The sequence below is a fragment of the Gopherus evgoodei genome, chromosome 8 (assembly GCF_007399415.2).
Source record: "Gopherus evgoodei ecotype Sinaloan lineage chromosome 8, rGopEvg1_v1.p, whole genome shotgun sequence".
NCBI lineage: Eukaryota > Metazoa > Chordata > Testudines > Testudinidae > Gopherus > Gopherus evgoodei.
The window spans coordinates 46,626,318-46,698,194 of record NC_044329.1 but is presented as its reverse complement, the minus strand read 5'-3'; the positions used below and the strand labels follow the sequence as shown (position 1 = coordinate 46,698,194).

Here is a 71,877-nt window from a genome sequence, read left to right as displayed (position 1 = left end):
GGGCTGCCCCAGCCCGTGGTCTGTGCCAGGGGGAAGGTGAGATTGCGTTAGGAAAGCTGAAGAAGCTGCAGCCATGGGCTAACACAGAAGAGGATAATTGAGACTTGGGCATCATGCAGGGAGATTAGCCTGTGGTGTCACTAACTACAATAGTTAGGTCAGCAGCTCATAAGCTGTGCACCGCTGAGCTACTCCTGGCTCAGGGCTGAGGCGCTGACATGGTGCATTAATGGTATCCCCAGCCCGGATTCTCATAGGTGCTGCAGCAGCTTTTCCTGAGTAACCAAACCAACCCACCCCTAAGCACCTGCATGGTGACCTCCACAGTATAAATGCATGTCAGCAAATTTGGGGATGATGTCACAACCGGAGGAGTAATAATCACAGGCAGACAGAACTGAACTGCAGCCTGAGCTGAGGACAGCAGTGCAGTCCGGTAGATAGGACTTTAATAGGACTATACCTAGGCAGAGAAATAAAAAGTACAGATCCCAAAGAGGGGGATCGGAACCAAACAGCTGTAGCCATCACATTAGAGCAGGCTTGCATTAAGTGACTCCCTTCATTCCAGTGTGCAGCATAGTTGTAGGTGTTGGTCCTGGGATGTTAGAGAGACAAGGTGGGGGAGGGAAGAGCTTTCATCATTGGATGTTTGTCCAATAAGAGAGAGGAGCGTTCAAGCCACACAGGAATTCTGGGCCTGTGTTACTATGCAGTGGACACTGGCAAGCTCATCCCAGACTAAGTATCCAGCCCTCTGCCATAGGTGGGCACCATCCACTCAAGAGCTATGGGAGTGGCAACTGTGTTGGTACCTGGACACGCAGGTGTGGGAGCTGGGCAGTGTTATCACAGCACCAGCGTATGATGCTTGGTGCCTGGGAGTGCACTGACTTCAAACAGTGCCTGGACCTTTCCATAGGGGAGCAGCGCTCGCTGGCTCCCATGCAGCCTGGCAGGCTGCACTTTGCAGGTGCTTCTGGGTTGCACCCACACCCCATTATTTAGTGCAGACAATGGACCTAGCATAGGAGGCTCTCCTCAGTGCTCTCCCCTCCCCCAGCTGCTCCAGCCCTGTTATGACCTGCTTCTCTGGGAGGCTCAGCCCCCTGGCAGGCCACTTACAATTCTCCCTTTCAGGATAACAGAGCCCAGTGGCTTCACACCCAGGCTTTGATCCAAGTCCTGCCACCCTAGACTCCAAGGTCTTGTCACCATCTGTCTCAGTGGGCCTGGAGGAGAACCTAGGCCCTTAGTTACAACGCAGGGACCATGTAGTCAGCAAGGTTGGAGCAGGGGGTTAAAGAAAGAGTCCTCCCAACAAACCTCAAATGCCTATATGAACACAAACCACTTCTGCATGGGGATGCTACTTGCCCTGTAGGTCCTGGCCTGACTCGGCTGGGGAGGGAAAGAGACGATGCCCCTTCACTGCGTGGGCTGACCATACTGACCCCACCATGCCCTTAGCCCGTCAACTCAGGGCTTCCAACAGCACAGCGAAGGGCCTTCCTTCTCCAAGTAGCACTGCCAACCCCTGCTCAGCTGGGGGCAGAGACAGGAGGCATAACCACAGAGAGGTGCCAGGGAGCTCACCATGCTATTGCAAGAATGTGCCATTAATGGCGAGGCAAACCCAGATGATAATATCCTGCCACCATCTGCGACTGAGCTGGAATTGTGGGAATATGTTTATTAGTTCTATGTGTGCCTCAGTTTCCCTCTGTGCTTTGTACTGCTACGCACAGAGAACACCAGGGATTGCTGGTGGCTGGAGACCCAGTTTCAGAGATGTAGAAGCTACAGGCCTGCTCCTGTGCAACTGTATGGGTCCTTGGGGTCAAGCCCCCTAATGGGGTCACTTCCAAGGGACTGGTTACAGGCTAGGGCCTAGACCAGACCCTATGGATGTGAGACACCATTCATAATATGTCCCCTATGGATCCTCTGCCATGACTTCATCCTCATCCTTGCTTTGCTGATGATCTGCAGCACAGGAAAGACAATGGGATATGGCTACGGGGCTGGTGGCAGAAGCCTTGAGCTGAAAAAGACAGTTACTCACCTTTGTAACTGTTGTTCTTCGAGATGTGTTGCTCATATCCATTCCAGTTAGGTGTGCGCGCCGCGCGTGCATGTCTGCCGGAAACTTTTTATCCTAGCAACTCCAGTGGGCCGGCAGGTCGCCCCCTAGAGTGGCGCCGCCATGGCGCTTGATATATACCCCTGCCGGCCCGCCTGCTCCTCAATTCCTTCTTGCCGGCTACTCTGACAGTGGGGAAGGAGGGCAGGTGTGGAATGGATATGAGCAACACATCTCGAAGAACAACAGTTACAAAGGTGAGTAACCGTCTTTTCTTCTTCGAGTGATTGCTCATATCCATTCCAGTTAGGTGAATCCCAAGCCTTACCTAGGCGGTGGGGTTGGAGTGAGAAGTCGCGGCATGGAGCACTGCTGAGCCGAAGGCCGCGTCATCTCTGGACTGCTGGACCAGGGCATAATGGGAAGCGAAAGTGTGGACTGATGACCAGGTCGCTGCCATACAGATCTCTTGGATCGGCACTCGGGCAAGGAAAGCCAGTGATGATGCCTGCGCCCTAGTAGAGTGTGCAGTCACACGGCCCGTAGGGATGTGAGCCAAGTCATAACAGGTCCTGATACAGGACGTTACCCACGAGGATATCCTCTGCGAGGAAATAGGAAGGCCCTTGACACGGTCTGCTATCACCACGAAGAGTTGGGGGGACTTGCGGAACGGTTTGGTCCTCTCCACATAAAATGCTAGTGCCTGACGGACATCCAGCGAGTGGAGTTGTTGCTCCCTGTGGGACGAATGGGGCTTTGAGAAAAAGACGGGAAGGAAGATCTCCTGGTTAATGTGAAAGGCTGAGACCACCTTAGGGAGAAAGGCAGGGTGCGGTCTCAGCTGCACTTTGTCCTCATGGAAGACCGTATACGGGGGGTCTACTGTGAGAGCCCGGAGTTCCGACACCCGTCTAGCTGAGGTGATGGCCACTAGAAAGGCGGTCTTCCAGGAGAGGTAGAGCAGGGAGCAAGTCGCTAACGGCTCAAATGGAGGGCCCATGAGCCGAGCCAGAACGAGATTGAGATCCCATGAAGGGGCAGGGGGACGGACCTGTGGGTAGAGATGTTCCAGCCCCTTCAGGAATCTTGCCACCATAGGGTGGGAGAAGACAGAACGGCCATTTCCTCCCGGATGGAAGGTGGAGATGGCCGCTAGGTGAACCCGAAGGGACAATATCGCCAGACCCTGGACCTTGAGGGACCAGATGTAGTTCAGAATATTGGCGATGGAAACCTCCATAGGGAGAAAACCCTTCTCCGAGCACCAGCAGGAAAAATGCTTCCACTTGGCTGAATACGTAGCTCTAGTGGAAGGCTTCCTACTGCCCAGGAGAACCTCCCGAACCGGGGTAGAGCAGCGTAACTCGGAGCTGGTCAGCCACGCAGGAGCCACGCCGTGAGATGCAGAGACTGAAGGTCCGGGTGACAGAGCCTGCCGTGGTCCTGGGTGATCAGATCCAGGTGAAGGGGCAGGGGAACTGGATTGGTTATTGAGAGGTCCAGCAACATGGGGTACCAATGTTGCCTGGGCCACGCTGGGGCTATCAGAATCACGCGAGCCCTGTCCCTGCACACCTTGAGGAGGACCTTGTGGACCAGCGGAAACGGAGGGAACGCATAAAACAGAGGGGTCGCCCATGGGATAAGGAAGGCATCCGCTAATGACCCGGGCTCCTGACCCTGAAAGAAGCAGAATGCCTGGCATTTCCTGTTCTCCCTGGACACGAAGAGGTCCATCCGGGGACGACCCCACCTCTGGAAGAGTGAGAGGGCGACGTCCAGGTGAAGGGACCACTCGTGTGAGCGGAAGATTCTGCTCAGGCGATCCGCCAGTGTGTTTCGTACTCCAGGTAGGTAGGAGGCCGTGAGGTGAATGGCATGGGCTATACAAAATTCCCAGAGCCGCGTCGCCTCCTGACATAGGGGAGAGGATCTGGTGCCGCCCTGCTTGTTGATATAGTACATGGTCGTCGTGTTGTTGGTGAACACCGCGACACAGCGACCTTGAAGGTGATGGATGAACGCTTGACAAGCAAGACGGACCGCTCTCAACTCCCGTATGTTGATGTGGGGGTCCAGTTCCTGGGGGGACCACAGGCCCTGAGTCCTCAGGGTTCTGCTGTGCGCCCCCCAGCCCAGATCTGAGGCGTCCGTCGTCAGGGATGCCGAGGGTTGGGGCGGATGGAACGGGAGCCCTGCACACACGATGGACTGGTCTAGCCACCACCGGAGGGAGTCTAGTACCCCCTGGGGGATGGTGACAACTGTGTCTAACGAATGTCTGGCCGGCCGGTACTGCGCGATGAGCCAAGATTGGAGAGACCTCATGCGGAGTCGAGCATACGCTGTCACGAACGTACAGGCCGCTATATGGCCCAGGAGGATCAGACATGTTCTTATGGAGGTCAGGGGGGCCGCCTGCAAGCGCAGAATGATGGCCGATAGCGACTGGAACCTGGGCAATGGTAGCAAGGCCCTGGCCAAGGTGGAATCCAGAACAGCCCTGATGAACTCTATCCTCTGCGTGGGGAGCAGAGTGGACTTGTCCATGTTGACAATGAGGCCTAGGGCAGAAAAGAGGTTGCTGATCCTGCGGACGTGGTCGCGGACCTGCAGCTCTGATGTGCCTCGGACCAACCAGTCGTCGAGGTAGGGGAACACGTGAATGCGGCTGCACCGAAGATATGCGACGACGACTGCCATGCATTTCGTGAATACCCTCGGGGCCGTAGAAAGGCCAAATGGGAGGACCACAAATTGATAATGCTTGCGGTCGACCACGAAGCGAAGGAAACGCCTGTGCTGTGGAAATATGGCGATATGAAAGTAAGCGTCCTGCATGTCGAGGGCGGCGTACCAGTCTCCAGGATCCAGCGATGGGATGATGGTCCCCAGGGACACCATGCGGAACTTCAACTTCACCATATGCTTGTTGAGTTCTCGCAGGTCTAGGATAGGCCTGAGGCCTCCCTTGGCCTTGGGGATCAGAAAGTAACGGGAATAAAACCCCTTGCCCTTCTCGCTCTCTGGAACCTCCTCTATGGCTCCCTTGTCGAGGAGCGTCTGTACCTCCTGACGGAGGAATTGCTCGTGAGAGGGGTCCCTGAAGAGGGACGAGGGTGGGGGGTGGGGGGGCGATGAAAACTGCAGGCGGTAACCAGCCTGTACAGTGCATAAGACCCAGCGGTCTGATGTTATTCGGGTCCACGCCTGGAGGAAAAACGAAAGACAGTTGGAAAACTGTGGGGAAGGATCCGAAGGGGAAACTGGTACTGCGCCCTCGGGCGCACCTTCAAAATGAAGGCTTGGGTCCGGGTGGGGCCTTGGAGGAGCCTTGGTTCTGCCCCCCTTGGCCACCCGACTGTCTGCGCCTACTGTTCCTGCCCCGGCGCCTATTAAAGTCCTGCCGTGGGCGGAACTGGGGATACGGCCGGCGTTGTTGCTGCTGGTTTTGTGGCCGGAAGGGTCTGCGCTGCATCACGGGTGCATGCATTCCCAAAAAGCACATGATGATGCGATTGTCCTTAAGGCTCTTTAGCCTGGGGTCTGTCTTGTCTGAAAACAGGCCCTGGCCTTCGAAGGGGAGGTCCTGGATGGTATACTGGAGCTCCTGTGGAAGGCCAGAGCCTGAAGCCAGGATATGCGGCGCATCGTAAGCCCTGAGGCAAGGGTCCAAGCGGCCGAGTCTGCAGCATCCAATGAGGCCTGCAGCGAGGTCCTTGCGACCTTCTTGCCCTCGTCAAGAATCGCCGCAAATTCTTGACGTGCCTCCTGCGGCAACAGCTCCTTAAACTTGTCCGCCGCTACCGAGGAGTTAAACGAGTAGCGGCTAAGGAGGGCCTGTTGATTGGAGACCCTGAGCTGTAGCGCCCCCGCCAAATAGACTTTACGGCCTAGGAGGTCCATCCGCCTCGCTTCCTTAGATTTGGGCGCTGGGGCCTCTTGTCCATGGCGCTCCCTCTCGTTCACTGACTGTACCACGAGGGAGCATGGTGTCGGGTGGACGTGCAGGAATTCATAGCCCTTAGAGGGAGCCATGTATTTTCTCTCCACGCCTCGTGCGGTAGGAGGGATGGAGGCCGGTGACTGCCAGATAGTGTTGGTGTTGGCCTGAATGGTCCTAATGAAAGGCAGGGCAACCCTGGTCGGAGCATCTGCGGAGAGGATGCTGACCACCGGATCCTCGATCTCAGCGACCTCCTCCGCTTATAAATTTAAGTTTTGCGCCACGCGCCTGAGGAGGTCCTGATGTGCCCTGAGGTCGAGAGGGGGAGGGCTAGAGGACGAGGTGCCTGCCACTGCCTCGCCAGGGGAAGATGACGAGGAGACCTCTGGCAGCAGAGCATCCACAGGGGGTTCCGTCTGGACCCGGCCCTCCGGCTGCAGAGGGAGCTCTGGGTCCTGGTGGCTGGACCTGTCCTCGTCTTCCGGAGAGGGAGGGGGGCAAGACAGCGTTGACTCTAGTGGTCTTCGGTCCGCCGCAGGCCAGGGAGAAGTATGTTGTGGACCCTGGGCTTGATGGTACACCCAGGGAGTTCAAAACCCCCACTGCTGTGGCCCTTGGTCTTGAGGCAGAGGGTCCTGGAAGAGGGCCGCGTGTCTGTCCGGGCCCAGTGTATAAACACTGTCCGCCTGAGAGGAGACTGATGGCTGCCTCGAAGGCCATGGAGGTGCCGAACTCGGCTGATAGGCCTCCCTCAGTCCCGACGCCGACGATCCTCTCAGTGCTGAGGATCGGTACCGGGAGCCATACCGGTGCCGGGACCAGGACCGGGATCGGTCTGGTACTCGGTGCCGGGATCCGGACTGGGACCTGCCTCCAGCTTGGTGCCGGGATCGGGACCGCGATCTACGTCCGATGCAGTGCCGGGATGGCGCTGGGGACCGGGACCTACCACCGACGCGGTGCCGGGAGGTCGACCGGGACCGGGACCTGCCACTGGCTCGGTGCCGGGAGGTCGACTGGGGAGTTGATCGCCGACGCGAACGGCTCCTAGAGTCCCAGTGCCAGTATGGAGAAGAGCCAGACCGGGACTGTACCGACGTCGACCTGCGCCGCGAGTGCGACCGGTGCCACCTAGGAGAGCGGTGCCAGGACTGCGAGAGGCGCCGGGACCGCGAGCATCCACGTCGTCGGGGCCTCGAAGGTGATCGATGCCTGGATTCCAGAGATGGCGCTCTCAATGTCGGCTTGCCTCTGGAGATGACCCGCACCGGGGGTACCGGGGGTTGAGGCTAGGATGGCTCAGTCAGAGCTATCAAGTCCCGCGCCGAAGCGAAGGTCTCCGGCGTGGACAGGACTAATGGCTCGACCCCAGATCTTAAGGGGGAGCTCAGAGGGGCCGGACTCGACAGACCTTCCGGGCCCGGAGTCAACGGCAACCCTGCAGACGGTGCCGCGGCAGAGGTAGGTGACGGGCGCTCCACTTGAGCCTGCCGAGATGATGTTGCAGACGTCGAGGGTCTTTGATCGGATCCTGGTGCCGGGGATGGGCGGTGCCGGGGTGTCTTTCTGGTGCTGGCGCAGTCCGGTGCTGGTGTAGAGGTGGCCGGCTGCGCTGACGGTACCGGATTCAGTGCCGCTTCCATCAAGAGAGTCCGCAGTCTTTGATCTCTCTCTTTCTTTGTTCGAGGCTTAAAGGCCTTGCAGATGCGACACTTCTCGGCGATATGCGATTCCCCAAGGCACTTCAGGCACGCGTCATGGGGATTGCTAGTTGGCATCAGCCTCTTGCAGGCCGAGCACTGCTTGAAGCCCGGCGAACCAGGCATGGGCCCGGTGCCGGGCGCCGGGAAGGGTAACAGCCCAACCCACGAATTTCTATAAACTATATACACTAACTACTAATCACTATACAACTCTAACTGTATTATTAAACCATTTACAACTACAACTATTGACAGTAACGAAGGAGAGCTAGGGACGTGGAGGACAGCAAGCCGCACTCCACAGTTCCAGCAACCGACATGACGGTAAGAAGGAACTGTGGAGCGGGCGGGCCGGCAGGGGTATATATCAAGCGCCATGGCAGCGCCACTCTAGGGGGCGACCTGCCGGCCCACTGGAGTTGCTAGGGTAAAAAGTTTCCGGCAGACGTGCACGCACGGCACAGACACCTAACTGGAATGGATATGAGCAATCACTCGAAGAAGAATGACCAAAACATTATAAGAAATTTCACATCTGGCCAGCACACACAGGAAGGGCCCTGCTGCTCCATGCCAGGCACTTGGAAGGATGCAAACGCATGGCTTTTGCTCTAGAAACCACACTTGAGCTTGACAGCCTGGCCACCTCTTGATCTCCTAATCCTGAGATGGAGGAGAAAGTAATGGCAAGCCAGCTCCAGAAGAATGCACATGCCTCAGCTTGTCTCTGCCTTGGTCAGCCTGGAAGTGGCTTTGGCTAGCAGTCGATGCCCTCCCACTGGCCGTGGATACAGAGCGAGCATCCCCGTCCTTAGATCTAGCAGCAGCTGCCAGGGATCGTTACGCTTTGTGCCAGCTCAGTGGGGCTTTGCTCTCTGCTTGGGGTAAGGACTGTCCTTCACCATGTATGTACAGCCCCTAAGAGCTCAACAACCAAAGGTAGGAGGGGAAAAGGATGGGACGGGATCGGGACAGAGTCACACACCGAATTGATAGGAAAGCCAGTTCCCTGAGCCTTAGGCCAGTGTCTTGTGCACTGGCTTCCTATTGGCTTCTGGGTGGGGGTAAAGCTGTAGGTTGTGGTCTATAAACCCTAAATGGCCCAGGAGCTGCTGATCTAAGAAACCATCTCTCCCCCAACGTGGGCAGGGTTGCTTCAACCAAAGCCCCCTTGGTGTGGAAGAGAGGAGTGGCGGCTGGGTTGGTGTTCTCCAGAAGGTGCCCTTGAGTCTGGAATTCGCCCCACCCCCACCCAAAGTCTGGGGGTTGGATGTAGGTGTGGGGTTGGGTGCAGGGTCAGGGTCCTCTGGGAGCCAAAGAGGGGTCACTTCTGGCCTGCCGCCTGGCTCGTTTTGTGCTCTGAGAAGCTGTTGCTTTGTTCTGGCTCTTTATGCCATTGGCAGCTGGGGTTTAGCGGTGTTTGTCCCATGCTCTGTGCCTGCTTGGCAGACGCCCTTTTGTGTTTATTCTGATTTCAGCTTAAGCCGGCCCCTCCTTGGCACATCGTGCCCAAGAAGCAGACCTAGCATGGACAACAACCCACAAGTTGATAAGCCTAAATGCACCAGGCGGGCTTTCTGGCTGGCTACCACAGACTCACTGTGCAGAACCAGTTAAACTAGACACAGGGATGACTATCACCATAATGCTCTCCAGATACAGGCAAGCATCTTCCCTGCTTAATCTGGTCCAAAGAGCACAGTTCCTCCCTGCCATGAATATCTGAAGAAGGCACAAACTTGTTAAGTGATGTTGTAATATCATTCTAATCTGTTTATCAGGCCCATGAAATACCCATTGAATAAATAATGTCTGCACTCCACTAACATACATCATTGCCTGGTACAATCAGGACTCAAATGAACATCGATTAAAAGGACCAACCCATCTAGGGAACAGATTTGCTGTACCGTAAGCAGAGAGGCTGGAATTAATAGGTTTTGGTTTCATTATAAATATGCAGCCTCTTGTTTGGGGAAAAACAAACCAAAAGGCCCCGCTCCTAATACTGCACTCGGGATCTCTAACAGGCTGAGCAAAGAGCCATGCTGAATACGAACACCCTGGCTCTGTTTCAATGAGTGGCTGAGAACCTACCCAGTGCCTCCTGCTCAGCAGCCTCTGGAGGTTCCAAGAGGGATCATAGCCACAGGGTGCTAGGTGCTGTACACACATATGACATAAAGAAGGTCCCTGTCTCATCCAGCATCCTTACAGCCTAAGGGCAAGACTAGAGACAATGGGGGGGGCATCCAAGAAACTCTGTCACAGTGATGAAAGTGGAGGCGAGTGGCTGCAAGGAAGCAGCTGCTTGGTCTCGTAGATGCATGGACTAAGGTCAGGAGGGACCACCAGCTAGTCTAATCTCCTGAACGTTGCAAGCCACAGAATCTTACCCACCTGCTCCTGCTTGGTCCTCGGGCTTGGCCCAGGCCTGCTGGAAGATAGCACATGGTTTCCTAGCTTTGGAGGCAGCAGGATTGGGTCTGGCATGCTGGCTGGCTCAGTGCCACATTCCAGCAGGGCTCCAAGCCTTCAGACAGGTCTGGGAGGGATGATTAGAACCAGCATTTCTCAGCCCTTTGCCGGTGATAGAGACAGCAACAGGCTTTGTGCCCTGGCAAGTGTAGGCAAAGCCTAACAGAGATGGAAGAATCCAATGATCAGTGTTGCTGGGCCAGAAAGATGTCTTTGTGGTGACCCTGCCCTGAGAATGTCAAAAGACACAGCCCCACCCACCCCCTAGCACTGAGCCTTCCAGAACCAGTGCTGATGGATACCCTGCCAGGGTATGTCTGCAGCACATGTAGACACACCTGAGCTAGCTGTGATCGTGCTAGGTCAAATAACAGCAGCAAAGCTGCAGCAGCATAGGTGGCTGCACAGGCTAGCCCTGCCTGCCCAGTACTCTGAATAGTGTCATATACTGAAAACTGTGCTGGGATTTTAGGCTGTCACCTTAATTTGTAAAGGGTTTACTGATCCTGCTTGCAGGCTCAGGGGCGCTGTAGGAAAGTGTGTCATCAGAGTCAGTCTGCAAAGAGCCAGCCTACAGCAAGATGGGGTGAGTTGTGGCTCCATTGCCTTAGGGAGCAGCCTGCTTTGTCACTCTCTGTTTTGGGGTTCTTCTGTGTTCTCATTCTGAACCCTAAGAAATAGTCATGGAATCCTCTTCTAGCAAACGGATTTGATGTTTTTATCTAATCTCTGTGTGCGCTGTGAAACATAACCGAGAAAACTGGTGATGAGAATAGGATTATTGCGGGGGATGGGGGGACAAAGCAGGCAGCTGCCTGCCACAATTCACCAACCTTGCTCTCAGCTGGCTCTGAATAAACTGACTTTGATCACATTCACACTTCCCTACAGACCTCCCTATTCTTCAAACAGGATCAGGAAACCCCTTACAAATTAAAATGACAACCTACAATTCCAAGATGGTTTTTCAATACAACACTGGTACGTACCTGAGTGGCTGCTGCAGTGTCACTGCTACTGTTACTCAAGCTAGTTTGGATCATGTTGCAATCACACCAGATTGCAGCGTAGATCCAATATCTTTCTGTTACTTCACATTTATTCCCTTCTGCACCCTCAGGTGACACCCTGCCCTCTTGCTGTATAGTTCAGAGATCGCAGCTATTCACTTCCAGCACACAAAATCCAGAGAGCACATTCCCTCACCGGCCATTTAGTTTCCTGTTCAAATATTTGAATAGGGGGAAAAAGTTTAAAAAACAAAAACTTATTTCTGGGAGGTTCTCCTTGCTTTCATTCTCTTTTTTCCCCCCTCACCGCCAATTTTTCCAGTTGAAAAAAGGAGAAAATGGTTTTTACAAAGTGGTGGTGGTAGAAGGGGGACAAAAGCTACATATTTTCCAGTTTTCAAATGGAATTCAAAAAGGGAATTTCAATACCAAACTGTAGCATATGAGACTAAGATTTTTCAATAGTCTGCAGGCCCTCTACTGGAGCTCACTGTGTTCTACGGTGCAGAAGCCACCAGACCCCAGTCAGCAGACTTGGCAAGTCTGTGTATATTTTGTACACACTGTCATTTAAGACCCATTCAGTCTCTTCCTTTTGCTTTTGTTGTGTATGGAACAATAGATACAACTGAGATAAGAAAGACATTTTCACTTGACATTTTTTATTGGAAAAAATGTTGAATGAATATGTTTTGTTCCAGATTTTTCATGGGAAAACCCCTGCTGATTTGCCAGCCAGCTCTCTTCTTGTTTGTATTCAACTTCTGTTATTTGCAAAGAAGAGCCAACCCTTCCGGTGCACACGACCTGCATGAGCAGGGAACAAGGCCGGACACCAGAATTTCAACAAAGAGATTCACACAATTTAAGACCAGAAGGAACCACCAGATCATCTAGTCTGATCTGTACAGCACAGGCCACTAAACCCCACCCATTTACTCGCACACAGAATCCAACAAAAGGGATTAGACTGACGTATTCCAGCTCCCTGGCTGTTCACTATTGCAGAGAATAGGACGCACTGAGGCACGCCAAAGCCTTTGTCCTCAGCAATGGCATGGTGCTGGTTGGGGAGATATACCCAGATGCTCACACCAAACCCTCTGATGGGGCCATTCCTCAGACAGAATCTGGCCTCCCATTTGTGCAATATTTGACCCTCATTCTGCAGCATTACTGTCTTGTTAAACCTTTCTCTCTCTCAGCTGCTCAGCTCTCGCTCCCTAAGCAATTTCAGCAAGTCAGCAGATTGACCTCCGGGCCCGGCTCTGAATCAGCTACGCATTCCCCTCCAAAGCAGAGAAAATTCATGACACTGTGTCTTTATTGTCAGTTATTTTGTAACAGCAGCACTCTGTCATTTACCAACTGAATTGCCACTCGGATCAGTGCGTCCTCTGGATATGGGCTCCCTGGGCCAAACTCATCCCTGGTACCAAACTCCATTGACGTCAATGAAAGCCGCACTCAGTGGAGTGCTAGAGAGCAGAAACAGGGGACCAAACCTTCCCTTCTAAGTTTCTGGCTCCCCTATTCCAGAGAGAATAGAGCTGACCTGCCCACCTAGGCCTGTTTGTTACAGAGCAGCATTTGGGGCAATAGGTTGGATTTCCAGGTGAAGGGATGCATCGTTGCAGTAAGGTGAGCAATCAGCTCCACAGCGATGCAGCATGGAGGCTGTGTTGTGAATTACCAGGCTAAGTGGTAGATCTATCGGGGATCAATTTATCGTTTCTAGTGTAGATGGAATAAAATCGATCCCCAATCACTCTGCCATCGACTCTGGACCTCCACCGTGGCAAGAGGCAGAAGCAGAGTCGATGGGGCAGTGGCAGCAGTTGACTCACCACCATCCTCACAGCCAGGTAAATCGACCTAAGATATGCCAACTTTAGCTATGCTATTCGAGTAGCTGAAGTTGCGTATCTTAGGTTGACCCCCCACCCCCTCTGCAGTGTAGACCTAGCCTCAGACACCTTCCAGGATTTGTTGGTCTCTCTTCTCAGAGGAATGCAATGGCATTACAGTGAGACTGGGTGGCGACCGCATTCCCAGCGGCCTGTTTCCACATAGCTAAAGGAACGTTACTTTGATGCAGGCCACAACTCCAGCAAACATCCCAGAAGCAAAAGATCAGAGCTGCTCTCACCTCAGTGGGGCCTGAAATCAAATCAGTTCATGTATTCACAGCTACCCCTGGGGTGCATGGCTTAACTTACTCCTCCTCCCCACTGCAGGTGCCTCTCCCGTGGTTCCTTGCAGGATAACCGAGTCAGGCTGCAGTAATTAACGGGTTTCATTTCTGCAGCTCAGCAGGATGCATCCATCTGCTGCTTTTTTCTTCCCACCATTAGGAGATTCCTTCCACATCAGACCAGGAAAATGGACCTGCCTTTCATTGTGTCTGGAGGGGAGTCAGGGCTATAAAATCTGCCCCACCCCACTGATCTATCATGGTGTCACTCTATTGGAATAGGAGAAGGGCATGCCCATTTCTCCTGATGCAGATCTTAGGCCACTTCATTACTCACCTGGTAGTGGGTACCAGAGAGAGGCTGGGTTCATCTTCCCTGACTTTTGCTGTGATGCACTTGTGCAGAGGAACAGTGCTGTAGCTAAGGCACTAGATTTGGGATTGAGGAGATTGGGGTTCAATTTTTTGTTCTGCCATGGACTTCCTGTGTGACCTTGGGCAAGTCATTTAATTGCTCTGTTCCTTCCCTACCTTCCAGAGGTCGTGTGAGGCTCACAACATGGAGACCATGCACCTCTGCAGGCAGTGGACACTCTGTAAAGGGCCAGGGGACATCTGAGAGTGATTGGCATGACATTAGTTGAGTAATTTCAGCCCAAAAATTGGGGGCAGGGTTCAAGAATCTGGCTCCCCAGATGACCTGGCTTCCCATTGGCCCCAGGAACCCAGTGAGATTGCCCTTGAGGCTCCAGAAGGCTCCAGATTTACCACAAGGGTCAACATTAATAGCATGATGGTGGCAACACATTGCACTTCTGGATTGTAATCCCAGTGGCCTAGACCCAGAAATGGCCTCTGGTTTGGACCCCAGCTATGCAGGACCTAGATGCCCACCCTCATTAACGGCACAGTGTCAGTCCAAGGAGAGTGGGACTCCACAACACGCATGTATCATTCCCTGCCATCACTGCTCCTGCAAGAGGAGGGGACCTCCCTACCCCCTGCAGAGAAGTGACAACCCCAGTGACAAATAAAAACGAGGTCCTGGGAGGCTGGCTTTGTACAGTGCCAGCAAGGGGATGGTGTATGCATGTCACTTGAGCCCTATTCTCCCTGGACTGAGGGCATCAATCACCTCTTCATCAACAGGCCCTCTGTTTGCAGATGGGCTCCGAAGCAATGGCTCTCCAAAGTCAGTAGAGGAGAACAGGAATGACAGAAGGTAAAGGATCCCCCTTGTCCTTCCGGTCACTGCCTCCAATAGCCTATGGCAGGAGACTAGGAGCAGTGACTTCCCTGAGGAGGGGCAGAAAAGTATAAGAAGAGCTGTCCATCAGGGCCTGCAACTGAGAACCTCCCAGTCAATTCTGGTCTTTGAGATCTTTAGCACAATTCTGGAACCATTTGCCCAGGAATAAGGTCTGAGGATTTGGGCCTGATTCAGCAAAGCACTTAAGCACGTGGCTAACGTTAAGCATGAGTAGTCACAATGGCAAAAAAAACTTCCACACGTGCTTCAGTGTATGCATGTGTGTAGTCCCACCACAGTCCAAGTGGGATCTACATTCATGAATCTCCTCCTTGAACTTGCAGCCACTTTGAGGACCTCAGCTCGAAGAGACTGTTCTTTCTAGTCACATTACAGAAAAACATGTAACTCAATAATCACCACCCTCAGTGCAACTGACGAGAGACAGGGACAGAGCCCCATATTAGCAATGAGAGATGGGCTAAAACCAGAACCTGGCATCTGAAGTCCTCCAGTACCTGAACTTTCAAGTTTTGGCTAAAACAGGAGCTGGATCCAAGTCATGTTTGGTTTTGAATTAGGTCTTGCAAGATCAAACTCCCCAAGAGAAAGCCTTGTAAACCAACCACTGTTTAGACCAACAACAGTGTGCTGGGAGATGGGATAAAACGGAGACACCTGATGGTTGGGACAAGGAAAGCCAACCAAGGACATTTCACAAAGCTAAATGAGATGCATCCTTACTTTGGCTCCTTGCTGCTCACCACAATTCTCTCTTCTCAGACCACAAGGGAGTTTATTTTAAGATGAATATTTTTCTTGCATCTGCTGCCGTTGTATTGTTCAGTCCTAGAGGCACGTGGTACCACATCTTTAAGAAAATCCACAAACACTCAAAGACGACACTTGTTTGAAACATATACTGAACTGTGTTTTTTTAATCCCAGAGAAGTGAAATGCAACATGTTTGAGTTTTTAACAACATCCAAAGACAGAAGAGTCAGAACCCCCTACTCGTTAAAGTCATTTTTGTTTAAGGCACTCTGCAAAACCAGCTTTCGTCTTTTCTTCCTTCTGATTTTCCCAATGCGGCAGCAGAATACCCAATTTTTTTTTCTTTTCTCCAAAGCAGCACTCACATGCTCCTGCTCTTATCATCATCTCTGGAAATTGGCAACATCAAATACAGCATGAGTCAAAAAAAAAAAAAAAGGAAGATAAAGGCAACAAATAAATGGGGGAAGGATCAGAGTAGCCAACTGCTCCCAGGTTTCTAGAAGGGTCCTGGGGTTTTATTCTGCATTGGTGTTTATCTGATTTTTTGTTCACCATGTTTTATCATGTTGTTGTACAGGAAAGATTGACGCCAAGTGAAGTCAACGCTAAGGGTGTGGGAACTGAGTAACTCTCTGGGTAAGTGTGTCCGGATTGCTGTCGACTGCAGCCAAACACACATTTTCCCTAAAAGAAGGGATTTTTTTTTCAAATTCACACAAGGCCCAGAGGCTTTTCAATGGGCTGGTGATTTACAAAAGTAAAATGCAAATAAATAAATACATACATACATACATACATACATAAAGTGGAAGCCGCTTACAGTTACACTGGAAAGTCCCAAATTGTTTCAAATGCAGTTTTGGCAAAGGGTTGGTTTGCTTTTCAGAAAGCAAGTGCAACCCTACATGAGGGTTTCGCTGTGTGAGACACACCCACAAATCTCTCCCAGAACACACACACGTGCACTGTTTATGAAAACTCCTCTACAGCGTAAAGGCAATACCTTGTGCATAGTGTGAAGGATTTAGGGTGCACAGCTGCCACAGCGTGACTCAAAGCGGTCTCATGCAGGCATGTTGCATTTGGTTGGTGATGGCTGAATCAGATGTTTCTTCTAATCCCCCCACCCTGGGTCGGCAAAATCTGCCTGGACATTTCATGAGAACAGATTCTCTTGTGAGGCTGATGGCTCCTCTTGCCTCTGGCTGGTGAGCCTGCTGCGACAGCAGCCTTTGGTGGCATAACTGATGCAGTCAGTGGAACTCAGTGAAGCAGAGGCACGGCTGTGAACATGAAATGTCAGAGGGGAAGGAAGATAACCCAACATCTGAGACCCTTCCGAAAGTCCCTGCATTCCGGTTTGGTTCTAGCAATGGGAGGAAATGTGCAGGTTCCTATTTCTGAGAACTGGATCCCCCCCATCCTTCCCTGAGATATGAGATGCTGGCTACAAGAATGGGCAGCAGAAAGGAAACCAAGAGTTTCCAGCAGGAAATGCTCTGATCTGGTGATATCCTGGGGGCTTTGCTGACTTCAACCCGTGCCTCCGTGCATGGTCACTGCTTAGGGCCTGATGTACATCCCACTGAAGTCAATGGAAAGACCCCCGCTGACGTCAATGGGCTCTGGATCAGGAACTTAGTAATTATCTACCTATATGTATCTCATGCCCATTCTGATCTGGCTCTTCAACTGTACTGTAATGAAGACTCACCTGAGAGACTCCAGTGTGAATCCAGATCTTCTCTGCTGAGTGAAAAGAAAATTATCTTCCCCCAAAGGGATTTCAAAGATATCTGAAGTAAAAGGCAGAGCTGTGCTAGCAGCCAGTCTAAAATGTCTGACCATGCACAAAGTGTGGAGAAGTGCTTTTCCTGATGGATGTGCAGAGCTCTGGAATACTCAGAGAGTTTCAAGTAAAAACAAAAGGTTCCAGGGATTGGGGTTGGTATTTCTCTTTAAGAGTCTCAGTAATTATAACTAAGGCTTCCGTGACTTTCCGGGACCTCCATGACTTCTGCAGCCAGTAAGTGCGACTGACCCCAGGGTCGTCCAAGCAGCTCAGGTGGCCCCAGGGCCAACTGCACTGCCTCCCACCAACAGTGGCGGTCCTGGGCGGCCCCCTGCCAGCAGTAGTGCACCTGCCACCAGCAGCAGCGGTAATGGTCCCAGGCCACGCCCTGCCAGCAGTGGCTGACGCAGTCCCGGGCAGCCTCCCCGCCCCCCTGAGCACCAGCCTCCCCTCAATACCAGCAGGTGCCCCATAGTCCCCCATCCAGAGTAGCAGCTGCACCCCTGGAACCCTCCAGAACACCAAAGATTTAGTCGGGGTATAGTACAAGTCATGGAGAGGTCAGGGGGCCGTGCATTTTTGTTTATTGCCCATGACCTGTCCATGACTTTTACTAAAAATGCCAATGACTAAATCTTAGCCTTAATTATAATGTTTAATGGATGGCAAATGTGTCTACTCCTTAGCCCACTCTCTGAAGACTGGATCCTTCCAAATTTTGCATAAAACTTCCTACTTAGCAGAGACCAAACAGAAGCCACCATGATACAGGGAGCTGCTGCACCAGACTCCCTCCCCTGGAGACCTGGTTTCAAATTAGTCTTTGGTCACAAGCAAAGCTATAGCGCTGGACCTCAATTCTTGGTGTGCAATGGACATTTGTCCACATAGTATCACACAATTGCTCATGACTGGAAACTGCAGCTTTGGAAAGACATACGTAGGGAACAGACAGGGGCCTGGCAGTTTAGAAAGCAGTAGTGGTGATACCCTAAGGGGGTGGTACCCAGTACTGAGCCAGACGGGAGTGGTTCAGGTCAGGACTGAGGTACAGCTGTGGAACAGAGCACAGGGGACACTGACATTGTACCTGTGGGCAGTGCAGTTCTGATTTTCATAAACACTAAAATTAACCAAAAAAACCCAGCCATTTATTGACTCGCTGCCCTTTACATTTTGGGAAACCAGAGCAAAATGACTCGGGGGGTGGGTGGGATGCCTGGGGAATGAGAATCACCACGGCACAGATCCCCAGTTGGTATAAATTAGTCAATGCCACTGATGTCAATGGACCTACACGGATCCCAACAACCCAGCAAATCAGAGGTTAAGTAGTTATGCTTCACTATGTAAATATACCCTGAGAATGTCTGATGGGGTCATCTATAAATTAAACCTAATAAAATAATAAAATCCATTAATCAAAAATGGGAAAGCAGCAGGTCTTTAGGAGGGGAAGGGAACTATACATAAAGTCGCAAAGTGAGCACCACAGTTTGCAGCTGTAACTCCTTCCAGAGTGGACACTGCAGCATTCACGCAGGCCTATGAACAGCAAGGTCTGTTTCCAATTCCCCCAATGTGCTACAATGAGAGTGCAAAGTCCTCCAGATTCCTCCCTTGTTTGCAAAGAAGGAAATTGCAAAGGTGGCTTTTTGCCCTGTTCAAAGTACTCATACTTTTCCTACGGAATGGGGTTATGTAAAGCTAGACACACAATACTGGGAATCAGGGCTTGTCTACACTACACCATAAACTAAACCTATCTTAGGTCAACTTCCAGACACAATGGTAATTACTGTGGTTTTTCATGTCCACGTTAGCCTGTCGGTGGTGAGCATTCTCACCAGGAGTGCATGCACCTATTTCAGAGGGACAGTGTGGCGGGCTGAGATCCCAGGCTCTCAGTTCTGTCTGGAGCTCCACACTGGGGACCTGGGAGCCCAGCTGGGGAATAGGGAGCGAGAGCCCAGGCAGCAGCTGGGCTCATAGCTGGAGCCCTCCACCCACCCTGAGGTGACAGCCTGTGCTGTGAGCCTGGCACCAGGTTCACAGCAGTGAGCCTAACTGCCTTTCTTGTCAATTTCATGGCTGCCTCAGGCTCAGAGCAGCAGCAAGGCTCACAGCTGAAGCTGTGAAATTGACAAGATAGGCTAGTAGGGGCCAAGCTGTGAAATTGAGTCCTGCAAGGGACCCACAGCTGGTGCTCTCAACCCCAGAGTGCAGGGAGGGGGCTCCAGCTGTGAGCCCAAGAGCTGTGACATTGACAAGAATGACTGCCAACAGCCGATGTAAGTTACGTAGTGTCCACATGGACATGTGGACACATTGTGTCACCCTAACTACACCAAATGTCCTGCACCTCTCATAGAGATGGAGTTACTATGTCAGTGTAGCAGGGCACTTACTTCGCCGGGAGCAAGGCTGTAGTGTCGACACTCATATATTTAGATCGACATAAGCTGCCTCACCTCAACCGAACTCTGCAGTGTAGACCTGGTCTCAGTCTCTCTCCTAGGTTCTACAGTCAAGACCCTGTGCAGTTGTACCCATTCCAACTGGAGCATGCTGTCCTTAATGTAAATGTATACAAGAAGCTCAGGGAAAACCCACTCTAAAAAAATAAGTAGCTGCATAAATAAGTTAACAGAATTGATCAGCATTCCCTTCCCCATACAGGGCAAGATTTCTGCTCCCTTACACCATTCTTGTGGGTCTAGGCTTAGCGGGGGATCTGTGATCATGGAAGTTTTACAGTGAAATCCTGGTTCCATTAAAGTCAACTGCCAAACCTCTCATGTAGTTCAATGGGACCAGGGTTTATCCCTCTATGTTTTCAGTGTGGCAAGTGCTGAAGTGTCTTCAAACCCTAGGAGCAGCAGAGATCACAGCTACAGACTGTATCTGGCCATGATCGTTCTCTGCAGCTACAATGCTAAACAATAGCGGCTGACTCAGGCCATGTCTACATCTAAAATTTTGCAGCGCTGGTTGTTACAGCTGTATTAGTACAGCTGTATAGGGCCAGCACTGCAGAGTGGCCACACTTACAGCAACCAGCGCTGCAAGTGGTGTTAGATGTGGCCACACTGCAGCGCTGTTGGGCGGCTTCAAGGGGGGTTCGGGGAACGCGAGAGCAAACCGGGAAAGGAGACCAGCTTCGCCGCGGTTTGCTCTCGTGTTCCCCGAACCACCCTGCAAACCGCAGGGAAGGAGACCTGCTTGTTCGGGGAACGCGAGAGCAAACCGGGGAAGGAGACCAGCTTCGCCGCGGTTTGCTCTCGCGTTCCCCGAACCACCCTGCAAACCGCAGGGAAGGAGACCTGCTTGCTCGGGGGTTCGGGGAACGAGAGAGCAAACCGGGAAAAGAGACCAGCTTCGCCGCGGTTTGCTCTCGCGTTCCCGGAACCACCCAGCAAACCGCAGGGAAGGAGACCTGCTTGCTCGGGGTTCGGGGAACGAGAGAGCAAACCGGGAAAGGAGACCAGCTTCGCCGCGGTTTGCTCTCGCGTTCCCCGAACCACCCTGCAAACCGCAGGGAAGGAGACCTGCTTGCTCGGGGGTTTGGGGAACGAGAGAGCAAACCGGGAAAGGAGACCAGCTTCGCCGCGGTTTGCTCTCGCGTTCCCCGAACCACCCTGCAAACCGCAGGGAAGGAGACCTGCTTGCTCGGGGGTTCGGGGAACGCGAGAGCAAACCGGGAAAGGAGACCAGCTTCGCCGCGGTTTGCTCTCGTGTTCCCCGAACCACCCTGCAAACCGCAGGGAAGGAGACCTGCTTGTTCGGGGAACGCGAGAGCAAACCGGGGAAGGAGACCAGCTTCGCCGCGGTTTGCTCTCGCGTTCCCCGAACCACCCTGCAAACCGCAGGGAAGGAGACCTGCTTGCTCGGGGGTTCGGGGAACGAGAGAGCAAACCGGGAAAGGAGACCAGCTTCGCCGCGGTTTGCTCTCGCGTTCCCGGAACCACCCAGCAAACCGCAGGGAAGGAGACCTGCTTGCTCGGGGTTCGGGGAACGAGAGAGCAAACCGGGAAAGGAGACCAGCTTCGCCGCGGTTTGCTCTCGCGTTCCCTGAACCACCCTGCAAACCGCAGGGAAGGAGACCTGCTTGCTCGGGGGTTTGGGGAACGAGAGAGCAAACCGGGAAAGGAGACCAGCTTCGCCGCGGTTTGCTCTCGCGTTCCCCGAACCACCCTGCAAACCGCAGGGAAGGAGACCTGCTTGCTCGGGGGTTCGGGGAACGAGAGAGCAAACCGGGAAAGGAGACCAGCTTCGCCGCGGTTTGCTCTCGCGTTCCCGAACCACCCTGCAAACCGCAGGGAAGGAGACCTGCTTGCTCGGGGGTTCGGGGAACGAGAGAGCAAACCGGGAAAGGAGACCAGCTTCGCCGCGGTTTGCTCTCGCGTTCCCCGAACCACCCTGCAAACCGCAGGGAAGGAGACCTGCTTGCTCGGGGGTTCGGGGAACGAGAGAGCAAACCGGGAAAGGAGACCAGCTTCGCCGCGGTTTGCTCTCGCGTTCCCGGAACCACCCAGCAAACCTCAGGGAAGGAGACCTGCTTGCTCGGGGTTCGGGGAACGCGAGAGCAAGCCGGGGAAGGAGACCAGCTTGATTACCAGAGGCTTCCTCAGGTATGCTGGGATACCTGCTTATTCCACAGAGGTCAAGAAAAGCGCTGGTAAGTGTCTATACTTGATTACCAGCGCTGGATCACCAGCGCTGGATCCTCTACACCCGAGACAAAACGGGAGTGCGCTGCAAACAGGGAGTTGCAGCGCTGGTGGTGCCCTGCAGATGTGTACACCTCCTAAGTTGCAGTGCTGTAACTCCCTCACCAGCGCTGCAACTTTCTGATGTAGACAAGCCCTCAGAAGAGGAGCGGTGGGCATGGCTCGATGGCTAATAGGGAGCCCAGCTAGGAGAGGCTGCCTCTCCCAAACAGAGAATGCGCAGGAACCTCTCTCTTCACAAGGCCCCTTCCTAAAATGAGCTAGGAACCAAGCACCAATAACTAGCCGTATTCCCCACAGGGATTTTCCTAAGCTATCTGATAGCACCCAGATCTGCTCCACCAGGCAACCCTAAACAAGCCCAGGGACTGCCAGGAGCAGAGTAAACAAAGCACTAGGGCTGGGCAATGTAAACCAGATGCCAACCTCAAACTTAGCCATTCGGCCACAAGTGCTCCTAACAAATGGGCCAAGCACCCACAACTGGGCCCAAGTTTTCCAGACCAGTGCTTCCCAACCCTTTGGGGTTCATGATGGAGCCATGAATGTCTGGGGGAAAATGTAGTTGCTAAGCCAGTTTTTGTTTTTATTATTAAAAGACCATTAAGCTAGGCTTAAAAATCACCAGTTTTATTTATGGGTCTGTGTCTCATGCTGCTGCTGGTGGCCTCTCTCTGTGCCCTCCACTTCGGCAGGAGGCCTTCAGCTGAGAACTCCTTGCTGGGGAAGCAGGCAGCTGAAAGCCTCTCAGCGGAGAGGCCCTGCTGGTGCAGAGGACAGAGAGAGGCCTCCAGTGCTGGTAGCAGCAGAGAGGGGAAAGGGGTTGATAGAGAGACAGGTGCATCTTAAAACTGTCAATTGATCACGCACTGAAGAACAAGCCAGGAAATCAAATCTAACAAGCTAGGAATCCTGAATTTTGGTTAAAGGAGAGTACGAAGAACTCAGCGCCGAAGATCTAAAAGTGCTACTTCCACTCACTTCCAGGGATCTCAGAGCCAGGGTTGTCAGCAATGGCTCCTGTGAAACACAAACAGAAATCATTTAAACTTCAAAAACAACTTACGTCTGGTGCTATGAGAGATTCAACCAAACAGTGCGCAGCTCTGCCATTCGAAACAGGCCTGCTCGTCTCACAACAAGCTCAGACTGTGTCCCAACACACCCCAAAAGCTGTATTTTCCAGTTATAGTTTTAAACCCCCAGATTAAATCTGATCATATCATTAACAAATTGTATAAAACTGAATAAAGTCACAAAACCATCCTAATTCTGAGGTCCCCTTTGCATCTAGTGTCCTGAGTTGGGAAAAGCAACGGTCTTTGCTTGTGGGGTGCCATCAAGCCTTAACGTATCTGTCAGGGAGCCACCATACTCAAACATTTAGGATCCAATGTTCCAGATCATCCAGCATCTCCTGTTAGGAACAGTGGAAAGTCCCACACATGAAAACACAAGCTGAGCACTATAGGAGCTGCGAGGGTGCTCAGCTCTTGTGAAAATCTGCCTTTTAACAGGGGATTTTCCATAGAGGGCACAGGCTCAGTCGGGCCTACAGACCCTGAAGAACCTATGGGCGCTAATGCCCCTGCAGTGAAATTAACAGCATCTCTCTGAGCTAACTAATTTCTTTTCTTTCCTATCCAAGAAAGCTCCTGACAAATATGGTATTTCAGCTGCTCCCATGGCTTTGATTAACCATCTTTTTCACTCAGAGGTGCAGGTGCATTCACATCTTTGTGCACTGAGTATAGAGTCTGACATTGTTTTTTTCCCATTTCAATAAGCCCATGCAGCCCCAGCAAGATCAAAATGCCTCATTGGCCCCTCTGCCTCTGACACTATTTCTGCTCTCATATATACTTGGCAAAGTCACTTCCACAAGTGACGGTTCTAACCAGCTTCACCTCACAGCTTTTGTGTTAAGGATATTAGCTCAAGAACAACAGATTCTAAATCTCACAGCTGTCAGATTCCAGCTGTGCAACTGCTGCTCTCCCAGAATTCCTCTGAAGGTTTGCATTTTAAATCCACACTCACAACACTGATTTCATTAGTGATTGCATTCCTCAGGCCTTTTAGCAATTCTGAGAAGCTGGGTGGTATTGCAGGTTTCTCCTTAAAATGGGGAGCACTGGTTGCCCAAACTGCAGTTCCAGTCTCAATCTTCCAGACCAAAATGCAGGATATGAACTTTAAAATGATTGGGCAGGAAGCCCAAAATGAGAGACAGGGCAAAATTCAGGGACGGGATCCAGCACCAAACAGATGTAGCTCCAATGACAAACACCTTTAGAACAGCTGAGGGTATGGCTACACTTGAAACTGTGTGGTCGGAGCGCCAGGGCTGGGAGAGAGCTCTCCCAGCACTGCATGTACTCCACATCCTCTACAGGTGTAGCCTGCAGCGCTGGGAGCTGTGCTCCCAACGCTGTGGCACTGTTTACACTGAGGCTTTACAGCGCTGTATCTTGCAGCGCTCAGGGGGGTGTTTTTTTCACACCCTTGAGCGCGAAAGTTGCAGCGCTGTAAAGCGCCAGTGTAGCCATGGCCTGAGACTCTGGCCCCAAACCTTATAACCTCAGGCCAAAGTTTTCCAAACTTGGACGCTAGAACTGACTGAGAAATGGGAAATTTATTTTGTGAAAAATGCGGACGTTGTTTCCACTGCAGAATTAGAAACACATCCCATTTCCATTTTTCTCAACATTTGAGTTTTGGAGTTTTTTTTGTTTTTAACCAAAATTGGTTTGAAATTTTTCCATGTTCCAAAAACTACATTTTAAATGTCAACAATGATTTAAAAAAAATTTTGATAACATTTCCAATTAACATGAAAATAAGACACAAAAAATGTCAAAAAATGCAAAATTCTGATCATGACAACAATTTTTCCATGTAAAGTTCCATCATAAAAAAAAGGCAAATTTTCCCTGAAAAACTTTTGTATGAAACATTTCAGCAAGCTCTTAGACAAGCAGGCTGATTTCAGATGCTGTAAACTAGGCCACCACAGCTGAAAATGTTGAGTCTAAGTTTTGAAATTCAACATTTCTGTTGTCCAAAAGGATAAGAAATTAGTAACAAATACTACTGAGAATAAGAGAGAGACAAGAACATGGGATTTTTGGTCTAAAGTGGTGCGAGGGGTAAGACCAGAGTCTACTAGCAGCATATAATAGGAGTGGGGTAGAGCTTGGAAAACAACCTACTTCTCCATGCCAGTTTTAAGGTCATAGTGTCATGCACCCCAGCTGCCTGAAAGCTGCATCAGAGGGCTGAAGGTCTGGGGAAAATTCAGCACATCCATGCTCAAAAGTTTTGAAGGATCTGCCCTGAGTAGGCAGGCAAAGGCATGGCCTCCAGGGGCCCATAAACTGGTGAGAGCATGGAATTCTCAAACTCGCCCTGTGGAAGCCTAGCAGTCCTGTGCATCTGCAAGTGCTACCAAGGGATGGCAGAGAAAGGCTGCCGGTGCACCAGCCAGGAATGGGGATAGGCTGTAGGAGGTACACCAGAGCCACAGGGGTGCAGGGCAGCTGAGGTAAGCTGGTGACTCTGTGTGAATTAAGGCTGACTGGGATGGCATTAACGGATGCATGACATTGCTATGCTCTCTCCGCTGATTCTACCCAGAGCAGCTCTGCTGAAGGCCAAGGCGCCCAGGGCAGGAGGACATAGCACAAAGAGACCTTTCCTGGGGTGAAGGAGAAACTTCCCCAACAGATTTCAGCTCTCATTCGCTTCATCTCCTCTGTGGGTCCCCAGTACCTACTCTGTACCCTGGTCATAAGAATCAAATTCCAGAGAGGTTTGCTCAAAAGACCCTGACATCATTGGGCAGGTACTGTTTCCAGTGATCTCGAAGGGGTCTTAGCCTGCACAGAGACCACAGAAGCCCTGAACATGCCAGACAGCCAAGTGCACCTATGGAGGTCATGTATGATCCCTGCATGCAAAAAGCATGAGGCTCATAAGCAAAGTGGGAAAAATGCAGCAAAACACCAACTCCGTAAAAAGGATAGCAGAGCCCTGGATTTCAAAGCAGTGAAATCACCACTGAAATCGGCTTTAAAATCAAGCTCAGAAAAGCAGGGCTAATACTATAACAAGGGTTTTCTGCAAAACTGTCAGGAGAACCTACCACCTATGTACACTTACACAGACAGCACATGAATGGTGCTCAGTAGGATATGCTCTGAATGAAGGCAGGTATAATGGAGATCTTTGAACCGTGGAATTATGCTGAGTGCTTTCTTTGTTCAGAAGCCTAAATTCACATAACAACAGAAACTTTATCTTTCTATTACTGAGAGATTAACAGCTTTTCAGAGCCATAATCCAAGGTTTCAAGAAGCTACTGGGCTCATGCTGGAAGGGCAGATACACCAGTTTCCATGCAGAATGAATCAGTAGCATTTCACCCTATCTAGGACTCGTTAAAGAGTTCCTCTGGATTGGAGTCAATACTAAGGGAGCCCCTCAACATCCCGCAGAGATATCCTTTAAATTAGCAGCTGGGTAAACATGCTATAGATCATCTCTTGGTCACACTGGGCTGAGTAGTTAGCAGTGCCTTAAAATGGTAAAGCACATTCTGTTTATAAACCACACATTTTCTGTATTTCTTTTTGTTTTTGTTTTTTGTTTGTTTCCTGGTGACTAAGATGGGAAAACCAGGAGCTTTGCTTTTAAGACTTTACATCTTCTTCTCTACCTGACTTCCCTGCCCTCTGCATCTGTGCCCAGAAGGTGGTAGCACTGCTACTTCTGTTCCTTGCTGGAACACCTCCACCAACCAGGCAGCCAGCTTCCCTACACTGGAGGGGCCAGATGAAAGAGTCAGTCAGTGTGAGTGGGGGGAAAACAGCACAAGTTATGACTATAATCTCTTGCACCATGAGCCATGGCCCTTCCCTGACAAGGCTCCTGGGGCAGCCTCCATTGAGGCAGCACTGCTGTCCAGGGGCCAGCAGGAATGCAGACACCCTTTTCCTTCTGCATATCCTCCAAGACAGGCTAACACGATGAACCTGCTGGGGGACAGAGACAGGGAGAGGAGAGGCACATCACATCCCCAGGGGAAGAACAAGTAGGAAATTCCATGAGTTTATGACCCACAGCATTTCTCCCCACTCTGGTCATGACATCACCACCACAGCAACCAACTGTGGTGAAGGCCCTTAAAAAGCAAAGATCCTGTTACCCCCCCAAAACGTCCTCATCAGAGAGTGAAGTTCAGGCTTATTCCCAAAGAAAACAGCCCCCCACATTCCCCGGATGGATTCAGCCATGCACTGGTGCCTGGCTAGAGGAGCATTTCACTCACAGACATGCACATCTAACCATCCTTCTTGGAAGCTACTGTTTTGTTGCCGCAGGAGGTGAAACCTCAGAGGAGTTTTCATGAACAACTATCCCGTCCCCTTGAAGTTGGTGCAAACGCTTCCCTTTGCCCCAGCGAATGGACACACAGGCAGTCCCCATGTCCTAGCGCCATGGCTCCAAAAGCAGGGCCTGGGGTCTGGAAGCACGCTGTGTGTAGACCTTTAGTTACACTGCTCTGCAGGTGGATAGGGATGTGGCTTTCCAAATGAACAGCTATTCATATGGAAAACAAGCAAGAACTTGAAGGAAGTGTTTGAATCCTGGAGTACATCCAAGCCTTTTGGACATCATGCAAACACAGTCAACATCTCCCTGGTTCTCCCTTTGCAGGGTGAACAGACATTGCTCATAATTTGTCATTTTACAGAGAATTATTTTTGCTTCTTTAAAAGAAGGGCTTGGGGGAGAGGGAAATGGAGGGCTAGGAAAGATTAGTGTATCTTAGAACTAAATTACATCTAGATTTCCCTTGGATTTCACTCAAAGGATGGAAAGAACTATGGCAGCTCCTACATTCACAACTACTCAAAACACACTGAGATGCATGCAAAATGTCCTAATTCAATCCATTTGAAGAAATTATTCTTGGGAAGAGGAAGGTAGTTCACACTGTACTTCAGTTCAGCACCTTGGACAGTTCCCTGTGGACTCAGAGCTCGTTTGTAGCTAAGTGGAACAGATGGCATGGGTTGTTATTTCCCCCCTCTTTGTAAACATTCTTTTAGTTCCAGTGAGCAAGGTGATCATTTGATTATCAATCAAAACTGCATAGGTATAAAAATGTGGTAAAACCCCGCCCCATTGGTCAGACAGTAGGATCAAACTGGAAGACCACGAACGTCTGGTGTGCATGGTCTCCATTTCTACATCTAATTGGCTGGGAAGCAGCATTTGCCACAGGCACTGATTAATCATATTCTCATTCCTTGCATGTTATGGCAAGGGAATATGAGTTATTCAGGTAAGAAAGCCTCTTTCAGCCAAAATACCCTGGAAGTACAGAATCCCCCAGGTATGTCATCGGAAGTCCACCAGCTGTGCGATTCTTCTTCTGTGACGTAGCATTGGCCACTACCAGGTACCATATTCTTTCTGAATAAGGAGGAACTCTGCTTCCATTCACCAGAGGTCTGCTTTGGCTCAAAAACCCAGTTCATTTGCACCATACCAACAACAACGACGCCCTCAAGCACGCACGCCCACACACATCTACTTGGGAGGTATCACTATCAAAGGCTGGCCTCGTTTGGGTCTCCACATGAGGACTTGGGCATCATTGGCATTGGGTTTCACTAGTGCGTTTGGCGGGATGGGTTCCATTCGGCTCAGAATCCGGGGCTGCTCCTGATGAGTCCTTCCCACTAGTCGTGCTCGCTGCCCCAAGAGCTGCAAAGGATCCACTTCAATGTCAACGCGCATCCTCCACTTTATAGTCTGCAGAATGATCTTCTCCTTGGTGGTCATATTCATGGCTACTAGCCACGTGGTAAAGCTTTGATCCCTCTTAATCCTGGTCAGCAGTGGTACATTGCTGTCACTCACAGGGACAGCCCACGTCACACTGGGATAAAAATTGTCATTCATACTGACTGAGAACCGGGAGACCTTGTTAATGGGCCCAACCAAGGTCACCGTTTCTGTGGTGTTCCCGTACCAGGGGTAGCTCACACCATCAGAGTCACTGATGGCTTTTACTCTCCCTTCTCGCAAGTCAGGAAGTTCCCAGCTGGACCTAGGGAATGAAAACGAAAGAACCAGATTATAAACGAAGCTGCAGCAACAACTACTGGGTAGTTCCTGTAGTCTACAGCAGGGTGGGCTGATTTAAATCAAAGCACTTTAAAATCACTGATTTTAATCATGATTTAAATCAGCAAGCAGGAAACCTTGATTTTCCTCCATTTTAACTGTGTTTTGCATTTGTACTTTTTAGTTATTTTCCTAAAAAAAGGTTGATTCTCACTGGTTGACAACCATTAAAACACATTGAACTGCAATTAAATATACCCTTTACACAAAATTTAGTGCTTCTTTTTATGAACCAAGAAGATACATGATGTCTATACACATTTATTTAAGCAACTATACAGCTTAAATTACATTTATACAGATTCTTATTTTTTACATTTTCATGATGTTAGAAAATGGTGGATAATGCATTTCTTATTTACCAGATGATTAATTTTTTTTACTTGTGTTTAGTGTCAACTTCTGTTTAGATGGGAATTTGAATGCAATTAAAAATGCAAAAATCCCATAGCATTTACATTTTTAATTAGTTAAATAAAACTACATTAAATGTTCTGGATATACAAGAAGAAAAGTTTATCAAAACAAGATTTGCTTTTAGAATTGATTTATTAATGCAAGGAAGTATTATTTGTAGTTAGTAAATGAAACAGATTGTTTCCTATCACTGTGTCCTTCAAGATATCAGATCCCGACAGATCTCATCCTCTCAGACCTAGTTTTTATTAATAGATTGGAAGAGGAAAACAAGCTTTCCTGCTTTTTCATCTTCCTACTGGTTTTTAACTCTGAATGAACTAATCATTGAACTAAACTAGTTAAATACACTGAAATGAAGAAAACATTCTCTCTGCACCTGCAGAATATGCTATTTTTCTGGTTGCAGGTGCTTCGTCCGTGATTTCTATCAGTTCAGTGATTTGACTTTCTTGAAAACTTTGGCAGTAAACATACACTGCATATGTTTTTAAATTTAATTGATATGATTTTAATCGATTAAATTTAGACTTTAATACATGCTGTCATTTTTAGAAATCTAAATACAAGTTAATTTCACATAAATTTGAAATTAAAAAATCCATTTTTAAAAAGCCATTAGTTTTTATCCACCCTGATCTACAGGGCATTATTAAAGACAAGAAGCTCAGTGCTAACACTCACAGAATGAAATGTTTGGCTGGAGAGAGAAGAAGAAAACAGATAAGAGGATAACAATTTCGTACTTGCAATCCTGCTGAATGAGTCATTGCTGCATCATCAAAATTGCTCAGCACAGTCTAGGTAACAGAGGACAAGCTGACAACCCAGTCAGATCTCAACTAGTACTTATCCAGCATCTTGATCACAAAATCCCAACCAGCTTTTCAAATGAGTGACCAATTCCTCACAGCACACTGGTGACAGAGAAGGTCAGGCTCAGGTTTTCAAGGCGGACTAGTAAGATTTAGCCACACAAATATTCATGTTCGTAACAGATTTAAAGGCCAGAAAGAGCCATCAGATCACCTAGTCCAGTGGTTCTCAACCTGAGGCCCAATAAGCACACAGCAGTGGCCCGTGTGACATCCTCAGGGCCATACAGGTAATATATATACATTGTGTGGATGCAGCCCACGTAACACAGATAGCTTCATATGCGACCCACAATGGTAAACAGGTTGAGAACCACAGACCTAGTCTGACCTCCAGCATATCAGAGGCCATGCATTCCCACCCAGCACCTCATGGTAAACCCACCACCAAACTGAGACCAAAGTATTACAGCCCACAGGAGATTGGAGTATTATGTGCCACAGGCAAAGAACAGGAGGGACTGAGGTACATCAGAACCTGCGGCCTCCGCAAAAGCAGAGAAATGAGGAAGTGAGATACACCCAAATAATCCTGGCAAGTGACCCACATGCTGCAGAGGAAGGTGAAACACCTCAAGGTTGCTGACAATCTGACCTACAGGGAAATTCCTTCCCAACCCCACACTTGGTGATCAGTTAGACCCTGAACATGTGAGAAAGAAACATACAGCCAAGCACCTGAGACAGAGAATGCTCAGAGCCACCTCAGAGCCCTGGTCTCGCCCAGTGTCCCATCTCTGGCCATGGCAGCCCTGATGGTTCAGAGGAAGATGATAAACAAAAAATCCCACCCCTGAATACACTGGTGGGGGGAGAGAAACCCTCTCTAACCCCTGCAGGTAGGCAGCTGAAACCCTGATGCATGCGCTTCAGAAATATGAGACATATACTAGAAATGAGCCCCAAGGCTTCTGAGCCTTGCCCCCTACCACCAGAACCAACCCTGTCATACAATCACAATAAAAAAATCTGTTCCGCTGTCTCCTAAAACTAATTAAGTGCTTTGCCCCACAACTCTGACTGGGAGGCTGCTCCAGAACCTAGCCCCTTTGGTGGTTAGATACCTTCTCATTTCCAGTCTGAATTCATTCATGGCCTGTTTATATCCATCTGTAGTTGTGCCAATACTGTCCTTTAGCTAAAATAGCTCTTCACCCTCCCTGGTATTTACCTCCTGATGTATTTACATATAGCAATCCGATCCCCTCTCAGCCTTCTGTTTGCTAGACTGAACAAGCCAGGCTCTTCCCGTTCCTCCCATAAGACAGGCTCTCCATTCTCCTGATCATCTTAGTAGCTCTTCTCTGCACCTGTTCCAGTCTGAATTCATCTTTCTAGAACGTGGGTGATCACAACTGTACAAGGTACTTCAAATGAGGTCCTACCGATGCTTTGTTCAATGGCATGAACACCTCTCTATCTCTACTGGAAATGCTTCACCTGATACAGCCTACGATGTCACTGGCCTTTTTCACAGTCACATCATATTGGTGGCTAATAGCCCAGTGATTGACCCACACACCAAGGTCTCTCTCCTCTGTTGTTTTCAACTGATGAGCCCCAGCTTGTAGCAGAAATTCTTATTATTATATCCTCAGTGCATGACCTTGCACTTTGAACTACTGAATTTTCATCCCATTCTGTCACTCCAGTCTTCGAGATCAACCAGATCTTCCTGTACAATAGTACTCTGTATTGACAAGGCCTCCCAACAGTGTACCATCAGCAAATTTCATTAACACACTCTTACTTTTTCTGGCAAACTTCACTAATAACCTCCCTCCAATCTGATAATTCACCCGTCAGCACAACCCATTGTCTTCTCCCCTTTAGCCAGTTCCTTAGCCACTTAATAATTCTGTACTGATCCCCATCCTTCTTAACTAGTAATTTCCAGCGTGGTAAAGTGTCAAATGCTTTACTGAAGTCCACGTATATTGGATCTACTGCACTTCCCCTATCTAAAAAAAGAGTTATTTTTCAAAGGAGCAAATTAGTCTGGCATGATCTATCTTTGATAAACCCCTGTTGCATTACATCCCCCTTACCATTTACTTCCATTAATTTAATGGTAACAGGAAATGTGTGGCTAAATCCCCTAGTAAGCTTTGAAAACCTCAACCTAAGTGATCGTGACCAAGTGATAAGTGACCCAAGGCCACACAACAAGTCAATAGCAAAGCTATTTCCTGGAGTCTAGTTTTTTGCCTTAGCCACAAGAACCTCCTTCCCTCTTGTAACAAAGTGGCCTTTGGTAGGACACTACTGAGAGTATTAATTTAGGACAAGTAGGGCAGTCACAGCCCAAGGCTGGGATTCCTTCACTCCTAATGCACACCAAACCAGCCAGACAGAGAGGACTTTGGTTTTACTCCACTGGCTAACCAGAAGTCAAACAAGCAATTCCCTCAGACGCTCCAGTTTCTTAGTATCACCACCAGAGCCACTCCTTATGGGGATAAATGATTATGAAAACCAATACCCAGGTGGAAAAAAAAACAAACGGTTTTCCCAATCCCAAAGGACCAAGCCCCAGACCCAGGTCAATATACCAGTCAGATCTTACCCACAAATCATGCTGTTGCCAATCCTTTGGAATGTAAAATCTAGAGGTTTATTCATAAAAAGAAAGAGATATAGATGAGAGTTAAAACTGGTTAAATGGAATCAAATACATACAACAATTGCAAAGTTCTTAGTTCAGGCTTGTTTCAGGCTTGACGGGATTACTGCTGATTTAAATCAATCGAGTTTCTGGGGTACAAACATCCCAGCTGGGATGGGTCATTCAGAGCTTCAGTTTCAAGTACAGTTCCTCCAGAGGTCAGAATCAGGATTGAAGACAAAATGGAGGGGTTTCCAGGGCCTTTTATATCTTCTGCCACATGGAAGGAAACCCCTTTGTTCTTACTGTGGAAAATCACAGTAGCAAGATGGAGTTTGGAGTCACATTGGCAAGTTACATGTCCATGCATGACTCAGTTTTCCGGGGGCAGCCATTGCTTACATGTGATTTTGAACATTCCCAGGAAGGTTCCTCAGATGTGGATTGGAGTCTTCCAGGGTCCATTGTCATTTAAGTGTTTCTTGATTGGGCACTTACTCAGAATAGTTCTTTCTCAAGAAGCTGACCAAATGCTTCACTGGTGCTACTTAGAATCAAAACACATTGAGATACAAGTACATAGCCATATTCATAACTTCAACTACAAAAATCATATGCACATACAGACAGCATAACCATAACCAGCAAATTACAACCTTTCCACAGACCCCTTACTTGACCTCCTTGTACAAGATTTGGTGCAACTAGAGGACCTTGGTTTCAACAATGATCTATATGGTCACAGTTCACGTCAATAATGTCACACCTATACACTAACATGAGCACAAAGAGAAGAAAGGTCCTTCAGCTTGGGAGCCATTTCCCCACTGCAGGGAGCAATCAAGTGCCTCCTCCAAGAACAAGTTCAAATTCTTGGTTTCTTTGCAGATTCAAAATCATTGTGGACAGAGGCCTTTGCTTTGCCAACACAGCTGTAAATTAATTTGACTGCAGTCTAACTGGTTGGGGCAAATTTCACTTCTGAGTCCATTAGGTCATGCTCTCACTCATCAGCTCTCTTCTGAGGAAAGTGGCCCTTTCTACCTGCTAGAGTTGCCGCTCATCCTCTCCATTGACACCATGATCTGGGAAGCAGTTGCCAGAGTTCTGGGGCTAGGTAGGGAATATTTTTATTGCACTACTGTACTTTAATAGTCATGAGAACCAAATCCCTGCAAAGCATCCTGGGAGAACAGTCCAGATCTTGCTGGAGTTAAGGCAGCAGAACTCTGTGGGGTATCAGAAGAAGAGAATTATTTTGTGCCTATTTGGCGATCCAGGACAGTTTAGATTTTACAAAATGCCCAATAACAAGACCAAGAACCGGATCTCTGATCCTCCCTCTGAAGTTGTCAGAAATAGAAAAATGTTTCCTCTCTTTAGTTTACTGAATTCATTTATTCTGACTTTTAAAAGTTGTGCCGTGCACCAGGCAATAAAACACAGCTATCCAACATTTTGTTACTGCCCTGTCTTAGATCAGGTAAGCATGCTGGACACTGAAGGACCTTTGCTATGAAAGGTTAGCAGGGTACCAAGAAAGGGGAAGAGGGACGGAAAAGGATAAAAATACAAGTGCACTTGGCTTTTGTTGAAGTCTCTTGTTAATTCAGAGCTCTTGCCTGTAACAGCTGTGAGGCCAACAGCTGCCTACAACTGTATCTCCTGGCAAGTGACAGCTGGGTTACATTTTCCTGAGACGTCAATAAAATCAATTCTCTTTGACATTCCCAAACACTCACAAGTCAGTGCAAAAATACTCTGACCTGCTAATTGAATGCAAGGATTTGGGTCATGCATTCACTCCATAAGGCAGCAGCAAGCAGGCAGCATTTCAGAGACACAAAGCTGCTCTTCTCTTTCCTGTCGAGTTGTGCTTTTTCCTCACACAGCTCAATGGCACAGAGCCCACCATGCCACATTCAAATGTGGTGCCACTGAACAACCCAGGATCCAAGCCTGCAGAGCGCACCACGCAGGCACATCCTCAACTTCTGAGCCAGAATTCAAGAGCATACTTTTACATCTTGCTTCTTTTCTGGCATTTTAGACAAAGGTGACTTTTTACAAAATTTGGCATTTTTAAAATAACAAACAAAAACTTTGAAAGGCACCAGATTACACAATGTATTTTCCTCAGGGCAGGCACTCAAGACCCTCCAAGGTTTTACTTTCATCCATTCAAATTGCAGAGATGCACAGAATTTCAGACCAGGAGGAACCACTGTGATCATCTCGTCTGACCTCCTGCATAGTACAGACCACAGAATGTTAACCAGCAGTCCCTTCAGTAAGTAACCTGTAAGCAGTGCCCTACTAAGCTAATAACTTCGGGCATTGTTTAGAATGGCACCCAAATTCAATGTAAAGTCTCCAAGTGGTGACCAATTTCCCACCTCCCTTGGTAAGCTGTTCCAGATATGCTGAACATACATTTTGAATTTTTCCTAACATCAGATTCCAGACACTGCATCTTGTTACAAGTTGGCCTCTTCCTATGTAGGTCTAACCTTAATCAAGTCACCTCTTCGCCTTCTTTTTGATAGGCTAAGTAGCTTGTGCTCTGTTGCAATAAGTGGGCCTACAAAATTATCCGAAGTGTGAGCTCAACTGTAAAAAGTAAGTGAAAGTTCATCAAATGTCACAACAACAAATGCTGATGGGAAAAGGTCCAAAAAAGATAGAGTGAATTAGCCCAAATGGAAAGGCCTACTGATCTAACTCAAGGGCTGTACTGAGATCACACTTTGTATACAAGAAAAGCACGGAATCAGAAATCAGTGAACCAAAGTTTGTATGTTGGAAACTAGGCCTAACTGGTGGACAAAATAATGAAAGGACAGGCTATTCCACCCATCACTGCCCTTTGGGGATCCTCAAAAAAGAGACTTGGTGGGGTGAGGAGGCTGTCCCTGCAACACTGGCTAGAAGCTGAAAAAAAGGGACAGAACGAGATTCATTATCATGGTTGCCACCTTCTTCTGGGACCCTGGACCTTCTTCATGTTAATCCTGAAAGGTGCTCTGACCAGACCAGGCCAGAGAGAAGGGAGCCAGGTGACATTGCCACCTCCACTGGCTCTGGCTAAATCCTGAACATCACCCCCTACTCCCCAAGTGTGTCCTTTTCCTTCGCCACATCCTCTCTCTTCCCTATCTTTCTAACTTCAAATGTCTTTCTAATGTCTAATAAGAATCTGACTTAGCCTGTCAAGAATGTATACTGTGCAGCCCTGCTGTGAGCTTGTGACCAGAAGGAGCAGCTAAATGCAATGTCTAAACAACCCGAAGCTGGTACAAGTTTGCCAGGTCTCAGTGTTGCTGATCAGAACGTGTGCTGGGCCTGGGTTTCTCCAGCAGTGAGGTTGCAAGTGAAAGTTAACACCAGAGACAGCAGCATTTTCTATCTTGGCTGTTCTTTCCTCTCCCCCTTTGTGTGCGTTTGTCTTTGTTTTGTCTTCATATTAATTCCCAGAGCCAAATGCAAGTGCCCCAACTCCTGCCCCACTGAAGAAGCTGCACCTGCTTCCGTAGGCGCCTCCTCTCCGTGGAATTTCTTGTAGTGGCAGGGCAGGCTTTGGTCCTTGGTGCAAAGGAGGGGAATAGAAAGAGGGAGCCAGTCTGTTCTAGCCTGTGAGATAACAAGAGAGGCTGCTCTCCACAGGCAAGCCATCAATTCAGCCATAGCTCACTGTCAATATCACACCCTAAGCTGCTGCTAATGGCAGTCTGAGAAACCATCCCTGGAGTCACCACTCCCGCAGGGCAGTTTGCATTGTTGCTCGAAAGACAGATCAACAAAGGCAGCACCTCTTCAGGGATGGCTTTTATTTAGGAGCAGCAAAGAGTCCTGTGATCCAACGAAGTGGGTATTCACCCACAAAAGCTCATGCTCCAATACGTCTGTTACTCTATAAGGTGCCACAGGACTCTTTGCTGCTTTTACAGATCCAGACTAACATGGTTACCCCTCTGATACTTTTATTCAGGGTTATCCTAGATCTCACAAAGAGACCAGCTCCCTGTTTCTACTCCCGTGACACGCACTCTGCCCAGTCATCTTAGTCCTGTATTATATAATGCCCCTGTGCACACAGTTTCAATTGCACCTTGAGTTTGGATCTGAACCCACATCTCCAGAGGTGACAAGTGAGCAGTCCATGCACCGCTGTGCACGTGCACACTCACACTTCTCACTCACCAGATCACACCACCGTTAACTAACTCCCTAGTCATCACTGATCTCACACTCTGATCAGAAATCAATGTATTTCAGGAAGTGCCATCACACTGCATATGCAGTGCATGCTGCAAGAAGCAAATCTGAATCAAGTCGTCACTGCAAAGAAATCAACGCCAATCCCTGCCTGTTTCACAGTGTCCGACGAATGGGTTTTTAGCTCTTTACAGACCTTCGGAGGAAGGGGGAAATGTTTTCAAAAAGGATTGATGACCTCATTGTATGGCAGAGAAATCCCCCTACCAGCACAGGGCAAGTTCGGCACAATTCCCAGTTGCAGAGCAATTGTTTAAACCTGGCCAGAGCAATTACTCAGCAGGACAGGATTCATTCCAGTGCACTGCAGCAACTGTATCTGCACCAGCAGCTCCTACTCCCCAAAGGAGGGTGGGGAGGGGGGCCGGGAGAGACAGCACCCTTTACATGCCATTTACAAGGGGGCGTTCCCTGCAAAACTGCAAAATGAAAGTGTAGACCAGTGGTCGGCAACCTGTAGCACGCAAGCCAAACATGGCACGCGAGCTGAATTTTGAGCAGCACGCAGCCGCCTGCCGCGGTCCCAGCCCCCAGCTCCACTCAGCCCCCCCGCCCATCGCTCTCCCCTGTGGGGGCAGGAGGCAGAAGCTTGGTTCTGTGGCAGCCAAGCTTCCCTCTCCCCAGCTTCTTCCTCCAAGGTGGTGCTTTCCTGCCCCGCCCCCTCTCCTGCGCCAATCAGCTGCTGGCCCTAGCAAGGGGGAGGGGGAAGAGCAGCAGCCTGCAGGCAGCTGGGCAGAGAGAGGTAGGGACAGAGGCTTGGGGAAGGGTGTGGAAAAGGGCACCTCCCTTCCAGCCCCCTGCCATGAGCTGCTCAGGGCAGGGGGCTGGGAGCACCCACATGAGCCAAGCACCCCAGCCCTTTGCCCTGACCCCCCCCACACACACACTCAGCATTCTGCCCTGCATCCCCCATACTCCCCAGCCCTCTGCCCTGACCCTTGAACCCCCTCTCACACCCAACCTTCTGCCCTGCACCCCCCAGCCCTGAACTCCCCCCCACCCAACACACACCCAGCCTTCTGCCTTGCATCCCCACAGCCCCATTCCTCTGCCCTGAACCTCCCCACACACACCCAGCCCTCTCCCCTGCACCTCCACAGCCCCATCCCCCTGCCCTGCACCCCCCTACACACAGCCTTCTGCCCTGCACCCCCACACACCCAGCCCTTTGCCCTGACCTTGAACCCCCGCACACCCAGCCTCCTGCCCTACATCCCCACACACACCCAGCCCTCTGCCCTGACCCTTGAACCCACACACAAACATACCCAGCCTCCTGCCCTACACCCCCCACACACCCCAGCCCTCTACCCTGGCCCTTAAACCTCCCCTACCCAGGTCTGGGGTCCCAGCCACAGGCCCTGCTCAGCCCGCTGCCGGCCTAGGTGAACAGAACCCCAGGCTGGCAGCAAGCTGAGCAGGCTGGCAGTGTAAGATCAGCACTTTAATTTTAAATGATGCTTCTTAAACATTTTGAAAACCTTGTTTACTTTACATACAATAGTTTAGTTATACAATATAGACTTATAGAAAGAGACCTTCTAAAAAAGTTAAAATGTATTACTGGCACGCGAAACCTTAAATTAGAGTGAATAAATGAAGACTCGGCACAGCATTTCTGAAAGGTTGCTGACCCCTGGTGTAGGCACTGTCTATATCCATCTCCACTGAAAAATCTTTCCTTGTCAAGAGAAAGGATAGTCTTGTGGTCAAAACACTTGACTAGGACCTTGGGCAAATTGCTCTGGCCCCAATCCCTCAAATCAAGGTTGCCCGGACAAGTTTAATTCAGCCCCCTTGTGCGTATGCATTAAGATACAGTCATTAATTACATGAACACATGCAAGTGTTTCCATAGGACCCCTGCCTTGTTCAGTGCACAGGATGGATGCTCTCTTGGGAGGAACAGAGTGATGTGGTGAATAAGGCTGTTTGTAGGACCCGGGCCTCATTTGCTGCAGAACCTAGAAAGCGAGAGGCAGGTAAGTACAGGGAGAGAACGGATGGTTATGGCAATTAACTGTCACCCAGGGAAGCTGGGTTCTATCCCTGCCTCTGCCACAAATTTCCTATGGGATGCTGGGCAAGTCACTTAGACCAATATTTTCAACGATGGTCACTACTTGAATTAACCTGTTGCTCATTTTCTGAGCACTAAACTCAAGCCTGATTTTCAGAAGTGCTGAGGCTGGACAAATGGAATTCAAGTCAATGGGGCAGATCCTCAGCTCATGTAAACGGTCCTGGCTCTGTGGAGCTCAGCTAATGCAGGCTGTCCTACCTCCATGAAGCTAAGATATTCACAGCAACGGAGGGTCTGCCCCAATACAAGTTGCAAGTGCTTAGCACTTCCAAAAACTCAGGCCTTAGCTAGCCACGTTGGGCACCTGGTCCAAATGCAATGGAGGCTTCTGCAAATTTTGTCCCACATCGCTTTGTACCTCAGTTCCCCATTTGTAAGCTGGAGATAATACTCTGCTATGTTGTGAAGATAAATTCAGTTCTGTTTTTGAGGCTCCGATACTACAGCACTACAGAAAAGGTCACGAGGAAATTAATAATTCTGTATTCAGAGCAGTTTGGACAGTGTGCAGTAAGGAAGGCCTGGAGCCTCACATTGAATAATGATGATAAAAAGAAATATTAAACAGCCGCCTCATTCCCTATGCACCATCCGTGCACTGAACGAGTCAGGGTCCTATGGGGAAAAACAGCATGTGAGCATGTAATTAGAGACTCATAATGAATATGCACAAGGGGCGAATTAAGGTGGCACAGGTATTTCCTAACTTCCGAGTGCTGGACTGTGTAACTTCAAGAACTGTTCTCTTAACATACGGTAGGGTTTTAAAACAGGATTTTATTCACACCTAAGTGCTGGAAGGTGGTACAGAGATTTGAGCTATACTAGCCCACCTGAGCTAGAGTTGCCAAACCAGTGGCCAAGAAGGGAAATAAAGGCAAAGGGTTGATAATGCAAGACCGAGCCTAGATCACCTCTCTCTCCTGAGGCCTGGACAGACATGGGATGGTGGGGAGTCTCCTGCCAAGCCTGTTCTAGTCAGAGCTCCACACAAACACTTCCCTTCTGCTGATGGCCAGCATTTCCTGCTGGATTATTATAAAATCTGAAACCTCCCAATCACTCCCAAATGCCCCGGCCTGGTTGGGGTGGGAGAAGGGGAATCTTAAATAGTGAAGGCAGGGGATCAGCCCCCTAACCTGTGGCACAGCTTCCCCACAGGGAAACATTCCTCATTTTTGCATATGCCGATATCCCAAAGACAGCTGGTTAATAACAGGGGTGAATCTGAGGACAAACCTAGCTGTGTTGGGCACTGATCTGCAGTCGCTGTCTCTCTCATGTATATTTAATCAGAGGCAGCCCTCATGACAAGAGCTGCTTACAGGGTGAGGTGCTGCTAGCATTTCCTCCTGGGGATACCATCTGTTCCACTATGGAGAGGCCTCGGAGGCAGCTTTAATGGGAAGGAGAGGGCACCTGGCACTTTTAAAGTCTACTTGCAAGATTCCTCTGGCTTCATTTGGTGATTCCCTGTGTATTTGTTTGGTGCATTTTGTGGGAAATTTGTGTGGGGGCAGCAGATCAGGTATGCCTGCAAGCCCAGCATTATGCATCTCGCACACTTCCTGACAGTAGTATCACTGGGATCAACTGTCCTTTCTATTTGCTAACTCAGAGACTTCTCTCTCTCCTGCAGGAATCCAGTGGTAACCGGGGAATAAAGCACAAGGGGAATACAGCACAAGGGCATATGGAAGACATGGCGATGCATAACTCAGCTGCATTCTCATGACCACAGAAGACAGAACTTGTCTCTCTGAAGCCAGCACTGGTGTCAGTGAGGTCACGAATACTAAAACCTGATGACCTTGCTGCTTGGTTTCTATGCCCCTCCTCCCCACACACAGAACCACACATCACCTAAGGAGTTTACCAAAGGCCAGGAGAGGTCGGCAAGGGTCAAAGCCATGGCAACATTACTTTTAAAGGGGCTAAATGACATTGGGCCCATGACATCTGCAGCTCTGTAAGCAGAGGAAGAGACAATTACTCAGTAATCGGGTATTTTATAACTGCCAAGGGTTTGTTGCAGACACATTGCCAGCCAACTTACAGGGTTCAGTGCACCCTATGGTGCTGTCCTCATACGGAGCTGGAAAGACTTCTACTGACTTCAGTGGGCTTCAAATCAGGTCCCTAGGAAGGACATATGAGACAAAGCGCAAGTTTAACATGACATGGCATTGCTGGAGAAGTGCAGTGAATCAATGACCCTGTCTAGTCAGTGCAAGACCCCACTGGGGGAACTCAGAGAGGAAGGGATGGCCATCAGAAGCAGAGAGAGGAGGAGAATGAGGGCCAGAGGAGTACAGGGGGAAAGGCAGAGCTCAGCTGCTCTCTGATCAACTCTGCTGATTGGAATCAAAGCATGGAACCAGAATGCTGAGCACTTTAGGGTCCCATGAACCCTATTCTAAACCCGATTTCTAAAACAAGGTCACCTTGCGCCCTGCCTGCCACCTTCTCCCTCTTAGCCAGGAAGGGTCTAGTGGGGGATACTCACTGGGGTACTGCCACCCCCGCGGGGCACTGAGCTCCAGCAGCAGCATAGGTAGATCACAGGAACACAGGAAGCTGGATCCTGGGGGATGCCAGCTGAAATACATCTCACAGCAGATTCCCTGTCTCCCATCTCACACTTATCACCACCTAAACCAAACACTTCTGTTTTCCCTGCACAGGCCCTTTGCACTGCTTTCCTTCTGCTCCACCCTGGAGAACACCTCCAGTCAGCATCCAGCCCCACAGCTGCAGGGGGACTGTTCTCTGCTCCCACACTCATCATGGAACCATATCCTGCCTCCAATGCCTTCCCACCACCCTCAAATTCAACCTCTCCGCTCCATCTCAGTGCCAAATTGTTCACCTCTGCCCTGCTGCTCTCCTGCCTTCACCAATGCAGCCTGTTCCTCTCGCATCTTCGTGCCAGTGACCTCGTCCCTCACAGCCCTGTACAAAACCCTGCTGCCAAGCCAGCTTCCTTCCCCAGCACTGGCTCCCCTTTCCGCTGCCCTTCAACTCTGGACAACTCCTCACCTTCAAGCCCCTGCACAGCGCAGCCCTTGCCCACGCATCTGGCCTGGTCTCTCTCCCTGGCAGGGTGACCAGACAGCAAGTATGAAAAATCAGGACGGGGGGGGAGGGGGCGCGGCATAATACGTGCCCATATAAGAAAAATCTGCAAATATCGGGACTGTCCCTATAAAATCGAGACATCTGGTCACCCTACTTCCTGGGCTCCTAAGAACACCAGATTCCAGATCCTACTGGCCTCCATGCTGTCCCTTTGCTTTGGGTGACCTTCTATGCACTAGTCATCACACCCTAACTCATTCTAATTGCTCCTAAAACCTGCCTTTCCAGCATCGCCTACTGCGGAAAAGGGCTAGGCTTACATCAAAACCAAATAGCACTGGAGTTATCAAGCCTTGTGCCCTTAATCCCCTGACCACCTGGTTTTCCTCCTGAGACCCATACTTCTCCCCTGCCTTTTTCACTGTAAACGCTTTGTGGCAGGGACAATGTCTGCATACGCAGCTTGCACACATGTATCACAGCAAGCCAGAAAAGGAAAGGGTCACCTGACCATCCTCCAAGGACCATAGCAGCCGTGCCACCTACAATACTACAGCCATCACGACCGCAAAAGATAAGGTCAAAAAATGTTTTCCCTTCTAGCCTGACCCTCATCTCCCCCCGTTTTCGCATGCTCACAGCCCCCCATGGAGCCATCCGTGTTCTACACTGGAACCCCTGCTCCTAGGTGAGGGGTTTTCCCAGTGTGAGCAGAATGCTGTCTGGTGTTTTTTGTTACAGAGGCATGGAACTAATTCCCCTCTGCCCATGCTTTTAAGGCAGGGCCACAGCACAAAGAGGCTAGGCCAAGTCATAGCCCGAGCTTGGCCTGGTCTGACTTCATTTAACAAGCATGTGCTGCTACACATTGGCACTGCACAAGAGAGCGTCCCCTTCAGTCTACAGGGGCACATGTGGGCCTGACCCAGATCCTGGTGAAGGTAACGGGCTCCTTTCCTTTGACTCCTCTGGGGGCTGGATCAGGCCCTGAGACATGGTGCCCAGCCAGCAGAGCGCACGCTGGTCAGCCTGAGGCAATCCCAAATCCAGCAGCAAAGCTCTTAAATCAGCAACAGATTTTCTGTTTGCCCTTCACTAAATCTAGGAAATTAAACGTAAAACAGGCTGCAGAGCTGCACTGTTAATCCGGAGCAGTGCTTAGGGCGCCCGCGGTGCTTAATCTATAATGAACGAGGTGCCGGGGCTCAAGCAACTCGGCACCATGGCTCAGCCCAGGCACAAATTAAACCCTGGGCATCCACCTGAGACTCTGCAGCCCTGGTTTCGACTACCTGCTCTGCCGCAGACTTCCCAGTCTGTTCGTCAGTTGCCCAGCTGTACAGTGGGGTAACCGCACGGCTGTACCGCACAGGGGTGCTGTCAGAAAGGCTCGGATACATGGTAATGGCAGATTGTGACAGGGGGTTGAGTACCTTGAGAGGCTGTCCCAGGGGGTTTCCTGGGTTGTTTTATTTCTGTTTAGCATCTGTCATAAACAAATAGTTAAGAGTTAATGTCTCTTTTACCTGTAAAGGGTTAACAAACAGAGACCCAAACACCTGACCAGAGGACCAATCAGGAAACAAGATACTTTCAAATCTGGGTGGAGGGAAGCCTTTGTTTGTGGGTTTGAGGTTTGTGAGCTGTTCTCTTTGGGTCCTGGACGGGACTGGAGGTGCAACCAGGTTTCTGCCAATCTCTGTGCTACAGTCTCTTATCTATTCAGAATAGTAAGTACATACAAAGGCGGTCATAGTCTTTTAACTTGTTTTTCTTTATTTGCAGATGTGTACTTGCTGGAAGTAGCTTAAATTGTGTTTCTGCTGGAGAAAGCTTCTTTCTATTGTCTATAAGCTAAAAAACCCTGTATATTTACCATCTTGATTACAGAGACAGTTTTTATGTTTTTTCCTTCTTTATTAAAGTTTTCCTCTTTTTTAGAACCTAATTGATTTTTTTTTGGGTTATCTTTTGTAAGACTCCAGGGAAGGGAGTCTGCACTCACCACGGAATTGGTGGGAGAAAGGAAAGGGGAGAGGGAAGAAAAACCTGCTCTCTGCGTTTATCTCTGTATCTCTCTCTGGGGAAGAAGAGAGAGGGAAGGGAACATTCCTTTCGGGGAGGGATTCAAGGAATTGAATCACGGTGGTCTCCTAGTGTACCCAGGGCGGGAAGGAGCTGGGAGAAAGAAAGGAGGGGGAAGGGAAATGGTTTATTCCCCTTTGTTTTGAGACTCAAGGAATCTGGGTCTTGGGGGTCCCCAGGGAAGGGTTTGGGGGGACCAGAGGGTATCAGGCCCTGAAATTCCTGATTGGTGGCAGCGCTACAGAATCTAAGCTGGTAATTAAGCTTAGGGGAATTCATGCTAGTACCCATATTTTGGACGCTAAGGTTCAGATTTGGGAATTATACTATGACAGCGTCTAAGCCACATCCCACCCTGGCACCATACAACAAAGATGCTAAATGGATGGGTTAGCTTATAACACTGGGGCTGCAGGCAGATAAAGATGAAAGTTGTTTTTTGTTTTTGTTTTTTTTGTTTTTTTTAATTGATCCTGCCCTTTCCCAGGGTTTGGCAGCATTAGCACATGGACTGTCCCAGTCCCAAGAAATACCTACTGACACCCTGTTCTCCTCATTATACAATCCCCATTGAACTAATAGTCTAACCTGTTATAGCCATTAGTGGCCCTTGATAGTAATATCTGGTTCTCGGGTGTGTTTATGGGCTATAATCACCCAACCCATAAACTAAACCCTGAGGGAAGAGAAGAAAAAGAAAGCATCCAAAAAAGCATGAAAAAAAACCCCAAAAGCCCCTCAGAATACTTGATAAGCCTGTCACAGGGCCATCTGTCTATCTAGGTTCTCACCTCATGACCACACTACCTGTAAGCCTCACCATCATGAACGGATTTTATCCTCACAACACCCTGGTCAGTCAGGTAGAGAAAAATTAGCCCCATTTCACAGCTGAGGAACTGACTCAGAGAAATTCAGTGACTTGCCCAAGGTTCACACAGGGAGTCTGCAGCTGAGCTAGGAACTGAGCCAATGCCCAATCCATGAGGCCATTCTTCCTTCTGCGAGCACCTAAGATAGATCCACTGATCAATCAGGAAATGCAGAGTTCAGTTTCCCCCAGCAGTGTCATTGCAGCTGAGATACACACATGGGCTAGCTCCTAGTGTTAAGTTTGCAGCTCAATATCTTTTTGTTTTGTCACGGCCCTGCGCGCTATGAAACACAGGACATGAAACAGGGCTGAAAACACCCTGCTGCTGGAACATTGGCATTTCCTGATTTTAGCCTAGGACAGTTGCCTCCATGCTGCTTTGTCCAAGCGCATGGATGGGGAGCAGACTGAAACAGCGGGGAATAGGCAGCGTCTCTGCTCCATCCCCAGCACAGATGCGTCATTGCACCAGGAAAAGTACCTGCACTTGGCGCAGCCACCTTGTCACCCCAGAGCAGGGGGAAAAATAGGAAGCAAAATATGACTGAGGGTGCTCCAAGGGCCAATTCCAAATGAGAACGAGACTCCAGAGAGGAGAGGAAGGATGGCCCAGGGGTTAGAAGCTGGCTTGGGACTCATTTTCTCTGTGTTTCAGCTCCCCATCTGTAAAACGGGAAAATAGTACCTCGCTGAGATGTCATGAAGGGATTTTCCCCTTCCTCACAACAATAAATACTTTAAAGATTGTTTGATTTTTAAAGTAAACTAATAAAATCTAAAAACAAAACAAACAAAAAACCCTAAGCAGTGTTTTTACCCTTAACAGGGAGCAGAACCAGAGATTCCAAAGGCTTGTCTAGATGGATAGTTAGTGTGCAGTGAGCTGGAGTGTAAATGTAGAGTGCACTAACTGTCTGTGTGGATTCTACTAATGTGCACCAAAAGTTCACTAGTGCACTTTAATTCTGCCACAGTTAGCAACAGTGCAGATGTCAAGCCTGGATAAGAGTGAAGATTTCTGCAGTTGGGCTTGCGACCCACTTGCTTAAAACTTTACAGCACCAGAAATAGTTAAGTTAAACCAAAACCTGAGGACGGTAGGTGCAGCTGGAACTCAAAACCCAAGTATGATAGAACTCAGTGGCAGTTGAAAGGAAGCTGAGAGCCTGAGACATTGAATCCTGACAACCAAATCTGTAACAAGAGCAGGAGCATGGAATGTACATACTTTGTACAGTATGGGAAAGCTGGCACAGGTTACATGAGACATGAAAAAATATCATCTCAATGTACTTGGCCTCAGTGAGACAAGATGGGCAAGGAATGGCAAGCTGGTGTCAGGCTTACATGAGGAAGGCCAAAGAAGAACTGGCAGAGGACAGTGAGAGAGGTTACTGAATGTGGTGGCATCACCTGGGCAGAAATACCACAACTAGCGAGTGACGATAATCACCGCCTGGTGTGTCAGCGGCACAGGGGGGACAAAGGTCTAAGGTAAGTGCATTTCGATCTACCTCACTCTGAAACACGAGTAGGTCGCTTAGTGTGCAGTAGCAGGGCCCACACAGCCAGTTACTGCACAGCTAGTGCATGGCAGATTTACGCCCCAGCTTACCATGCGCAAACTCTCTGTTCATTCAAGCCCCCAAAAGTCCCCTAGGGACTTGGCTATTGCTATGGATTATACATAGAAGATTCTCAAATACTATGGTGATGGGCAACAACAGAAAACCTTTAGGACTCATCTACACAGGAAAACTTACCAGTACAATTATACTGCTATAGCTTCCCATATGGATTCTCTTATGTGGAATAACAGATTTTCAGTTTTGCTTATGTTGCATAATAAGCAACATCCTAGTAAATTTCCCCTTGTAGACAAAACATCAGACAGATGAAAGATTGTATATTAGCACCTCAAAATCTAGGGCAATAGGAACCATATAAGTATCTTAGCTAACAAGATCCAGTAAGAGAGGCTTTTATAAGCATGCCTTTCACAAAACACACCCGAGCCCACACTCATGTGCTCTGTTTCACGTTGCAATAAGGAGGACTCAGACTAGGTATCAAGAATTGAAACTTAAACAGGATTTTTTTTCCCCTTATAACTCCCATTTGCAAATAGAATTACAGTATACTTCTGCATTTGTATCCTTCAGGGTAAGCCCCCTTCAAAAACAAAACAAAGCTGTATTTTATAAAAGGGGGACTTCTTCGAACCCTGAAAGAGTTGTGAAACTCTTAGCATCAAAAAACAGAACAAACATGTAAAAGAAAACAAGGGAATTCAAAACACAAAACACTATATTTAAAATAATGTTGTTATGACCCAAGTGGAGAAAAGGAAGGAATTACTCCAGATGATAATACCTAGCTCTTTTCCTTCACAGACCCTAGAACACATCACAATCTGCATCCAAGTGTCACAATCTCCCTTTTACAGGGCACAGAGAGGGGAGTGACCTGTGCATGGTCACAGAGCAGAGCAGTGGCAGACAGCCCAGGTTTCCTAAGTGCAGTGCCCTATCCACTAGAACATTGCTTCCCATTATGTACCCAAACGGAAAGAACATAGTCAGATGCTTCCCTCTTCACCCCAACACACACACTTCGTTTTTAATACAGCTACACATTGAAGTGAGCCAAAGATAGCAGGCGCCCTTATATTTGAACCTCCAGCATTCTGCTTTATGCCCAATCTCAGGCCTGGTCTACACTACAAAGTTAGATTGACGTAAGCCACCTCACATCAAACTAATGCATGTGTCTACGTTTGTGTGTGTCTCCCACCAATGCGAGTGCCCCATTATGGCGACGCAGCAACACGGCCACGTACTGATGCTGACGCAGTGCAAATGTAGACACAGTGTGACCTGCGTCAACCCTAAAAGTCCTCCAGCAGCTGTCCCACAATGCTTGACAATGCCCGTTCTGGTCACGATTGTGAGCTCCGCTGCCCAGCAGTCATGGAGACCAAAGACCACCCTCCCTTGTTTAAAAACCTCATGAATTTTTGCAATGCCTTTCCTGGATTGCCCAGCTTGGTGAGCACACCCAGCTCCGGCGTGGAGCAAACAGGAGGTATTGGATCTCCTGGGCCTGTGGGGAGAATAGGCTGTACAGGAACAGCTACAGAACAGCCAAGAAACATGGACATCTACAAGAAAATTGCACATGGGATGCAGGCAAAGGGGAACAACAGGGACTGGCAGCAGTGACCATAAGAACTGCCATACTAGGTCAGACTGATTGACTGTGGCCAGTAACAGAGGCTCCCAAGGGAATAAACCAAACAGTCAATTTCAAGTGATCCATCCCATCATGCAGTCCCAGCTTCTGGCAAAGCAAAGGAAACACATCAGGCATACCACAAAGCAACAATCAGTCCAAGGCCAAGCCACAAACATGCCACTTTTATAACAAGCTACATGCATGGCAGAGACCCACCACCACCAGCCCGCAGACCAGACCTGACACCTCCAAGGACCCTGAGATGCACACCCCTGCCGTGAAGAGCAAGGACAAGGAGGTGGAAGGTAGACATGTGACTGAGGGAGGGGGCAGCTATGGTGCAAGCCAGGACCCGTTCGAATCTCCACGGCAGTCGAGCATGGATGAGCCCGATGCAGGGGAAGGAGCCTCGAAAAAGTGTGTGAATACATTTCCCATTACTGATGGTGTCCAGCCCCAGCGGAGCAGGACACAGTTAAGGACTTTTTATTAATTTACTCGTACTAGTAAGAAGTAGCAATGCGACCTGTAGACGTGGGGTGGGGGGGGGTAGAGAAGAGGCTGTGCAGAGCAGTTTGTTTATGTACAGAGCGAAGTCCCTTGACTCCTCCTGAGAGATCCTGATGAAACCTTCATGGTGGTCCTCTGCAATCCTCTCCCAAAACTTTCTTGGGACAGCAGTCTAGTTTCTTCCTTGGCAGTAGGACACTTTCCCACGCCACTCCACAATAATTTCTGCAGATAGCACTCTAGTAAACAGCCTAGCGGTCAGGATGCTAGCAGCAGCTGTGCTCTGTGCCTTGGGCCTGGTCTACACTGTGTGTGGGGGGGGAAGGATCAATCTAAGTTACGCAACTTCAGCTACGTGAATAACATAGCTGAAGTCGATGTACTTAGATCGACTTACCGTGGTGTCTTCCTTCGACTCTGCCTGCGCCTCTTGCGGTGCTGGAGTACAAGAGTCGAGGGGAGAGCGCTTGGGGATTGATTGATCGTGTCTAGACTAGATACAATAAATCGACCCCTGCTCGATTGATTGCTGCCCGCCGATCTGGTGGGCAATGTAGACATACCAGAGCTGCTGGAAAACAGTGCCAGTGCTCAGTGCCCTATATTCGTAGTTTCATGAAACCAAACAATTCCCTCCTCATTCCACCCCCACCCCAGCGGGCCATGCTCACCGTGAGCTGTGAGTGGGGTGCGAGTGGGGCCGTGCACAAGCCCCCTGAAGCAGAAGTGTCAATAAACATGTCTGGTTTAAAACTTTAGAGGAGCAAGGGAAGGAAGTTCTGAAATTTGACCTTGCGTTTCCATTGTGACTCTATGGGCAATGGTACCTGTGTGTGTTTTATATGCAGCTGCTGACATTGCAGCACCAATGGAACACCTGAGCCAGATGAGGAGGAGATAGAAGAGGACTTGGGATGACATGTTCAGTGAGATCTTGCAAGCCAGGGCTGCATCAGACCATCAGCTAAGGGCCTGGAGGATGAACATTGCAGACAGCCTGGAGAAATAAGGATCAGACAGGAAAAAGGCCCAGGAGTCCTAGCAGGAAAAGGAGAGGGCATGGGTGGAGCCCCTGTTTGGGGAGGCTAATCCCCAGCTCCATCCCTTCTGCCTGCATGCCCCCTCCCTCCCCACAACTGGAGCCCCGAGACACTCCCCTCCCCCATGGCCAGAGGAGCCCCGGGGCCAGCTGGAGCCCCGAGCCCCCTCCCGCTACCAGAGCACTGAGTTGTCCCCTCCACCCCACACTGCGGCCAGAGGAGCCCAAGCCCACTGGAGCCTCCCCAGCTGTGTCGCACCTTCCCACACCCCAGCCGCCCCATGGGAAAAGCTCTGGTTTCTTCTCTTCTGGGAGAAGACCCCAAGCTTTTGATATGCTCTGGGGAGATTACTAATGAACCCAGGAAGCTGAATAGCAAATACTGCCTCCTCAGCCACCCCAGATCCTGCATGGGGCATAGTAATAAGCAAAAACTTCCTCTGCCAAACCCACAACCGGTGACCAGCAGCCACCCATGACCTATTATACCAGCCACTCATGGGAAAGGGAGATGCATCAGGACATAATGGGGAAGTACCATAAGTTGCACAGATGCTGCAGACTCCAGTGGACCTACAGGTTCAACAATCACAGTCTCGCCTCCCTTTGCAGTCAGCGGAGAACTCCATTGCATCACTTCCCTACAGCTTCCATCAACATTTCACAGGGCATCAAGGGTCGCATCCCCACCCCTACCACTCTGCACTAGGGGACAGTAAGGACGACCCAGTTTCACATACATTGACCAGTGAGAGTCACTGTTCCTGTATATGTAGCCGAAATGGACTGAAATGAACATGAATGTTCTTTCACCTTGTTTGGTTCTTTTCCTTTATTTCCAAAGTCTTAATTGTATTTCTTCTTTAATTGTATATAGTGTCTATGCACTGGTTTTGGTACACAATAAAAATTTATTTTTGAGAATTTAATTCATGTTTATTTCACAATCTATGATACCGAATGCCTAGTATTACCGAAAGTGCCTAGCTATTTGGTATTGTATAGAACTCATGGCATAAGTAACAAACAGTGCAATAATTATAAAAGTACATCACGCACCGCAGCATTAACAGGTACATTAGCAAACAGCATTATAATACCAAATTTTCACCAAGCATCAGTAGCTGAATCTTTGCTTGGTGCTGTTGAAGCGGTCGATGTATGGCTTCACAAGCCAGAGGAGCAAGTGGGAGGCTGCGTCCTCCAGGTTCATTACTGGCATTTCAGCATTGCCAGTGATAAATCTGCCAGTCAGGAAAGAAAGTCTCGGCTTGTAGCTTTCCAAACAGTCCTGTGTTCTTAAAGATACAAGCATCATGCACCTTCCCAGACCAACCAACCAACATTGAAGCCAGTGAAGCGTCTCCAGCAATCCACCAATACTTGCATAACCATAGAAAGTAGCCCTTTCTGTTGGTGTACTCTGTGCCAAAGTGGACTGGTGCCAAAATAGATATGTGTGCGCTATCGCCCCACTGCAGTTCAATAACTACACTGCAGCAAATCCATCCACTATGGTCCCGCACATTGCCGACAGTCACAGTCCTACATAGCAGGAGACGATTAATGGCCCTGGGCACTTGCATAACAATGGCTCCCAGAGTGGATTTTCCAACTCCAAACTGAATTCCTAACTGGCAGCAATCTGGCATTGTAAGCTTCCACAGTGTGATCACCTCTTGCTTCTCAATTGTCAGTGTAGCCCGGCTTGACAAAGCCCTGGCTGGGATGATTTAGTTGGTGTTGGTCCTGCTTTGAGCAGGGGGTTGGACTAGAGGAGCTCCTGAGCTCTCTTCCAACCCTAATCTTCTATGATCCAATGATTCATTCTGGTGTCCCTGCGCTGGAGGGCTGGGGAGAGCTAGACACACAGATCCAGGAATGCGATGTTCCGCACCCAACAGTTCTGCAGCCACTGCTCATCCTCTCAAACCTACATTGTAACATGATCCCACCAGTCAGTGCTCGGTTGTCAGGCCCAAAAGGAGCTCTCCACGTCTGCAGCTGCTCTATGAACACTATCATCAATCTTAAATTGGTTTTTGCTATATCCCACAGCAATCATCATTTCCCCTCTGCTGCAGTCCTTCTTGTGGCTCTGCAGATTCCAGAGGAACATGCGTCCCATATTTAAAACACTCATGACAATAGTGCAGAGCTGTACAGGCTCCATGCTTCTGTCAGTACATGTCTGTAGGATTTTTAAAACTGTGGAATAGGAATGGCATTATGGGATGGAGAAAGTCGCATGATGAAAACTGACTCCTCACTCCCAGTCATTGCTGTATGACTCATTTTTGCCTCACCATGAAGCACCAAAATTTCCCAAAAGACAGTGCGCCAGAAAATGACAAGTTGCACACTGGTATACCTAACTACGGTGCACTGTACTGTGCAGTGACACAGCACTGACGCAAAGAGACAAGTATGTATGCATAAAAGCTAAACACCAACAGTGGTGGCTTTATGCTGACATAACTTACATCAACCAAAGTTTGCAGTGTAGATGCGGCCTCAGGTACTACAGCAGTGCACATTATAGAAAACCCCAAAATACAGAGAACTTCAGATTGGGAGGGAGGGGGAAGTTATTGGTCCCTTAATAAAACATGTTTCAAGGCGTAGTTTGATTTTTCTGTACATTTTCCTTGCGTAGGAAGCACTCGGAACAGCCTTTATAATGTAGAGCCACACACAGAAAGCCTGATTCTCTATTGCCCTACGTATTGTGTCCGCATTTCACTCCGGGCAAAGCAAGCATAAAACCCTACCACTTCTTTACTGGGAAGCATTTTACAGCCATTTTGTGCAGGAGTAAGCGGCAGCAGGAGGTACATAGCATAAGACAACAAGGTTCCTAATAATGAAGCATGCAATGTTCAGACGCCGAGGCATGACCTCTACCCAGCAACACAGTCCACATTCACACAATTGCATACTCAGCAATCGTAAATTCATATCCGTTTTTCACATGCAATGCACCCAGGTGCCAGTGCAAGGAGTATACTACAAGTCCATAAATACACATCGCCTTTTTTAGGCTGTGGAAAACAAGACTCCAACACAACAAACTAAGCACACAGCTCCTTTTTCAGCTCTCTCCCAAGTTATCAGCACACACTTATTAGCTGGGAAAAATTCAGTTTTTAATGATGGTTACACACAGAACACAAATACAAATATTCCTTTTTTTAAAAAAAGATACAATCATCTACTATAATAAGCCTCCTCTACGTTCCCACAACCCAGCTGCATCTAGAGAAGGACGCACTAGCCAGAGGACGGCCAGAGCAGTCATCAACCAACAAGGAGAAGAAACTGGAGCTTCCCATATGTGCCAACAATTCCTGATAAAACACTAAGTCCACCTCCGGTTTTAAAAAGCACGTGGATGTTACAGTCTTTGTATAGTCTTTGACTCGAATTCCTGAAGCATGACTAGTATTACATTTAAGCACCCAGCAGACTAGAACCAAAACCTACAAGGCACTTTGGCTTCATTTTAATTGGTTACCTTTTGGATTGATTCAAGATAGCTACCAGGGAGTTGGATATGGGTTTGGATCGGGAATCACTGGGTGAAGTTCTCTGCTTGTGTTATGCAAGCGATGATCATAAAAGCCCTGTTTGGCTTTAACATCTATTAATCCAGAGAGCCCTTACAAGCTCACTACATAGAAGTTTTAAGACAAATCTTGCAAGCCACATCTCACTTTCAAAAAGGAATTGTTCCTCAGTAGCTGTGAAGTGTGCTGAGACGGTTTGTATTCATTTAACAGCTAAAACTAACAAAACACTTTTAACACCTGATCCACTTCCTGCACTAAAATGAAACTCAGAGGATAAAACCACAGGCAATCTCAGCTGCTGTCGACTATACCTAGCAGTCAAGACCACATCTCTTTCTTGGTGTCATATAGGTAATAGGCTGCTCATTAAGAAGGGTGACGATCTGTGCACTGTAATAGCACCATAAAGCAGCACATACTTGTGATTAGGAAGGCCCGAAGATTACAGAGTATTGCTGACACCAGTACAGGGCTCTTCATTCTCTGTAAGAGAATGCCCCCAAGCCTTTTCCGACAGTCCTTTCAGTAGGGTTTTATGCAATGTGCCCAATTTAGTAACATTACACTAGTATTACAGTCGTTCCCCATGATAACTGGGTGTCAGCATAATGATTAGGTGGGTATTAGCGGAGCCTGCCAGCTCCCAGTCAGGACACACACACAATGACACAATTCCACAAAGCACTCAGAGGAAAGTGAGGATCTTTCCACTCTCTCTGCTTCCACAGAGTGACATTTGTCAATGAACACTACAAGCAAAACAGAACGAGACACCCGCATACTCTGCATTCACGAGGAGGCTGGAAATCCCAGCATTAACAGGAAGATTTCCTGCACCACTCCCTTCCACGCAAGCAGGCAAAAGAGAATCCGAAACCGCCTCAGGATTCTCAGGCAACAGGCAGGGAAGCAGTTTTGCTCACCCCTATTCTACTAAGTTGAGCTGCAAAACACACAGAGAGAGACAGACACAGAGCAATAAACGGCTGGCGGGATTCCCACTGTCCATGCAATGTTCATAGGTTAGCGATTTCTCTCCTTCCATGCTCTTCCAGAACCCTTCCCTTCTAGTGCTGAGGTGCAGAGTGGGAAATGGGGTGATGTGAGATGGCTTGTCGGTGTCCTGTACATGCATAGGCCGCTGTAGGTGCCGTAAGGGATGGGAGGAGGAGGAATGGGGAGGGTGGTGTTGGAAGGGCAAAGCAATGTGGAGGGGGTGGGGTAACTGCAGTCCTTTACATGCCCAGGTTACTGTAGATGTTGTAGCGGGTGGGACGGAGGTGGTGGGGGACAGGACTTTACGCAACCAAGTTGCTCTAGGTGTTACAGGTTAGGGGTTGAGGTGTGCAGAGTAGGATGTGGGGGTGCAGAGTGATGCCAGGGTCCCTTACATGCCCAGGTCACTGTAGGTATTGTATAACTCCATGTGGTTGCAGAGTGGGGGTAGGGGTGCAGGGGGTTCTAGGGGGTGCAGGGGGTGTGAGGGGTCCCTTACATGCCCAGGTTGCTGTAGGTGTTGCAGAACTCCATGTGGTTGCAGGGAGGGATGTGGGGATGCAGGAGAGGTTAAGGGGGTACCAGGGGTATCCCGTACATGCCCAGGTCGCTGTAGGTGTTGTAGAACTCTATGTGGTGGCAGGGAGTGCACGGGGGGATGCAGGGCAGGATGTGGGGATGCAGGAGAGGATAAGGGGTTACGGGGGGGGGGTCCCTTACATATCCAGGTCACTGCAGGTGTTGCAGAACTCCACGTGGTTGCAGGAGGGGTACAGGGAGGGACGTGGTGGTGCAGGAGAGGATAAGGGGGTACCGGGGGTCCCTTACATGCCCAGGTCGCTGTAGGTGTTGTAGAACTCCATGTGGTTGCAGGCGGTGCATGGCAGGTTGCAGGGCAGGATGTGGGGGTGCAGGAGAGGATAAAGGGGTACCGGGGGGTCCCTTACATGCCCAGCTCACTGTAGAACTCCATGTGGTTGCAGGCGGTGCATGGCGGGTTGCAGGGCAGGATGTGGGGGTGCAGGAGAGGATAAAGGGGTACCGGGGGGGTCCCTTACATGCCCAGCTCACTGTAGAACTCCATGTGGTTGCAGGCGGTGCATGGCGGGTTGCAGGGCAGGATGTGGGGGTGCAGGAGAGGATAAGGGGGTACCGGGGGGTCCCTTACATGCCCAGGTCGCTGTAGGTGTTGTAGAACTCCATGTGGTTGCAGGCCTGCACCCAGCCCACCACCCAGGTGTGGCGGCGCGGGATGGGCGGCATGGTGCCCCGGGCGGCGGCGCGGAAGTAGGGCGTGCGGTAGCGCAGCACGACGGGCGAGCTCTCCTCGATGGCGGTGGCGCCCGGCTCGATGGTGGCGGATACGTCGCTCAGGACGATGTTGTCGCGCCGCACGCGCGCCTTGCACGCGACGCTCTGCAGGCAGCCCATGGCCTCAGGCGGGCCCCGGCCCGGCTCCCCGCGGCCGCTGCTCCGGGCGGGGCGGGGGCGCAGCGCTGGCGCCGGCCGCCCCCGCCCGGCCGCGCATCGCAGCCTGGCCCTGCCGCTCACCTGCGCCGCCGCCGCCGGGGATGCTCGGCGGAGCGGGCGCGGTTCGCAGCGCCGCGCGAGTCCCTCGCCGGCTGCCGTCCGCCCCCCCGCCCCACGCGGCGCCGGCTCGGCCGGGGGGGCGGAGAACCGCGGGGCACGTGCGCGGGGGGCATGGAGGGGCTCAGGTGGGCGATAGGGGCTTGTATAGGGATACGGTGGGGCTTGAGGGCAGGGGCATGGAGGGGCTCACATGGGGGCAGCGGTACAGAGGGATTTGAGTGGGGGCGAAGGGTAGAGCTGCTCGGGGAAGAGGCAGGGGCTCACATGGGGGCAGGGGTACAGAGGGGTTTGAGTGGGGGCGGAGAGTAGAGCTGCTCGGGGAAGAGGCAGGGGCTCACATGGGGGCAGGGGTACAGAGGGGTTTGAGTGGGGGCGGACGGTAGAGCTGCTCGGGGAAGAGGCAGGGGCTCACATGGGGGCAGGGGTACAGAGGGGTTTGAGTGGGGGCGAAGGGTAGAGCTGCTCGGGGAAGAGGCAGGGGCTCACATGGGGGCAGGGGTACAGAGGGGTTTGAGTGGGGGCAGAGGAATAGAGCTGCTCGGGGAAGAGGCAGGGGCTCACATGGGGGCAGGGGTACAGAGGGGTTTGAGTGGGGGCAGAGGGATAGAGCTGCTCGGGGAAGAGGCAGGGGCTCACATGGGGGCAGGAGTACAGAGGGGTTTGAGTGGGGGCGGAGGGTAGAGCTGCTCGGGGAAGAGGCAGGGGCTCACATGGGGGCAGGGGTACAGAGGGGTTTGAGTGGGGGCGGAGAGTAGAGCTGCTCGGGGAAGAGGCAGGGGCTCACATGGGGGCAGGGGTACAGAGGGGTTTGAGTGGGGGCGGACGGTAGAGCTGCTCGGGGAAGAGGCAGAGGCTCACATGGGGGCAGGGGTACAGAGGGGTTTGAGTGGGGGCGAAGGGTAGAGCTGCTCAGGTGAAGAGGCAGGGGCTCACATGGGGGGCAGGGGTACAGAGGGGTTTGAGTGGGGGCAGAGGGATAGAGCTGCCCAGATGAAGAGGCAGGGGCTCACATGGGGGCAGGGGTACAGAGGTTTTTGAGTGGGGGCAGAGGGATAGAGCTGCCCAGATGAAGAGGCAGGGGCTCACATGGGGGCAGGGGTACAGAGGGGTTTGAGTGGGGGCGGAGGGTAGAGCTGCTCGGGGAAGAGGCAGGGGCTCACATGGGGGCAGGGGTACAGAGGGGTTTGCATGGTGGCAGAGGGATAGAGCTGCTCAGGTGAAGAGGCAGGGACTCACACAGGGAAGGGGTATAGAGGGGTTCATATTAGGCACAGAGGTATAGAGGGGCTCATGGAAGTAGGAGGTGTGGAGGGGCTCATATGGGCAGCAGGGGTCTAGAAAGGCTCATGTGGGGACCAGGGCTGACAGCGAGGTCTGGGGTTAGAGGCATTCACCTGGAAGTCCCAGACAGCGACAGAAGTAGAGGGGGCATGCCGGCAGGCAGGGATTTGCGTGGTAGTGGGGCCATGGCAAGGGTGAAGCAGAGTCCATGGGGTGCAGGGGTTCACGGGACAGGGTGGGGCTTTGGCCATGGGATAGCTTAGGGCACATGCACAGTGTTCACAAAGGGGGCTGGGCCAGTGTGCATTGCGTGGCTCCAGTGTGATGCCTCACGCGACGGGGGGAGCAGTTCATATGTGGTGTGTCAGGTGGAGGTGAGGCAAGGGGTGTCACAGGGCACATGTGCAGTGCCTCACATTGAGGGTGTGGGTGAGTTGGTTACTCCAGGGGGTGTCTATGACCAAATGCATCCCTGTATCCACACCCTACCTAATAATGTAACAATCTTTGTGCAAACTATGCCGTGTGAGGTATCATTTGAAAACTAACTCCTCACTGGACCATAATATCATGATGAAACAAGTGCAGTAACAATAAAGCTATGAACATTATCTGAAATCATAGCTAAATTGTGTTTACCAGACAAGTCTGGGGAGGGCACAAATAGTTTCTCAAAGACAAAGGATAAGATGACACTGTTAGCCAAGTGTCATTAAACTTTATGGGCCATCACCTATCAAGTGGCCAATCTTCAGCAAGGAAGACAGGTTGATCTGCATCTTAGCAAACAACAACATGGGACCTCTTTCACCAGGAGACTCTAACTCAGGGGTCAGCAACCTACAGCACGTGTGCCAAAGATAGCATGCAAGCCGATTTTTGATGGCACACAGCTCAGCCTGTCGCCACTCCAGGGTTTCCACTGCCGGGTCCTGCAGCCGGCCCCACTCAGTGCCTGCTGCTGGCTTGGGTGAAGGAACCCCAGGCTGGCAGCAAGCTGAGACCCCGGCTGGCAGGAGCTGGTGGCCAGAACCCCAGAGCAGCAGCGGGCTAAGCTGCTCAGTCACCTGCTCTGGGGTTCCGGCTGCTGGCCCCTTGCCAGCCGGGGTCCCCGCCGCAGCCACACTCACCTTGCTTCCTGTTGGAGTTCCAGCGCAGGCCCCCTGCCCAGGGCCAGCACTTGCATTTAGGCGGCTTAGGCAATCGCCTAGGGCGCCAGCATTATTAGGGGGTGGCATTTTGCCGGAGGGGGCAGCAGGTGGCTCCAGTGGAGCTGCTGCAGTGGTGCCTGCAGAGGGTCCGCTGGTCCGCGACTCCGGTGGAGCTGCCGCAGTCGTACCTGTGGACGGTCGGCTGCTCGCGCGGTTGCGATGGACCTCCCGCAGGCACGACTGCGGCAGCTCCACCGGAGCCGCAGGAGCAGCCGACCGTCCGCAGGCAGGACTGCAGAGCCGGGGGACCAGCGTGCGGGGTGGTGAAATGGCCGTGCGCCTAGGGCACTCAAACCCCTAGCGCCGGTCCTGCCCCTGCCAGACAGGGTCCAGGCCTTGGGCCCTGCTCAGCCCTGCCAGCTCCTCTCACCTCAGCTGCCGTCCAGCCGCTGATCTGCCAGCCAGGGTCTGGATCTCCAGCCTTGCTCAGCCTGCTTTCCAGCCTGGAGTCCCAGCAGGCCACACTGGGCTCTGCTCCTGGCCTTGGATCAGTGCTCTGCAGCCTCCCCACTGTGGCCCACTGTCCCCAGCTGGGACAGTGAGGGTTGCACATGAGGCAAGAGGGGGGTGCAGCTCAGCACCCCCATCTTAAAATCGCCTTTATCAGACCACGCTGCGTTTGACTTTGTGCCTGCCTTCTATCACCATTTTTTTTTCCCACTGAGAGTTTAAGGGAACATGTGACAAAATGGCAGCTCCTAAGAATGCGAAGCTAGATGTCCGATCATTTCAGCCTACTTGGACTGACGCATTTGGATTTATTGAAAAGAAGGACCGTGCTATTTGTACTTTCTGTTATGAAAGTGTTGTCTGTCACACATCAAGTGTTCAATGACATTCTGAAACGAAGCACAAGAAAACCTTTCTTGATGAAGCAGACAAGACTGAATCAATCAAAAAGGCAGTAGCAGCCTATGAGAAGCAAAGCAGTGTTTTTAAAAGCTTAAGTGTAAGTATAAATCAAGCTACAGAAGAAAGTTACAAGATTGCCCAGTACATTGCAAAAAACAGAAAGCTGTTTATAGATGCGGAATATATAAAATAAGTTTTTCTCAGCAGTTTGCAGATTTTGTTCAATGATTTGCCAGATAAAGATACAATCATATCTAGAATAAAAGAACTGCCCATCTCTGCCAGAAGAGTTGAGAGATGCATAAGTGAAATGGCAGAAAACATTAAGGAAAAGCAGACGACTGCGTTGAAAGACACAGCAGTGTTTGTGTTGCAGTTGATGAGAGCATGGCTATAAAGAACGTTCCATGTTTTGCAGTTGTTGCAAGTTATTGTGCTTCCGATGAAATTCAAGAGAAACTTTGTTGCCTAAAACCCCTGCATGGCACAACAAAGGGGGAAGATATACTGTAAAGTTTTGTAAACCATTTTGAAGAACGAGGAGTTAACATCAGAAAAATATTTTGTGTGACAACAGATGGTGCTCCTGCCATGGTCGGAAAACAGAAGGGATTTGTAAAGTTACTTGAAGATCAAATTGGCCATCTGACAGTCAAATTTCACTGTATCATCCATCAAGAAAACCTGTGTGCTAAAATTTCTAATTCAGAACTTAATAATGTGATGAATACAGTGGTATGAATTGTGAATTTCCTTGTTGTTCAATCTGCTTTGACTCACAGACAATTTCAAGCACTGCTAGAAGAGATGGACAGTGCTTATAATGACATCTCACTTCACAGCAACATTTGGTGGCTAAGTTCAGGCACGGTTTTGGTGCGCTATGTAAACTGTTTTGATGCAATCAAGGCCTTTTTGTCAGAAAAAGAACAAAATTACCCCAAACTGGATGATGACAAATGGCTGTGTAAGCCCATGTTTCTAACTCAGGGGTCGGCAACCTTTCAGAAGTGGTGTGCCAAGTCTTCACTTATTCACTCTAATTTAAGGTTTTGCGTGCCAGTAATACATTTTAACGTTTTTAGAAGATCTCTTTCTATAAGTCTATAATATATAACTGAACTATTGTTGTATGTAAAGTAAATAAGGTTTTTAAAATGTTTAAGAAGCTTTGTTTAAAATTAAATTAAAATGCAGAGCCCCCCAGACCGGTAGCCAGTACCTGGGCAGTGTGAGTGCCACTGAAAATCAGCTTGCGTGCCGCCTTTGGCACACGTGCCATAGGTTGCCTACCCCTGTTCTAACTGATATTATCACTCACCTAAATGAACTGAACCTCCGTCTCCAGGGTGCAGGGCAAACAGTTCTGGATCTTTATGAAGCCTGGAAAGCATTTGTTGTGAACTAGCAGTTTTGACAGGGATATTCAAACTTCTACTTTCCGCTATTTCCAACTGATAAAAGAGCTATCGACATGTTGCATTGTCAATGTCGATGAGATTGGAATGTACATGCAAGAACTGGAATCAGAATTTTCGGACACATTTCAAGATTTCCAGCAATTTGGTCCAATGCTTTCTTTTCTAATTAAACCTGAAAATTTCAATGAAAGCGACTTGGATTTGTCTGTATTTCAGTGGATGGGTGTTGAAGATTTGGAAGTGCAACTCATTCAGTTAAAAAGCTCAGAATTGTGGACATCAAAGTTTGTGGATCTGCGGAGCACACTTGAAGCTACTGAAAGAGATCATAGGGCCTCTATTCTGACCTACTGGATGTCCCTGCCAGTGAAATTTAACTGTTTGAAGAAAATTGCGTTTGCAATGCTTTCAGCATTTGGGTCCACATACCTGTGTGAACAGGTATTTTCACACATGAAATCTGTCCTCTTTCCCTCTTGGAGCCAGTTAACAACTGATCACTCAGAAGCCTGTTTGCAGCTTAAAGTATCCAAATACATGCCAAACATTGGAAAACTCAGCAAGGAAAAGCAAGGGCAAGGATCACACTAAACTGATAAGACCTACATTTTAATTTAATTTTAAAGCTTTTGAAACATTTTGAAAACCTTGTTTACTTTACATAGAACAGTAAGTTTGGTTATATAATATATAGACTTATAGAGAGACCTTCTAAAAATGTTAAAATATATTACTGGCACACAAAGCCTTAAATCAGAGTGTATAAATGAAGACTCAGCACACCACTTCTGAAAGGTTGCCAACCCCTGCTCTAACTCCAACCTCACAGCAGGAAGGAATTTTATCTAAGGGTAACCCTCAGGAAAATGCATTTCAGAGACAGACTGGACTATAAAAGTGAAGGTCGGAAAAAAAACATCCCAAGCTTTCTTTCCCTAACTATCTCTCTTTCACCTGAAGACAACAGAAGCAGCCTGTGGACTTTGGGAGCAGATCTTGACCTGAAACTTGGAGAGACCTGTTTCTGGGAGCTACAACAGCAAAGCATTTTGAGACACTGGAAGTTGCAGGGCAGGTGGTGACACAACCCCCCACTGGTCTAGACTGCACTCTGGAAAGTCCTAGTATCACAGGGCATGTTTGGGATGGCTCATGTATTGGATGAGGGTTAGACTGGGACTATTATAGGGCCCTTGTGGGCCCTCCCACAGTGGTGTGGGGTAGGTGATATGGCAGAGTATGCTTGACACATGCAACAGGGAGTACAAGACATGGCAGGCCAGATGCAGTGGAAATGAATGACATCCTGCTCTTGGCCTCACACCCTTTGGAGCAGTTACACACCAAATAAAAGGGTTTAATGCCTTCTGAAATCTTTCCAGTACTGACACTAACGAGGGTGGGAAGCATTCCTGCAGGTGATCCAGCCAAGGTCACACAGGGAGTCAATGGCAGAACCAAGGAGAGAGCTCAGTTCTTTACCCCTGTGCTATGCTTGAAGCGCAAGGCCATTCTTCCTCTTGCAAGAGAACAGGCCAGGTCAGAAGATAAATAGGAGAGGGTGGGAGGCAGGGGGTTTGACAGAGGTACAAAGGAAACCCCATTCTGTTCCATGCAATAGAAAGGACGACTCAAAAGAAATAAGAACAAGTCACAACAGAACTGCCTTCCAAGGTCCTTACTATGACAGGGTATACAGGCACCTGGAGGCCCCGTGGTCCTACCACACCCTGGCCCAGGAATGGAGCAGTGAAGATGGGTCCTCCAGACCTGCCTATAAAGGCTGCAAGGAGGCAGCCAATCAGAGCCTCGCAAGCTCAAATAAAATGAGCTGTAGGGTCTGAGCAGGTCAGTTCCTGGCTGGGACCAGAGAGGGGAGGAAGGGCTGGAAGTTGGTGAAACTCTAGGCAAAGAGGCGGGGAGGGAGGGGGAGAGAATAGAGACCCTGCTTGGCAGAGATAGGACAGAACCCAAGGACCTTTACCCTATGGCAAAGGCAGAAGGTGATGGGATCGAGTGGGAAGTAGCCCAGGGAAACCATAGCATCTAATTCAGGGGTGGGCAAACTACAGCCTGTGGGCCAGATCTGGGCCCTCAGGGCTTTGGATCCAGCCTGTGGGATTGCCCCTGTGGCGCCGCAGGCCCTGCACCGCTCTGCAGAAGCAGCTAGCACCATTTCCCTGTGGCCCCTGGGTGTGTGTGTGGGGAGGGGGAGCGGAGGGCTCCGTGTGTTGCCCATGCCTCCAGGCACTGCCCCCCACAGCTCCCATTGGCCTGGAACAGGGAACTGCGGCCAATGGGAGCTTTGGGGGAGGTACCTGGCATCGCGGCAAGGGCAGCGCATGCAGAACCCTCCTCCCTCCCTCCCCTTCCCCAGGGGCCACAGCACTTCCTGGAGTGTCATGGGGCTGAGGACAGGGCAGGCATCAGGGAGCCTGCCCTGGCCCCAGTGTGTGCCGCTGCCACCCCAGAGCCGGTTTAGGTAAGCAGCACTGGGCTGGAGTCTGAACCCTGACTGCACCCTGCCCTAAGTCCCCTGCCTGCACCTCATACCCCTCCTGCACTGCAACTCTATCCACTATGACCTGCACGTTTCCCAGAGTCACTACCTTTGGTAGCAGCAGTTCAGTGATTGCTTTGGCTACTTGCATCACAGCCCCCTTGTACACCCTGCACCCCAATCCCTTGCCCTGAGCTCCTTCCTGTACCCCAACTCCTATCCACCTCCAGGGGAACAAGGCACTCGCTCCACAGGGACAGCCCCACGCCCACCCTGTAAAGGGAGAACCTTGAGTCTGGGGTATCCAGCCCTCCAGAGGAGCTGGCCTGGGGCCCTCCCCCGTCCTGTGCAGTTGATAAACAGCCAGCCCCCCTTGCCTGGGAAGCCAGCCCCTCATCCGGCTAGGTCCCTACCCAGTTAACCCTGTGTGGGTTCAGTCTGCTCAGTCTGTTCTTGAGCTTGGAGCACTGGGTCCGTATGTGGCCTCTCTGGCCATAGTAATGGCAGCCCATGTCCTGTTGGTCCCCTCGAGCCGTTCGGTTGGCCCTGACACCAGATGTTTCCTTTGGGAGGGGTTTCTCCATGTTTCCCCTGTGGGAAGTCCCAGGGTGACTCTCTGCTTCGTGGTTGGCCTGTTCCTTTGGGACGCCTCCCTACCATCCCCTGACCGGCTTTTCACAAACTCATCAGCCAACCGCCCTGCATGTTGCGGGTTCTCTGGCTTTTTGTCCACCAACCATAGCCTCAAGTCAGATGGGCACCGTTCATTCAGTTGTTCAGGTACGATCAGTTTAACCAGGTCTTCCTTCATCTGGGCCCTATCTGCTCACTTGCTGGCATATCCTTCCATTCGGATGGCTAGTTGCAGATATGAGGCCTCAGGGGGGTTATACTGACTCCGGAACCTTTCCCAGTACATCTCAGGAATCAGCCCAAACTCACGTAGCAGGGCGTTTTTGAATAGTTCATAGTCCCCTTTCTCCGCCCCTTCCATTCGGCGGTACAATGTTATGGTTTTGGGGTCCAGAAGAGGGAGGGATAGCTCGGTGGTTTGAGCATTGGCCTGCTAAACCCAGGGTTGTAAATTCAGTCCTTGAGGGGGCCATTTAGGGAACTGGGGTAAAAATCTGTCTGGAGATCAGTCCTGCTTTGAGCAGGGGATTGGACTAGATGACCTTCTGAGGTCCCTTCCAACCCTAATCTTCTATGATTCTAAGGGGGTGAGAAATCGGAGCCTGTCAGCAGGATCCACCTGGTGCAGCTCGCAGGCCGTCTCAAAGGCATCTAGGAAGGCATCCATGTCCTCCCCCTCCTTACGCTGGGCCAAGATGCACCTATCAAAGCTCTGTGCAGTCCTGGGTCCAACTCCCTCCCAGCTCAGTGGGGGACTTATCCTCCCTACACTGATCTAGGTGGATGGGGTGCGGCGCTGGACCGGGGTTGTGTCCGGGCTCTTCGCGTGGAGCTGCCGCCTCCTCACTGCCCCCTTGCTTCCTCCCGGGCCAGTCTCTCTGCTGCCGCCGTCCGGGAGAGGAGGCGAGTGGCTCGGGCCGCGGCCCCCGCTCCTCGCTCCCTCTCATACACTCGGGCACTGGGTGCTGCTGGGACCCCGGCCAGGCAGCGCAGGGAACCCAGGCGTCCGGCCTCAGCGCCGCTCCCACTCTGGTCTCAGGTATGTGTGGGTCTCTGCGCGGGGCGCTCCGCAGGCAGAGGTGGGCGGCAGCTGCCACGCGTGAGTGCCCGTTGCCTCCTCGGCCGGAGCCCTGTGGCTGTGGCGGGGGGCGCAGGGGGGGCCGGTCCGGGCTGCAGCTCATGCCTCGGATCCGCTTGTTTTCTGTGTCTCACACAGAGCGATTGGTTCGGGAGAAGAGAGGGGAAGAGGCTGTAGATCGTTCTTTGTGTGGTCGGGGATTGCGTCGTTGCGGTTGGCCAATCGCGTGATTAGAGGCATGGTAAGCGCGTGATTTTTCTTTTTGTCCAATTAGATTGCTAGCATGTATGATGTTAGCCCGCATGATTGGTTCTTATGTAACCAGACTTAACTATATAAGGGGGTAGTAGAAACGAATAAAGAGATTCCTGACTTGTTTGCAGCTCTGTTGACTGTGTGAATTTTCTTCGCTCCGCATGAGATACCACAATTGGTGACCCCGACGTGATCCGATCCAGCAGGACCTGGTCGGCGCGCTCGAGAGAAGAAAAGCGGAGGTAGCGGCCGCGGCAGGAGGTACCGAGGGAAGATCGGCTCCTGGTCGTCCGAGAGAGACGTTTGTGAGCTCACAGGTGAGCGGCCACGCATATTATAAAAGGAAATATGGGTTCTGCTTTGTCAGCGGAGGAAAAAACGGTGCATGACTTTTTGTTATGCACTGCTGAGAAGCAAGGAGAAAAGATTCCCTCCGACGCGCTGTCCCAGTTGTTGAAGTGGGGACAAAGGCGCGGGTTTTTTATTACCCCAAGTACTGTTTTGGATACAGCCGTTTGGGAGCGGGTGGGATCTGAACTATGGGAGTCTGTCTCGCATGGCGACAAAGAAGCCCCATTCCTGAGCCAAATATGGCGCAAAACAAAAAGGGTTGTAGAGACACTCGCCGCGGAGGCAGAAGTGCAGGCGGCGGTTAATAATATTTTTCGGCGAAAATAGGAGCCGCCCTGTGTGTTGCCGGTTGGCGCCCGAGAGTTCTTTGGGGGAGAAGAGACTGTAATTCCGCTAGCCCCCAGTGCGCCTGAAGTCGATCCTAGCACCGTCCCACTCCCTCAGGATTCAGATGAATCCTTGGAAAAAATGGAAGCCATCAATGCAGGGACGGTTGAATTCCAGGAGGAGATCAGAAGGCAGGGTTATCAATTGCAAGAAATGTTAAATAAATTGTCCCAGATGGTCAGGGAGGACCATCCTCCGCAATCTCATACATTAAAGACTCTGCACGAAATGTCTGAGCCGGGTTTGTCTAATTTTCAGAGAGCTTATAAGACTAAACCGCCAAATAAAACCCCACCCTCGGGTGATGTTGTCACCCCCTGTCGTTGCTACGGGCATTGGGGGTGTAATGTGGAATGTACTGAGCGGGATAACCCCTTTGTGGGCAAGCCGCGGGAACTTGGCCATCCCTTTATTAATAAGCCACCAACATATTCTTCTGATGATGTGGGTCCAGGGTCTCCGGATCCGGTGCGGCGGTGGCATGGGCTTATAAAGGAAGCCCACATAGAAGGAGAATTCTTACCTAATGCCTTCCCGGTTATTACACCGGACCCGAACAACCCTGCTAGGCGACAGTGGGCACCATTGGACTGGAAACTTGTCCGTGAGGCACAAAAATCAATAATGTCCTACGGCATGAATAATCCATATGTACAGTCCCTCATAGAGCAGGTGTTCATCGGACAAGCTATGTGCCCTTATGATTCGTTAAAGTTTGCTGACATGCTTCTAACACCCACTCAAAGGCTATTGTGGAAGGATAATTGGTCAAAGCGTGTGGAAATGGCTCTCATACGCAATATTGATTTGTCTGAGGACAATCCGCTGCGTTATGCCGCTCAGGATATGCTTATGGGAACTGGAGTTTATGCGGACCCGCAACGGCAAGCTCGTCTTGATCCTCGGATTTTACAACAGTCGGAGGGATTGGCCTTGGCCGCTTTTAAGGATGTACCTCAAATGGGTAAACCGATCCCACCGTACGCAAAAATTGTCCAGGATCCCTCAGAGCCTTATTCAACATTTCTCGATCGACTTAGAGAAGCAATAGACCGCTCCCCTAATTTGACGGCCGAAGCGAAGAAAGGTGTTGGGCTCGATCTTGCTACACAAAATGCCAATGCTGTTTGTCGTCGTATCTTGGCTATCTTGCCAAAAACTGCTTCCATAATCGAAATGGTGGAAGCCTGTAACAGAGCGTCGATATACGAGGAGACAGATAAAGCGGAAATACATGCAAAGGCTCACGCGTTAGCACTGGCAGTGGCCCTTCGACCTTTGGTAAGGCCCAGTAAGCCTTCACGCCCGTCGGGGGTTTGTTTCATGTGCGGAAAGCCAGGGCATATGAAGAAGGACTGTCCAAGTAAGAATGTATGGATGGGGACCGAAAATACAACGAAGGCTTTTGCAGGAACTTGTAACCTCTGTGATAAGTTTGGACACCGTGCGTCTGAATGTCGATCTCGTTTTAAAAAGGATGGCACACCGCTTCAGGGAAACGGGACGCGGAGCGCCCGCCGGGGGGGCGCGAAGACACAAGAGTCCCCCAACCCCAAGCCGGTTGTTTGGAATACCTTACAGGAGCCACCCGAGGAAGTGCCGGAGTGGACTTGGCCACCGCAGCAGATGTAACATTAGAAGATGACAAAGTACAAATTGTTCCATCGGTAGTAAATGGCCCCTTGGGGTACGGACTTAGTGCTCTCTTAATCGGCCGCTCTTCTATGTCCAAGCAAGGGCTTTTTGTGCTACCTGGTCTTATCGATGCAGATTATACCGAGAATATCGGAATAATGGTCCGTGCCCTCTTCCCTCCAGTCAATATTGCAGCCGGCACTCGTATTGCCCAGTTAATTCCATTCCAAAGCTCCGTTCCAAAAACTAAACTGACGGAACGTGGGTCCCATGGTTTTGGCTCTACAGATTCTCCACAGGTAGCCTTTGCCATGACAGTAACCCAATGTACACCTTCACGGATGGTGCGTCTACAGGGCCCGGATGGCCGCCAGATCCGACATGAAGCCCTTTTAGACACTGGGGCCGATGTCACTGTTGTTCCGATTCAATTTTGGCCTGATACCTGGCCCCTGCAGGATGCTATGACCTCGGTTAGAGGTATTGGAGGGACCCAACCCACTCGCATCAGTACGTACTATATTACAATCTGTGATAACGAGGACCCTGCTACAACAGCAAAGGTGCGTCCTTACGTTCTTCCTGCTCCCGTCTGGCTGTTAGGCCGTGATTGTTTAAGTCAGTGGGGGGTTGTTTTACAAAACTCCCCTTTTGCTTAGCGGCCATTGAAGGGCGGCCGATCCTACAGTTGGAATGGCTAACTTCTACTCCGGTGTGGGTCGCTCAATGGCCGTTACCAGCTCACAAGCTCGCCCGTGTACAAGAACTGGTCCAAGAACAGCTCGAAAAGGGCCACCTCGAATCTTCTTTAAGCCCCTGGAACACTCCAATTTTCACTATTCCCAAAAAATCGGGAAAATGGCGTCTCTTGCATGATCTGCGGGCAATAAATGCGGTTATGAAAGACATGGGAGCCCTTCAGCCAGGCTTGCCTACCCCTACGATGCTCCCACGTGATTGGCCTCTACTTGTCATTGATTTAAAGGATTGTTTCTTTACAATTCCTCTTCATCCTGATGATAAGGATAAATTTGCTTTCTCGGTTCCTTCTGTGAACAAGGCCGAGCCCGCTCGACGATATCAATGGACAGTGCTTCCCCAAGGCATGAAAAACTCACCCACCATCTGCCAGCTTTATGTGGCCTGGGCGTTGCGGCCGCTCCGTCATGCACATCCCGAATGGCTTATCTACCATTACATGGATGACATTCTTTTTGCTGGAGCAACTCTTAATACTGAAACGGCCATCTTGGAAATTGCTTCTGTGTTACAATCTGCTGGCCTCACAATAGCCCCGGATAAAATTCAACGACAGGCGCCTTATTTTTATCTGGGCATGCGCATTACTAACTCTATTGTGCGACCTCAGAAATTAACTATTAATTTTACTGTTCGCAATTTACATGACATCCAACGCCTGGTCGGAGACCTACAGTGGGTCCGTGGGCTTTGTGGCATTTCTAATGAGGACCTTGCTCCTCTTCTTCAACTTCTCAAAGGAGGCCGTGATCCAGCTGAACCTCGCTCCTTGCAACCACAACATGAAGTTGCCCTTCGCACTATTGCCAATAAGGTCACGCTTCGGTATTCCGGCCGTGTTCTCCCGGGTTCACCTGTATCCCTAGCAATTCTTTCTAGAGATACCTCCCTGGAGGCGCTACTTTTTCAATGGCTCCCGGATTTACCTGATCCTCTCGTCGGACTTGAATGGATTTTTCCATCTTCTCAATTTTCCAAAACAGTTACCACTCGATTGGAAGCCATTGCATCACTTATTGTGACAGCCCATTCCCGTACTGTTGCAATTACGGGCGCTGACCCTGATGTTATTTATGTGCCTTTTAATGCTTTGTTACTTTCCCACATTCTTGCTAATGATGTTTCTTTTGCTGTTGCTTTGTTATGTTATACTGGTCGTCTTACCAATCATTATCCCTCTCATCGCCTTTTGTCAGTAACGATTCCCTTAGAAAAGGTGGTCATGCGACAATCTTCCCCTGTGCAAGGACTTACTGTATTTACTGATGCCAGTGGCAAGATGGCCCGCGCCGGCCTTCTGTGGCATACGGCCGGTGCTTGGCATCACGAGCTGGTCGTGGCTGAGGGATCTCTCCAAGTTTTGGAATTTCAAGCCATTATTCGTGCCTTTGTCAAGTGGCCCACCACCCCTCTTAATATTGTTAGTGATTCTCTTTATGCTGTGGGTGTGACATGTCGCTTGGAACGTTCTCTTCTGAGACAAGTGTCTAATTCTGTGCTGTGGCAAGCCCTTTTGCGACTTTGGCATTTACTTGATGCCCATTCCTGCCCCTATTTTATTACTCATATTCGCAGTCATTCTGATATTGTTGATGGTCTTGCCCAGGGCAACGCCATCGTTGACCAATTGGTTGGTTCAGTTCATGTCCCTGACTCCTTTGCTCAGGCTCGCCTTTCGCACGATTTTTTCCACCAATCTGCCCGTGCCTTAGCCCGACAGTTTAAGCTCCCTTTGGCTACCACTCGTGCCCTTGTGGCCTCATGTCCTAGTTGTCAACAGCATGTTGTACCCCCTTCCCTTGCCTCTGGTGTTAACCCTCGTGGTTTGTCCTCCTTACAAATTTGGCAAACAGATATTACCCTTTTTCCTGAGTTTGGTTCCCTTAAATATATTCACGTCACGATGGACACCTTTTCAGGACTTTTGTGGGCTACAGCGTTAGCCAGTACTGGTTCTCGGGATGTTATTAAACATTGGCAGGTCTTCTTTTTCTGTTATGGGCATTCCTGCTTCCATAAAAACGGACAATGGCGCTGGATATATTTCTCGTCGTACAGCTCGCTTTCTTTCCTTACGGGGAATTTCTCATGTTACCGGTGTCCCTGGCAATTCCACCGGCCAAGCTATTGTGGAACGCTCTCATGCCTCATTAAAGCTTCTTTTGTTAAAACAAAAAGGGAGAGTTGCCCCCGATGCTGATCCATTGTCCCGTACGCCCCATGCTCACCTTTCAAAGGCTCTATATGTGCTTAATTGGTTACAGGTAGGAACCCATAATGTCCCACCAGTTACGCGACATATCGCTGGTGCTATGGGCCAAGATTGCCAATTGCCCCGCCCACAGGTCCGATGGTTTAATTATACAGATCAAAAGTGGCAAGGTCCTGTGGATTTATTAACATGGGGAAGGGGCTATGCCTGTGTTTCTACTACTACAGGTCCCAGATGGATCCCCGCGAAGTGGGTTCGACCGTGGCTCACCCAGCGACATGATAAGCAACCACACGATCCCGATATAGAAGCGGCAAACGACGATACCATCCCGGATCTACGCTTCCTCTTTCCTGACTTTAATTAGAAACTTGTAATTATTAGTTAAGTTGTAAGATGCAGATAGTATACGTTGTGCAGTTTTGTAAAATCGAGCAACTATTGATTATAGAATAATGTGTATAACCTTACCCAGGGATAGAATCCTCCCTGGGATTGGCTTAATAGTTTTGGTTAACCAACTTGGTTTACTTCACTATTACACACTAAATTGTATCTATTAATGATTGTATTGCTTTTCTTGTTTTGCTCCTTGTTTTGTTTATATATTATGACAAAGTCTTATGCACATTGCCACGGCCTTGTTTGAAAAGAAAGGGGGAGGTGTGGGGACTTATCCTCCCTACACTGATCTAGGTGGATGGGGTGCGGCGCTGGACCGGGGTTGTGTCCGGGCTCTTCGCGTGGAGCTGCCGCCTCCTCACTGCCCCCTTGCTTCCCCCCGGGCCAGTCTCTCTGCTGCCGCCGTCCGGGAGAGGAGGCGAGTGGCTCGGGCCGCGGCCCCCGCTCCTCGCTCCCTCTCATACACTCGGGCACCGGGCGCTGCTGGGGCCCCGGCCAGGCAGCGCAG

General features: G+C 50.0%; 1 protein-coding gene across 1 annotated transcript; it reads right to left on the bottom strand.

The window, feature by feature from the left end:
* Window positions 1-28,266: 28,266 nt before the first annotated feature.
* FAM78B (family with sequence similarity 78 member B) lies at window positions 28,267-56,233 on the bottom strand. The gene is made up of 2 exons (XM_030573209.1): window positions 55,971-56,233; window positions 28,267-29,085 (listed from the first exon to the last, which is right to left on the bottom strand). Exons 1-2 carry the CDS (start codon window positions 56,231-56,233, stop codon window positions 28,563-28,565), a joined length of 786 nt encoding a protein of 261 aa, XP_030429069.1. The 3' UTR covers window positions 28,267-28,562.
* Window positions 56,234-71,877: the final 15,644 nt, after the last annotated feature.

Bases quoted from the DNA above. Each gene is read 5' to 3' on its own strand.
- FAM78B (XM_030573209.1), bottom strand. From the start codon at position 56,233: ATGGGCTGCCTGCAGAGCGTCGCGTGCAAGGCGCGCGTGCGGCGCGAC. The intron at 29,086-55,970 runs GTAAGGGACCCC...TTCATTCCCTAG, and splicing joins ACCTACAGCGACCTGGGCAT to GTCCAGCTGGGAACTTCCTG.